Raw genomic sequence first — 72,089 nt, forward strand, 5'->3', positions numbered from 1 at the left:
ATACAATGAATATGTAATCTGTATTTCTATATAGTCAATATATACAAAGTATATAGATATACACAGTCAATATATACAAGCTATATATATTTATATAATTAATATATACAATGTATATATATAGATATGAAATCAATATATAAATACACATACACACACACATATATATATTATATGTATACACAAAATATACAGTGAAGTCTGTATATATCCTATGTCCATACAGGGGTCTTTTTCCCTTTTCCTTTCTGCTATATTGATCCCCTTTTCCACTGGTGAATTTCTTTCAGGAAGACTTTATTTTCAGGATGGACTCAGGATGATCTTGACTGATCTGTAGACTATACTTTTAACTCTCCAGACTCTGTCATTAGGTAGCCCCTGCCTCTTCAGTGCTCCATTTTGTATTATCTTCCCCCACTGGAAAGCAAGTCGCTTGAGAATGGGGCTAGCTTTCTTTTTGCTTGTTTCTATTTCTGCTTCTTAGCTCAGTGCCTGACACGTAGTATGAACTTAATAAATGTTTATTGCCAGCCTTACCTGCCTGCTTCATTAGCATTAATTACAAGATTCCTAGAGATATCAAGGAATCTGGGTGCAGGCTAAGAAAAAAGGACAATCATAGAAGGGACTTCCCCCTCCCCTTTTTTTCTCCCAGTCTGGCACCTATTCTTGATATAACTTACTAAGGGAATTTTAGCAAGAATGGGTTCCCCAAAACATTCCTGAATAGATAATTAACCTTGTCGAGTCCTTGGATTAAAAACTGAGTTTTCTTAGGTTGTGACCCTTTGCCAACGTAATTGAGAGGACCAGGCATTCCTAGAGTCTCCTGAGGTCTTGGGAGGGTGACTTTAGTGGCATTTTGAATTGTAAAATAAATAGTAATCTGCTAGGTGTCCCCTAAGAGAGTCATACTCAATGCTCATGGCAACTCTCTCTGCCACACAGCTGCCAACACTCAACTCTGGATGTCCCCTATTCCTCCTTATTTTCAGTGAGAGGCATGTTTGTGAGTAAACTAGAACAATGACACAGGTGGAGAAATGCAGATGTCTAATCCCTTTAACATTTATCACAGAGAAGGAGCTGCCAAACTTGGGCTAGAAGTTTCAGGAGATTTGCCTGATACTAGACAAAGATTGCTCAGAATTATAGGAAGGCTTGGGCTATAGCTCTTTTCTTGTGTTCTACTTTTGCTTTTAATCTCCTTGCTGGGTTTTCTTCCTCGAACTTGCCAAGATTGAAATCTTGTATTGATTGTGCAGGTCAGTTGTTCAAAGGACTTCAACTGAATATATCCATTAAATTTTTTTTCTTACAAAACAAATATGACTCAGGATTGGATTTTCCATGTAGCTTTTTGATGAGACATTCTTTAAAAATAAATTTAATTCATAGCATTTATACATGCATCTATATTTATATGGAGAGAGAGAGACAGAAACAGGGACAGAATGGGACAAACACATAGATCTTTCATGTATGAAATAGTGTTTTGAAATAATAACACTATCTGCCAATTATAGATAACTACATTTATATCTATATGTGTATGCATGTAGATTTCAAACTGAAGGGATGATATTTAGGTTGGCTTCAGGGGTTCAGAGCAAAAGAATATTGTAGAATTTTATTGTTGCTGAGACTTTAGAGACTGTGGAGTCCAACTACCAACTCAAAGTTATCTTTTTGACAACCTAATAGTCAGGTTATAGCCTTTCCTTGGTACATCTAGTAAAAGGAACCTACCAACTCATCGAGCAGTCAGTCCATGCCATTCTGACTCTTAGAAAGAAAGTTCCTCCTTGTATTGAGCCAATAATTCTCCTGGAATCATGAGACCTGAATTTACATTCTAAACATGATATTTATTCATTCTTATACTCATTAGCTATATGACTATGGTAAAATTGCTTTCATCACTTTGATCTCAGTTTTTTGATCTGTCAAATAGCTATAATGATACTTATATTAGTCTGTCAATAAGAATTTATCAAGTGCTTACTATGTGGCAGGTACCACCTGTGCTAAACCCTGGAGATACAAAAAAAAGACAAAAGACAATGCCTACTTTTCAGGAAGTCACAATCTAATGGGAGATACCATATGTAAGCAGATATGTACAAAGAAGTTACATACAGGATAATCAGGAAACATCAATAGAAGGAAGGCACTAAAATTTAAAGAGATTGGGAAAAGCTTCCTGTAGAAGATAAGAATTTAGCTAGATCTTCTAGTACCTAACGGGTTTTTTTTTGTGAAAAAATAAGTACCACATAAACTTTAAAAGCTAAGGCGATTCATTGTTATCATCCCACTTAAATGGGCCTAATTTTGCTAACCTTTATTGCACAACTGATTTCTTGATGCTGAATATAGAGCTTCCAATTCATGTCTATTGAGTTTCATCATTTTTTTTAAACTGTGACCCAAGAGATAACCTGGCACAGTGATTGGGTTGGATTAAAGGTCAGGGATCAACCAGATTAAACATTTACTATGCAAAGAACATTGTAAGGAGTTATGGGACTTGTAGAAATTTAAATAAACTATGTCTTCTGTTTTGATTAAAGTTAGAGACACAGAAAACTACAAAAATCAATATTACAGTGATAAGAGTATTAAAGAATTGGGGCGGCTAGGTGGCACAGTGGATAAAGCACCGGCCCTGGAGTCAGGAGTACCTGGGTTCAAATGCAGCCTCAGACATTTAATAATTACCTAGCTGTGTGGCCTTGGACAAGCCACTAAACTCCATTTGCCTTGCAAAAACCTAAACAAAACAAAACAAAAAAACCCCGAAAGAATATTAAAGAATTGTAAAACAAAGTATTATATGATGTCTGGAGGGAAAGGTCATTATTGTCAATGAGATGAAGGAAAACTTACTGGAAGAAGTGGCATTTGTGTTGAACTTTAAAAGGTGGGTAGGAATCCAATAAATAAAGAAAATGGAAGGACTACAGTTAGACATGAGTAAAAACATCTATAAGAGAAAGTATATGGTTAGCATAGTCCAATCTGGCAGGCACATAGAGAAAGTCAGGGAAAAATAGAGGAAATAAGGCTATAAATGTCTGATGGTGCCAGGTTGTGAAGGGGTTTAAATGACAAACAAAAAGACTTGAAATACATTCAGTAGGCAAAAAGAAACCAATGAAAATCTGTGAGCAGAGGACTGTCATGACAAGATCTATGTATGACAAAGATCAGGGATGGGAGGAGAAAAAAAGAAAAAATGAAATTTACATTAAAACTATTATATATATATTAAAAGAACAAGTATGTAATATACAGTTTCATCTTTTTTATTCTATTATGGAAATGCTTTTATTTCATTAAATCAAAAATAAAATTTTAAAAAAGAATAATCAGTTGAATAAAAGAAATATGCTTTTGTAGAGCAGAGAGAAAAAAAGACAAGAAACCTATTAACAAATTATTTAAATATGCCAAGAAGATGGTAATGAGAACCTGCACTAGAGTATTGGCAGTGAGAATAGGAATGAGAGCATAGGTAGGAAAGATGGAAATGTAATCTGCCATACTTGCTAAGTGTTTATGTAAGTAATAGTGGACAAGTGAGCAGATACAATGTACTTGGTTAATATAATTCCCCCACATGTAAGAAGCTAAAGAGCTTGTTTCCAGAAAGGTTTGTTAATTTATAATTGTAAAGTCCAAGTCTCATTCTGTTACTAGTGCTGGTCTCTTAACCACATGATGAAAAGATAAATTGTTGATTGGTTGCTGACAAGGAACTGGGATGGGTTCAAACCAAAGCAAAGTCTTTCCTTGCCTAGCCGTGTTTGAGTTGGGAGAGGGGATGGGGGAAAGAAATGAGAAATGATGTAAGCAGCTGGCTGAGGAAGGTCAGTCCTTGAGCCTTTAACACGATTATGCCATGGCCATGTAACTGAAGCATACCTGACCCTGTGGTTAAGTTCTATCTCTATTCTCTGATTTTAGATTCTGGTCACAGCTATGGAGCTTCAAAAGGTCAGGGAAGTGAGTAAGCTGAAGTCCTGAGATGAGAATGTATGCTAGGATTTTGCCTGAAGTGGAACAGCAAAGAATAAAAGTAATAAGTAACCTCTTTGACCTAGCACAGATCAAAGGCAGCCCATGGCAACAGAGATACAAACTTATCAGCAAAGTCAGATTTGGAACTGAGCTTGCTGGGGTTAATACTATGCTAAACTTGAGCTAACCTTTAAATAGTGCTTAGTATGATCCAGGAATAGTACAAATAACTTTATATTTATTATTCAATTTGATCCTCACAAAAACCCTACAGGGAGGTGATTTAATTATTACCATTTTACAGATGAAGAAACTGAGGTGAAAGAAGTTAAGTAACTTCATTTTATTTATTTGTTTTTTTGCAAGGCAAATGGGGTTAAGTGGCTTGCCCAAGGCCACACAGCTAGGTAATTATTAAGTGTCTGAGGTTGAATTTGTACCCAGGTACTCCTGACTCCAAGGCCGGTGCTTTATCCACTACGCCACCTAGCTGCCCCAGAAGTTAAGTAATTTTAGCCCAAGATCTAGCTAATAAGTGTATGAAGCTGGATTTGAACTCAGTCTTCCTGAATCTTGGCCCGGTTCTCTATCCACTTATTGTTAAATGTTTAAATGAAAGTAGGCAACTTAGTAGTTAACAGTAGGAAGAGGATGGGGACTTAAGGCAACAACATTGAAATCACAGGTGCAGTTCTTCTACCTATCAAATCTATAACCTTAATATCAAAACATCTTTTCTGATCCTTCCTTTCTTTCCATTCCCAATGTAAACATCCTAGAACAGCAGCTCAAGTCTTGGTTGCAAAAATACTGTTTTAATTTGTGGTTGAAGAATCAATTCTCTGTGAATCAACTTCTTTAGTAAGATGCTATCACCTATTCATCTCAAGAGGTATTTCCTTTTAGGTCTTCTGAAATTTTGATTTCTTAGAAAATTATGGAGCTCAATAACTTTCAAAAATTTGCTAATCCCCTGAGATACAAGCATCAGAAAAAAATTAACTTCTTTTTTAAACTTCAGAATATTTTTTAACAAGCCATTCCCTAATTGACAAATGGTCAAAGGATATGCAAAGGCATTTTACAGTTGAGGAAATCAAAACGCTCCATAGTCATATGAAAAATTGCTCTAAATCATTACTTATTAGAGAAATGCAAATTAAAGTATCTCTGAGGTACCATCTCACACTTCTCAGACTGGCCAATATGACCAGAAAGGACAGTGATCAATGTTGGAAGGGATGTGGGAAATATGGGACACTAGTGCATTGTTGGTGCAGCTGTGAATTGTTGGTGCAGCTGCGAACTCATCCACCCTTTCTGGAGAGTAATTTGGAATTATGGTGAAAGGGCAACAAAAATGTGCATACCCTTTGATCCAGCAATACCACTACTAGGTCTATGCCCTGAAGAGATGATGAAAAAGGGTTAAAAACATCATTTGTACAAAAATATTCATAGCAGCCCTGTTTGTGGTGACAAAGAATTAGAAATTAAGTGAATGTCCTTCAATTGGGGAATGGCTTAACAAACTGTGGTATATGTATGTCATGGAACATTGTTGTTCTTTTAGAAATCAGGAGGGATGGGGAATTCAGGGAAGCCTGGAAAGATTTGCACGAACTGATGCTGAGCAAGATGAGCAGAACCAGAATATTGTACCCTGTAACAGCAACACGGGGGTGATGATCAACCTTGATGGACTTGCTCATTCCAGCAGTGCAACAATCAGGGACAATTTTATGCTATCAAGGATGGAGAATACCATCTGTATCCAGAGAAAAAAATTATGGAGTTTGAACAAAGACCAAAGATCTTTAATTTAGAAAAAACTGTTATCTTCTTATGTAATTTTGCTATCTCTTATACTTTATTTTTCTTCATTAAGGATATGATTTCTCTCTCATCACATTCAACTTAGATCAATATATACCATGTAAACAATGTAAAGACTAACAGACTGCCTTCCATGTGGGATGGGGGGAGGGAAGCAAGATTAGGGGAAAAACTGTAAAACTCAGAATAAATAAAATATTTCTAAAATAAAAAAAATAATATTTTTAAAATCTTCTTTTTGTGTCCTACTACACTCAACTATTTCTGTCTGGCTGACTAATTCTTAAGTTTTACAAAATACTTAATTGTCTTTACGTGAATCAAGACCTATTTGGAATTCATGATTTCTTCTGGAAAAGGAAGGAGATAAAGGTTTACTGAGTTAATTAATGATATTTCACAACATTTTTAGAAGTCTGACAGCCCATGAGACTTTTATGCACCCTGTAAAATTGGGATCCACAATAATACCCATGTTAGACTTCACTTCCATAAAATACATTCCCTAAAGGCTCACAAACCTTGAACATATCATCTCTAATCCTCATAATATACCTGTCAGATAAAGAGAGCCTGGCTACTATTATTCTAATTTTACAGTTAATGAAATAGAAGTCCATTGAGATTATGGAGTCATGGAATTGTCAACATAGGAAGAAACTGTAGAGATCAGTCATTGTTCCACAAAAGCATTTATTATGTAGGGAGACATCATTATGATACAGTGGTTACAAGACTGATTCTGGTATTGGAAGATTTGTGCTAAAAATCATTTCTTTGAAATTTATTACCCATGTAACATCGGGGATGTCACCCAACTTTCTTGGCTCTCTGCTTATCTGTGAAATGAGGCAGAGAGGATAAATTAGATTATCTTCAACTCCCCTCATTTTACCTGTGAGGAAACAGGTCCAGAAAAGGTTGATTTGTTCAAGGTCCCATCCTGGTTGAATTGTTGAGCCCAGTTAGCATTTAGGTTTGAATCTGGGACAGGGCTCTCTAGGGACATTGACATGTGCTCTGCAATAGTCAGACCAGCTCTCATTTCGTGTGTGTTTTTGTTGTTGCTGTTGTTATCATCATGTATCTCTGGCATGCTTAATGAGTCTCTAGGAGCCACTTAGAAGAAAGATAAAAGGACAGCTTGGTCCTACACTTAACCTCAAAATTCTCTGCTGGAAAATATGGCTGTGATTCTTTTGTCAGCTCCAGGTCTGGTTCCTGGCTGGTTCTACAAGCAGCAGATAGAAGCTCATTTACTTGGGGTTCCCTTCCCCCCCTTATCCAAGACCACTAGTGACTGGCATTCTAAATATCATTCTGGAAGGCAACAGCCAACAAGTATATTATTACTGCATGATAGATGAGCCAGAGGAGGTCGGCAGAGCAGCTCGCGGGGCATTCCTGCAGTTTGGCAAGGGGCTTTCTTCCTCAGAGAGAACCAGATCCTTCTCCTAAGCCTAGGACACATTCTGGTTATAATAATTGTGCTCATTAGTAAGCTGATCTTCCCTAAACTTCATGGACCAGACATCCTGCAATGGAATACTTCAGTGTGATTTAATATCTTGACTTTTCAACCAGGAATAATCTTAATTATTCCTTAAACAGCCTGGCTAGAATAATCACAGCAGATGAAGATATCCATATAACTATTTTCAGGTTTGTCCCAAACCCTTCAAATAAACATTTTTGTCAGTCATCTAATAAAATGGGGGGGAAAATGTTCAGTAGATAATTTTACAATTAAATTACAAAAAATTAACTTAGGAAAGAATAACTAAGGAATATGAAAGGATACTGTGTTGTTTTATTTCTCCTAATATTAAAGCCATAACTAGGAGTTCTGGTGCCTGGAACAAATTCAGCTGGGGAGGGGGCAGTCCTATATTGGTTGGATAAAGTCAAAATGACAGTGACAGTAGCTTGTCTCTCAGAAAGTCTAGCCTGAGCTCCTTTTGTGAAGTTTCCCAGTGATCCAAAAGCCCTGAGAGGCTCCTCCCATAATTTTTAAGCGAGGTGGTAGTAATACAGTAGGGTAAGTTGGGACCCTCAGCTGTACATGAAATAAGACAGAAGACTGCTACATGGAACAAGCACATTCTACCAATTTCAGTACCCTGGAAGGAAACTTTCATCACTTTGCCATCTCATTGGACTCTGCATAATCGTTTAATATACAATAATAACATAATGGCAACTGACAAGTTGTATAGTGCTTTAAGGTTCGCAAAATGCTTTATATGTCTAATTATATTTAGCCCTCATACTAACTCCTTAAGAAAAGTAATATTGATATTATTGTCTCAATTTTTTTCCAGACTGCATGACTTTGGTTTACAGGGTGCCTGAAAGTCCCATGGGTTGTCAGGCTAATAAAAATGTTGTGAAATGTCATAAATTAACTCAGTGATCCCTTATACTCCACCTCCTTCCTTTTCCAGAAGAAAGCATGAATTCCAAATAGGTCTTGATTCACTAATAAACAATTGAGTATTTCCTAGAACTTAAGAATTAGCCATCCAGCCAGCAACAGTTGAGTGTGGCAGTACACAAAAGGAACATTTTGAAAAATATTCTGAAGTTTAAAAAAAATATTTTTTATGATAGTTGCATCCCAGTGGATTAACAAATTGTTGAAAGTCACGATGCTCCAGAATCTTCAAAGAAATCAAAATTTCAAAAGACCTAAAGGGAAAAAGACATGGTGAATATGACTAGGCCATAGAATATTACTAATGAAATCAGTTCACAGAGAACTAGATTCCCTTCTCATTGGAAAGCTATAATCTCTCTCTCTCCATTCTCTCTGGAATTCTTTTTCTTCTCCCAAGACTCTGAGATCAAGTGACACCTTCAATATAAAATCTTTTCCAATTCTTCTACTTGTTAATGTTCTCCCTTCAAATTTTTTCTGTTTCTAATTTATGTCTGTTTTTGCTGACATCTGTTTATGGAGGTAGAGTGTCAAAATTATCATTATATAGAAAGAACAAAGGTTTGGTGGCAGATACTTCTCTGTCCAGATTCCATTTTCCTCTTTCTTACCTTTTTCCCCTTCCCCAATGCATATAAAAAGGTTAACTTTCAGCAAGATGAAGAACTGATTTTTAGCAAATGAATAAATTTTGAATTATGTGCAAAATGGTAGATATATCCGAAAAATAGCAATTCTGAAGTACATAATGGGAAGTCAACCCAGCTTGAATTTTCTTTTGATCTTTTAGACTCTTCAATGTTGCAGGTCCAAGTATTGCCTGAGCTCCTGGAGAAGAAACAAGTATTTTTTAAATTATTATTTTACTGCCCAAAAATAGTGTGGTCCAATTAGGTTCACAACAGCAAATTTAAACTTTGGCAAGACTTTGGAATGGGGTTTTCTAGACTTAATATTACTGAAATCAATAGCATGGCTTCACTGTCTCCATTTCTTTAATTAAATACTGATTCTTTATATATGAGATCTTCTCAACCTACTTCTATCAGTTAATTTATTCATAACTCCATTTTTCACCTAGTATATATTGAAAAGAGGAATGGACAAATAAAAGGCTTTGGGTTTGAATACTTGACTCTAATACTTAAGACATGCATGAATTTGAGCCAACTTATTTAGTCTCTTAAGCCTCATTTCCTTGTATATAAAATGTGTGGGAAGACTAGGTGACTTCTGATCATACTGCTTTCTCTAAATCTATGATATATGAACTATAAAATTGAGATCATAATTCTTCCTGTGTTTACCTCATTGGACTGTTGTGTGAATAAGATAATTGAATCACTGAAGATCATTTTCATATGGGATCAAAGAGGGATATCTGAACAAGAATCCCCTTTACAACATACTTGATAAATGATGATTGATTGTTCATTCTTTGCTTAAAGAATAAGGGAGACCTTGTGATGATCTATTCCATTTTTGTACAATTCTGGTTGTTAAGATTTTCCCTATCTCAAGTCAAATTGTTCCTAGTTGTATTTTCTATCTGTTCTGTCCTCTGGGAGCTGAGAAAAATAAAATCTCTCTTCTATATGACAGCCTTTCAGATACATGCAGATAGCTATACCCGGATACTAGAATCTTCTCCCTTTTGGGTTCAATATTCCCAACTCTTCAACCAATCTTGATGATTCCCTTCAAAATGCTAGTTTCCTCTTGATCTTACTGCACATTTAGGTGATTTTTAACCTTGGTGAGTACAGTTCCCAGAGAGTGGTGAGGTCAGAAGATAGATGCAAAGGATTGCAAAATGAGTAAAATATGAAGAAGGAGAGGCAGAACATGTAGAAAAGTATTTCCAATAGCTTTTATATAAAAAGGAGAAGGTGGTGATCAGTTGGAGGTGGTAGGAGAATAAAGACCTTACTGATGGGGGAGACCTTCACATTTGTAGGCAACAGGGAAGGAATCAGTGGGAAAAAGCTAAAAATGAAAGAAAGGGAATGATTAATCAAGCTCTTTCTCAGAGAAGATGAATGAATGTATGAAAACTTAATTAAATCCTTAATGTGCAAAGTTTTTGATAACCAATAGCAATATAGGGAGCAAAGATAGTTCATACCCTCAAGGAACTTTTGTTTTAATGGAGAAGACAACACTTCTAGGAAAATGGTAGCCAGAGAAGAGTCATTTGGTTTGGAAAATTATAGGGATAGTAGGAAAAAATGCCGATATGCTTCTTCTGTATTTAGTATATTAATACCCTTCTTAAAATGTGGGGTCCAAGCTTATCCCAGTATTTCAGATATGTTCCAACAAGAGCAGAACAATATACCTTCCAAATACTGGGGGAGGTACTAGGTGCCATCTTTCTTGATGTGATCTAAGATTGTTTTCTTTTTTCTTCTTTCTTCCTTCTCTTTTCTTTATTTCTTCTTTCTTTTCAATTCTTTGTCTCTCTTTCTTTCTTTCTTTCTTTCTTTTTTTCTTTCTTTCTTTCTTTCTCTCTCCTTCCTTCCTTCCTTCCTTCCTTCTTTCCTTTCCTTCTTTCTCTTCTTTCTTTTGCTGCAATATTACACTCTTTACTCATGTTGAACTTATGGGAAGCATGATTCAGTGGACATAGGTTTGGCCTTAGAGTCAGGAAGGCCTGGGTTCATGTACTCCCATCGTTGTCGTATACTGACTGGAGGGTCATAATCAAGTCACTTACCTTTTCAGTACTACCACACAGCTCTTTATATCTATATCTACAGATGAGTTCTTGATCTGAATTAGTGGAGGGAATTTCCACATCAGCAATTCCCTCCCATGATGAAATCATTGATTTGACTAATAAAATTCCTTTATCTCTTATTTTTCAAATGAAATATTATCTTATTATATCTTTCATTTTTCCTTTATCCCTGTTTAATTTAATTTTATTAGATTCCATTCAAAACTCTAGCCTGTTAAGTTCTTTTTGAATCCTGTCTCTTCATTGAATATGTTGGTTCTCTCTCTTGCCTATATATTATATGAAAATTTGATAACAATACTATTTTTTCTATAGTCAAGTTACTAATAAGAATATGAAACTGGGGGCAGCTAGGTGATGCAATGGATAGAGCACCGGTCCTGGAGTCAGGAGTACCTGAGTTCAGGTATGGCCTTAGACACTTTATAATTACCTAGCTGTGTGACCTTGGGCAAGCCACTTAACCCCATTGCCTTGCAAAAAAAAAAAAAGAATATGAAACTGCACAAGGCAAGGTACTTATGTTCAATTGGTTACCTAAGTGTTAGTTGATATCTTCTCAGTGGGTTATGCCATTCAACAGTTTCTACATCCACCTATTTGTGCTATCATCTTATACTCAACTTTCTATCTTTCCCATAATGATAGCACAAAAGAATTTATCAAATATTTTGCTAAAATCTATGTAAATAATATAGCACTTTTTTTTAATTTATCAGTTTAGTAACTACCTACAAAAGAAATAGGGTTAATCCGATGTGACAGGATCTTGATGCAAGCAACATTTTTTGTGACTATCACTTTCTTTTCTAAATTTGCATTAACCATTCCTTTAGTAATAGATACTAGAATTTTGCCAGGAATTGATATCAAGCTCAGAGGTACATAGTTTACAAATTCTTCCCTTTTTTTCCTCCCCAAATTAGGAATGCATTTGCTTTCTCAATTATTGTTTTAAATCATTCTTTCTTTTTCCTATGATCTTCCAGAGATCACTGGCAGTGACTCTAATCCTACTAACAATTTTTTCAGGACATTAGTAAGAAAGAAAGAAAGAATGAAAGAAAGAAAGAAAGAAAGAAAGAAAGATTTATGTTTTAGAAAGATTTTATTTATTTTGAGTTTTACTATTTTTCCCTTAATCTTGCTTCCCTCCCCCCACCCCTCACAGAAGGCAGTCTGTTAGTCTTTACATTGTTTTCATGGTATACATTGATCTAAGTTGAATGTGATGAGAGAGAAATCATATCCTTAAGGAAAAAAAATAAAGTATAAGAGATAGCAAAATTACACAATAAGATATTGTTATTTTTTTAATTAAAGGTAATTGTCTTTGGTCTTTGTTCAAATTCCACAGTTTTTTCCTTTGGATCCAGATGGTACTCTCCATCAGAGATAGTTCCAAATTGTCCCTGATTGTCACACTGATGAGGTGAGCAAGTCCATCAAGATTGATCATCACCTCCATGTTACTGTTAGGATGTACAATGTTTTTCTAGTTCTGCTCATTTTTTTTTTTTTTTTGCAAGGCAATGGGGTTAAGTGGCTTGCCCAAGGCCACACAGCTAGGTAATTATTAAGTGTCTGAGGTCAGACTTGAACTCAGGTACTCCTGACTCCAGGGTCAGTGCTCTATCCACTGTGCCACCTAGCTGCTGGGTCTGCTCATCTTGCTCAGCATTAGTTCATGCTGATCAGTCCATCCAGGCTTCCCTGAATTTCCATCCCTCCTGGAGAAGCAAACATTTATAAAGAATTTTCTATAAGTCAGACTATAACAAGTTCTATGAATATAAATCCAAGCAGAAGAAACAGTGCTGGGCCTCAATTAGTTTATATTCTAATGAAGAAAACATATGCACACAAAAAGGGAACTACTCAATATGGCAACATGGTTTTAAAATCAGAAAGACAGGAACTGAGTCAGGAGAGGACTGAAGGCCCCCTTGGGCCCTTCTATGAAATGGAGGCTCTAGGATGAATTCATCAAGGGAGAAAGGGGCAGTGTCTTACAAAGGGATATTCCAGCTTGAGAAGGCCATGGGCTTGGTTGCATTTTCCAGAGTGAGGAGACCACAATAGCTGAGGGAAGTATGAATATTCAGTACTAAACTTGTTTTGGTCTGCTGAATTGAACTCATCTAGGATACTTAGAAACTTTTTTAGTACCTACCTGTTTATCTCCTTTCATTTTCTTATCAGTCATTTTATTCTATTAATTCCAGTCCAAAGACTATTTTCTGCGGAAGAGATGAGATAAAATGAGAGTTAATCATTTCTAACTTATTCAATGATCAGTTATCCTCATCATCATAACTACCCCAAATAAAAAGGTCTATCTTTTTTTTAACCCTCTATTTTTCCTCAGCACAGTCCAAAATACCTGTTTCAATGTCTCTAGTATTCCTTGAAAATCTCATTTTACTATACTCTTCAGAATTCTAATACTTTTCTTTCACCTTTACATTTGTCCTATGCAATCTTTCCTTGATGTTATCTTCAGTGTGAAGTTTTATGCATTTGTTCTTTGTTTATCCCAGTTGAACACAAAATCAATGATTTAGAGTCCATAGGGACCTGAGAGATTACCTGGGTCAATCTTTCCATTCTACAGATAAGAAAATTGAGACCCAAAGTGCTGAAAGGACCTATCCAGCTTCATAGTAGTACTAAGCAGAAGAGCTGAGATGTGAACTCAGATCATTGCTCTTTCTCTCTCTCTCTTGCTTGCTTGTGTGCATGTATACACACGCAAATTGTAAAAACACTCACTCACAAAATGCAAAAACATGTTTTTTTTTACTATCCTGCCTTTTTCTTCTCATCACAACTGTTTTTTTTATCTTTAGAATTTCAATTCCAAGAACTTTCTTTCCATTAGCCTATGGAATCCTCTCAACTACCCTCTGTATTTTTGTTCAATATTGGAATCTATTCTTAGAAAATCCAAGGGACATTTCAAACTATAACTTACTTTTGTTTCTAACTCTCCAAAATTCTAAGGCAGAGTGTACTTCCCCCAAGGTTGTCAATATTTTCCCTTCAGAGGTCTATTCTTGTCAAAAAAAAAAAAGATCCAGAAGAAGTTACCCTCATTGATCCCTTTACTTTTTGATTAATGAAGTAATTATCGATAATGCCAAGGCAAGAAATCATTAGTTGCTCTGCTTATGACAGGGAATTATCCAGATAATTGAAGAACGATTATAGTAAATGTCTGTGCCAGACTTATCTGTTTTTGAAATTCTACTCTCACCAGGTGGTCTATGGACTGATGATGATATTTGCTTATCTGTTTCTGATTCTGTTCATCATATACACATCCACAAAGACTGAATGAAAAAAACTCTATAGGTTATGTGCATAACTGAAAATCAGAGTATGAACTACAGGCATTTTTCATCCACTTAGTTTTACCTTTTTAGATAGTTAGATCAGGTTTTTTTTGGAGGATCATCAATCATAGGATGCTGTAATCCTCTCTTGGCCCTATTCCAGTCTTTCTGATTTTAAAACTATGCTACCATATTGAGTAGCTTCTTCCCCTATCTCCCTTCAGTTTCCTTTTTGTGTATGTATGTATGTTTCCTTCATTAGAATATAAATGGACAAAAACAAAAATCCAGAAAGGTACTAGGGAAAACTATCAGATAGTCAACTATGGCTTCTGGAAGGTTCCTGAGGGCAATAGAATTTGAGAATCTTGGATCTGAAAGGGACAGCAAAAGGTCATCTAACCTATCATCTTTTCCCCTGGCTGGTCTTAGATCTAACCAATGAAGAAAAGAGAGTGTTTGCCATGCGTCAGCTCTTTCCTTTCCTTGTGGTTAAGTTCACTCTAATTTTCTTTGTGCAAAAGTTCCCCTTAAACAAATTGGTACATATGGTTGAAATCAAGACATTTTGAGCTGTATTCTTCCTTCCACATGTGTGGGGGAGGGAAGGACCAGGTGTGGGAAGTTAATTCATGGAGAGGACAAGGAGGGAGTAAAGCTACTCCATTCTGGGCCAATATTATAATATAATGTTATTCTCCTAGTTCATCTTCTGCCTGAGGCCCAGAGAGGAGCCAGAGGCCATATAAGGGCAATGAAGCTTTTCTCTTCTGTGAAAAACCATATACTGACTAGAAGGATATAATACTAGAGCTCATTTATATCACAGAAATAAGGATGCCAAAAGCTGGGGCATTATTGTCATTTATTATCATGGATAATAGATAATAGAGAAATAGCTCTTTCCTTTCAGTATGACTCAAGTGCACTCTGGGGATTTTTAGTTAGATAAAAGTAAGCTCTCAATAAAGTCTTAAATTATGTATACACCCTGGTTTCCATTGCAGTGAATTTGAATTCTGGATTTGGAGTCAGGAAGTTCTGAATCTGAATCTCATTTTGGATTCTTTTAGTTGTATGATGCTGGTCATCATAAAATTATAGGATCACAGATTTAGTGCTGGAAGGAAACTTAGAAATCATATTTTAATCTGATTAATTTTTAGATGTGAAAACCAAAAGCAAAAAGTTTTCATGTCTTGTCCAAAGTCGTATGTGGAACTAGGCTTCCAACCCAAGAACTCTGTCTTTAAAATTAGTACTCATTCTAACTGTACCACATTGTCTTTCCTCTGGCACTCAGTTTCTGTACTTGTAAAATGGGGATAATAAAATACTTCTTATAGGTTCTTGTGAGGAAGAAATGAGATAAATAAGGGTTACTTGACAAACCTTAATTAAAATCTTGCAAATATCAGTTATTATTATTATTATTATTATTACTTCCTGCCCTGACTTTTAAAATATTTTTAAATTTTGCTTTTGAACTTTAAGCTGAACTTATCTTTATCATGTTAGCTGTTTTAAGTGACATCACCAACTTCAAAATATCCATCCCCAGAAGAGAAAGAAATTCACTAGTAGCAATATGATGCCCCCACATTAGCAGAAGTGAATGGGATATTTATATAATAAAAGGAGAGGTCAGCCTAAAAGTTTATCATGAAAAACTGATTACAAGTTCTGGTGGAATATACAAGTTTTACTTGTCCAGTGCCAGGGTTTATTAAATCATGAGTCTCAGAGTTTCAAAGGAAAGGGCTGAGCCAAAGTTTAGCCCCATCTTTCAAATCTAGAAATCTTATAAGGACAGGCACTCCCCAAAGGTTTATTCTGCTTTCTCGTTGTATCTGGATCTGAACATTTGTAAAAGCAAGAAGAAATCGAGATGTGTTTTTTAAAAACTTTAAAAAAAAAAAAAGAGATTTGATCAAGCTCAGAAAAATTGGGACTTGTTCTTTTCTGGAGGTGACCTGATTTATCTGGGCTCTGACAAATAGATCCAGGGCAATGCATTGAAGACTGGAAATAAAATATGCAGTTGAGAAACCATCAGTTTGAAACCAGGTTCCAGATTGCACAAGTAAGTGTTATGTAATCCTTTTGTTGTGCAACGTGCAGAACATCATTCAAATCAGGGCTTTGGATGCTATTTCCATCAGGATGGTATTGCTCCTTCTGTTTCCATTAAGGCCACCTTACCTTCAGAAATATTAATAAAGTGGCCACATGGAGGCTTCCTGGAGCTTTTTTTTTTAACCCAAATGTACCATTTGGATACTGATCACCTCAGCTGAAGAAATCTGGTTTGGTTGTCATGGGGTCCATTTCTCCATCCCAGAGATAAGCATCAAGACTCAAGAGGAGGCCTCATTATTGATAATGAGAGCAACTATAATTAGGGGTAGGCGTTTTGACATCTTTGGATGAAAGGTACCATAGTAGTTCAAAGTATTCATTATTTTTTGTTATTATTACTGATTAAGTAAGGTGGTTTTCCCCCTTTTTTTGTTTGTTAGGGGCCAACATTGTATATACTTGGAAAACTGCCATCTTAATCCCTCTTTCTTCCTTTTCTTCCTTCATTAACTCAGATGTTTTCTCCCAAAGGAGTAAGGATGAAAGGATAGACTAAGTTAAAATTCAGACCACGTTTGCCATTTGGCAACCCATGCCAAAATGATAGGAAGGGAAGGGACAGCCCCTGACTGCAGATTTTCAAGCACAGTTTGGTAAATATTGTTTATGGATGCTAATAATGGGAGGGTTTTATTTATATATTTATTTGCACAATGGATTGTACTACATGACCACTAAAGTCTTTTCTAACTCTAAGATGATGGGACTATATCGAATGGCTCTCTTCACACTGATAGAATTTTTGTTTTGTTTTTTAGGTTTTTGCAAGGGAAATGGGGTTAAGTGGCTTGCCCAAGGACACACAGCTAGGTAATTATTAAGTGTGTGAGGCCGGATTTGAACCCAGGTACTCCTGACTCCAAGGCTGGTGCTTTATTCACTACACCACCTAGCCCCGCCTCACACTGACAGAATTGCACAAATGCTTGAACATGAGGTGGGGTGGAGTGGTCAGTTTGTACCACAAAAGACTTTACATGCTATGATGGGATTCCCCTTCCCTCCCAAAAAGATTTATTCTCACAAAAGTCTGGCATTCACTTTTTTGCTCCAAACAAACATTCTCTGCAAAATCATAACTGTTGAAACAATCTAATACAGTAGAAAAATGAGATCTGTAAGCTCTTGTAGGGCAAAGAGCCAGAGAGAAATTCGTCCTTAGGCAGGGATTTTTAACCTGTTTTGTGTCCTGGACCTTTTTGGCAGTCTGTTGAAACTTATGGATACCTCAGAATAATGCTTTGTTTTGTTTTGTTTTTGAATACATAAATAAAACACATCATTATAAAAAAGTCAATCATGTTACAATAAATATGTAATTTTCTGATCCCATCTAAGTTCACAGACCCTCTGAATCCAACCATGGACCCTTTAAGGATCTGTGGACCAAGAACCCCTGCTTTCAGACCAATATTGAGTTTTAAAAGAAGTTGTATGAGTCTTGGGAGTCTCTTCATCATAGGTTATACTCAGCCCAAGTGACAACCCCAGATCCTTCTTAATTATTTGTGCATTCTATATCTGCCTAAAAAGGTTTTGTAGATATTATTTACTCATCCATATACAGGTTATGATAGGCACTTAGTATATGATTTTTTAAAAAACTTTATTATATTGAATTGAATTAGTCAGGGCTAACTACATAGATAACTGCAATTGTTAAAAAATATTATATTGGAAAATGGATGCACTTCCTTCCATGAATGTCATAGTGATCAAATACACAATAATCTTTCCAACTGAAATTTCCAATTGTACTCTTGATGGAAACTTCATGAAATTTAAGTAAAACAGAGCAGAGTTCTAATGAAACTGTAATTGCTAAAGTATTTGTGAGATTGTTTCTATTTCCAGATATGTTTAGACACAATTCTCATCAGGAGATAATTAACATAGGCCTTACCATTCAGTTGCCTAATATAATATATCAATACAAACAGAGTTGGCTTCATATGAAAATTCAGTCTGATTCACTTTTAATTGCCTATTAGGAGTCCATATACATAGATTCATTGGGTACTTGTCTCATCTGAAATTTTGGCAGTAATATTCTGATAGGTTAGACTAATGGATCAAATGTAATAATGTGAAATGAAATGAAATGAAATGAAAATTTCTTCACTTGAGTCAAATAAAAAATAAAACTATAGAAGCTTAGACAGAGGGAATTGTGTTTCTAGCACAGTTCATATGCAAAAGATCTAAGTATTCTTCAGAATCACATAATGTGAGTTGGAACAGTCCCTCAGAACTCCAGTCTGTGCCTCAAGAAGAATTTCATCTACGATATAAGTGATCAGTAGTAATTTAGTTTCCAATTGAATACCTCAATAAAAAATGACTCTCTCTCTCTCAAGGCAGACTACTCCATTTTTGATTAATAGGCAGATTTTCCCCACACCCACTATATTACATTTAAAGAAGAGACAATTAACTATAGGACATAGCAGCCAAAAAATAAGCTAATCAAATTTTAAGCCACACTGAGTTTCCAAAATGAAGAAAGTGATAGTGTCATTGTGCTCTACCCAGATCAGATAAAATCTGGAGTATTCCGTTCTCTCTGGGAATCCACAACTTTAAAAGGACATTGGCAATTTGTTGCATGTCCAGAAGAAGGTGACTGGAAACATGAATAGACTATCCCAATCAAAGTCTAATTGCAGCAACTGGACATGATTAGTCCAGAGCAGACAAGATTCAGGCAGAAAATGATAACTGTCTGAAATATTTGAGAAGCTTTTATGTAGAAAATACTTGTTCCATTTGGTCCCAGAGTACATAATTAGGAGCAATGAGTAGAAATTGAGGAGATACTACTATTGGTTTCATTTAATGAGGGGGGAAAACAAACAAACAAAAAAGCAACCTCCTAATGATAAGTACTTTTCTGGTTTTCTTGTCATTGGAGGTCTCTAATAGAGACTGTGCAAACATTTGTCACCCAGGAGTATGGTAGAGTATTATACCATATGGGTAGTGGTTAAGATAGATGATTATTCAAACCCTTCCAATACAAACATGGTACAATCCCTGGCAAATGGGTTATGAGACCCTCTTATTAATCAAATAATTCCTAGGATCATAGATTGGGAAATTGAATGTATCTTAGAGGTCATCTAAACTACTCATTTTATGAATGGAGAAATAAGGCCCACAAAAAAGTTAAAGAAATTGTCCATAGTCACCTGGGCAGTAAATAATACTTCCAGGATTTCATTTGAGGTTCTCTGGCTCTTTCCACTTTCTTGACCTTATCAAAGTCAAGAAGTAATGTCATATAATGAATAGACTACTAGATAGGGAGATAATGGAGATTGGGGACCTGGGTTTCAGATTCTGACTCTGCCACTTCTTGTCTGTATAATAAAGATTTGTAAAATAGTAATTGTGGTACTCCTTCTCCCCAATCCCTTCAAAATATTGTTGTAAGGAATATGTATCATATATCTTATGTGGATTATCACTTTGTGAGCATGAGGAATTTGCCTCATCTCCCTATGGCTTCATTTTCCCATCTCTAGAATGGGGATAATAATACTTAACCTACAACCTTGGCAATTTGTTTTTTTTGGTTTTTGGTTTTTTTTTTTTTGGTTTGTGGAAAGTGCATTACACACCTTAGAGCACCATGGAAATGTTGGTTGTAATTATCATCATTTTGGGACAGGAGAACCGTTCTCCTTGGCAAGTTAAATCGGCAACTGAGCCAAATGCAAAAAAAAAGGCCTTTACTTGAGCTGTGGACTGAATGTGGATAGTTCCCAGGGTGCCAGGGATATCGAGCCATCTTCTCTTTTTGCCTCCAGTTAGACTCAACAAAACAGATGGCTAGCAGAGCAACACGCCCTGGCTCTCTGGTGCAATTAGAGCATGTAATTGACAAATCCAATACTGGTTCTATTTGGGAAAAATAATCTTTTCACCAAAAGCAAATGAATTCTTAGAAACCATCCAGGAATTCATGACTTCAGCTAAGTTTCCTATGCAATAGAAGTCCATCATTCTGTTGGTTGGTGGGCTTGGTGAGAGAAGAGGGAGTGCAATCTCTATGTCCACTGATTTATTTGATATTTTGCCTAATATTCAAATACCAAAAGAGGCTCTGATCTCACTGGAGTGATTTATTTACCTGGTGTTCTGAAATATCATCAAAGACTTTTTAATAACACATAAGAATCTTCTACTTCAGAGTCAGACACTGTGGTTGCTTTGTGGTGGTATGCCCATCACTATCCATAGGAATATACTTGTTTAAAAAAAAAGAACTGAAATAAAATTCTGCTTTGTAATTCATACATCATGATTCCATATTTTGTGAAATTATACTTTAGCAGGCATAGATTTTTCTAAGTTCCAGAAAACAGCAATACATTCCACTTTATGCTTTAATTTATAAATCACTGAAAAGCAACACAACCTAGAACCTTTCATCTTTCCCCAGGATGTAGCAAAGATAATTCATTTGCAATGATCCTCTTTTAAATATTAACATAAAATGTCCCTGAAAAATCACCCCCTTATTTTTTGATTGCTCCTAACGCTTCTTCTATGGAACAAATGGGTGTAACCAAATTACATTTGGTCCCAATTTCCCTGTCATTCAATATCCTCAGGAAAGAGAGTTCACCAAATTTTACTCTTTCCTCATGGTGCTACTTACCACTCCCATGATGCAAACAGGTATTTTCTAATACTTTTTTTTCCCTTCGCTCGGAGAGTTTACCTTCTTTAAAACAACTCATCTTAAAAAGACAGATGAAATAGTTACCAGAAATAAACTTTAAGAGTTAGCTTCAACTTTCATAATAATGAAAACATTGTGGTACAGTAGATATAAGTATATATTTCATTTAGGTTTAGGATATATAAAGGATAGAGTACTGGAACTGAGGAATACCTGAGCTCAAATTCTGTTTCAGATACTTACCAATTGTATGACCCTGGGCAAGATGCTTAACTTCCAGAAACCCCTCTAAAAAATGCCATTATTTTAATATCACCTATGTTCCAGAATTGTTGTGAGGATCAAATGAAATAATAACTGTAAAGCACTTAACACAATGCCTACCACATAGTAAGCCCTATATCAATATTAGTTATTATTATTATTATTATCAATCTTGTTATCATTCTTACTATATAAAATTTATTAAAGCTTAAAACTAAACTAAGACTTAGGAAATAGTATATGTACTCACAGAAACATAGAGATATTTGTATGTGTACATATATATGTGCATATAAGTACATATTGGATATATGAATATGAATTTTTTATATGTATATGTATATATGTTTATAAACATACATGGGACAGATAAGCTCAGTAGATCGACTTATTGACCTTAAGTTACTAAGACCTGAGTTCAAATATGACCTCAGGCATTTACTTACTAGCTATATAACTTTACTCAAGTCATGTCACCCAATTTTCCTTGGTTTCCTCATCTGTAAAATAAGTTAGAAAAGGAAATAGTAGATCACTGAAATATCTGTCAAGAAAATTCCAAATGGGATCATGAATTTCAAAGTGACTGAAAAGCCTGAACAGAATTTATCTATCTAATATGATACATATATATATGAAATGTTCAACAATAGTAATAGTTGATGTTTTTGTAGAGTTTTTGATTAAATGAAAATACATTATCTCATGCTATACTGATATTAGCTCTATGAGATAAATAAGATATTATTACTTCTGCTTACAGATGGGAAAATAAAAACTCATAAATGGTAAATGATTTGCCCAAGGTCATGAGGAGATTAAGGAAAAGAACTGTCATCAAACCTAGGATTCCTGTCTTCAAATTCAATGTCTTCCCAATAGACCACAGCACTGCATATTAATTCATTTCAGCTTCATCAGTTAGCATTCTTGGAGATTTAGAATTATACCTTCTGCCACTAAATTCCAAAGCAGATAGATAGAACTTCCCTAACCAAGAAATCAATTCATTGGAGAAGAGGAAGAAATGTTCCTTGACTTCTTGAAGATTTTAACAAAGTGAAAGATAAGATGGAAACTCATAAAGAGATAAATAGCAAAACAAGGCAATATATGCTAAGTATCAGATAATTGTTACAGACTTAGTGTTTTAAGATTCAGAGAAAAGAAGTCAAGGTGCCTAGATAATGTTCACTGACTTGATTAGAGTTGTCATTGAGAATTTTACTCTGAAGGTAAAAACTATACAGGCAGCTAGGTGACAGTGAATGGAATGCTAAGCCTAGTTAGAATCAGGAAGACTCATTTTTCTGAGTTCAAATTTAACTTCAGACATTTACTAGCTTTAAATCTAACTAGGTATGTCACTAAACCATTGTTGCCTCAGTTTCCTCTTCTATAAAACAAACTGGAAAATGAAATGGCAAACCATTTCAATATTTTTTCCAGGAAAATTGCAATGGGGTTATGAGGAGTTGATCATCAATGAACAACAACAAAGACTAGATATTCACTAATATTTATCTTTTAAATTTGAATTTATATATATATATATATATATATATGTTTTTTCTCTCCATTAGAATATAAATTTCTTGATGGCATGGATTAATTTTGCTTTTTGTTTGTATCCCCAGCTCTTAACATAGTAAGAACATAATAAATGCTTGTTGACTCATTTTCTTCCAGTTCCAAAATTCTAACTCTGACTCAGACATTCAATTTAAAATGCTGTGACTTTGATATATGCAAGGTTAAGAATTAGACAAACTAAGGGAATATGTGAGTTTTCTGTTTGTTGGACAACTCTATAGGAACATCAATATGATAGAAAGTGAAATCATCTAGTCACCCCTCTCTTCAATCTGTTAGGTTTAGGTGGAGGGCCTCCCAACATTTGTATTTTTGTTGATGGTATCATACCTTGTTCACAGAAAGTACTTAAGAAATATTTCTTGAATTGAGTAGGGAGTGGATCTGGATTGAAGTATTAGAACAATTGTGTTGCAGAGACTTCTTTTTTAAGAAAGTAATAGCTCATTGCATGAACTGATTATAAGTAAAATGAGCAGAACCAGAAGAACATTGTACTCATAAACAGTAACACTGTGTGATGATCAACTATGATGGACTCGTTCATCTCAGCAGTACAATAATCGAAGACAATTCTAAATGATTTATGATGGAAAATACCATCCACATCCAGAAACCAAATCTTACTAATGTCAATTTTTTTTTAGGTTTTTTTTGCAAGGCAAATGGAGTTAAGTGGCTTGCCCAAGGCCACATTGCTAGGTAATTATTAAGTGTCTGAGACCAAATTTGACCCCAGCTACTCCTGACTCCAGGGCTGGTACTTTACCCACTGCATCGTCTAGCCACCCCACTAATGTCAATTTTTAAAATTTGTTTTATGTTTTATGGTTCCCCCCTCAGAGTTTGTTTTTTTCTTTTTCTTCTGATTCTTCTTTCACATGATTAATATGGAAATATGCTTAGCAAACATATATGCATAACTGATACTAGATTGTTCTCTTTCAGGAGGATGGAGAAGGGAAGGAAAGGAAGGAGAAAACTGAAACTCAAAACCTTACTGAAAAATGATTGTTGAAAATTATCTTTACATGTAATTGGAAAAAATAAATAGATTTCAAAAAAAAGGAGAGAAAGTAATAGTTCAAAAAGTAGGTAAGGTTTTAAATGACAGATTAAGGTGTTTAAATTTTGTCCTATAATCAATGGGGTGATGTTGATAGTTTGGGGGGGGCCTGAAAGTAATATAACTAAAAGTTGGAATTTAGAGATATAATCTGAGTTTCAGTGACTAGATTGGATTAGTTGAGAGGAGAGAAATTGTAGTCTAGGACACCATTTAGGAAGTTATTACCAAACAAACAGATTTCTAAGGGAGAAGATCCCCCCTTGTTTTTTTTGCTTTTTTTTTTTCTCGGAATTGCCCTCTAGCCATGAAGAGCCTGTTTGGGCAGTAGTTTACCCTTTTACCTTATTTTTACATAAGGATTCTGAATCATCAAAAGGTGAGGTCATGGAATGACTCATTGCTTTAAGTGGGATTAACAGGTTTTAAGTGTATATCACAGAGTCTAGTTAAAAAGGGGTTTTTTATGAGGCCAAGGTCAAGGTCAAAGGCTTGATTTCCTGACAAGGAAAAGTTAAAATAATTTTATATTCAATGGACATGGTTTGAAGAACTAACTCCTTTAAATTATTTTTGTAAATGTATAATCTTAGTGGGAAAAGATATATGGATAATTCAGTGTAAAGTTATCACCAGGACAAGAAAAATTGCCTAGACTCATTCTAGTGGGTCAGTAGAATAACTTTCTTCTAAAGAAGTTATACTATAATTTTGGATTCAAGATACATTTATTAACCAACTTTTATGGTCTGTGTATCTCATCAATGGGACAATGGGACAACAGGGCCAGAGTATAAGACCTGTATTCAACTTCAACCTAAGATACTTACCAGTGGTATTATTATTATTACTGTCAAAGAGGACCAATGTCATCATGAAGGTAATGTCTCATCTTGTATGTAATTTGGATTTAAGTGAGGTAGAGCTACACAAAGTCTTCAGTCTCGCTGTCTCCTCCAGAGTAATTCAAGTCTAGTGGCAACAAATGACTGTGTGACTAACTAGAGAAGAAAATGGCAAATATGTACAGTATTTTTGGCAAGAAAACCCCATGGACAGTATTGATGTGCTATACTTCATGGAATCAAGTAGAATCAGACACAACTGAACAACTAAACAATTGAAGAAATAAGGAAGAGAGTCATAGAGGAGGTGACTTACTCAACTCAAGAAACATTTCTTGAGAGTCTATTGTTTATAAAGCACTATATCAGTTGCTGGAGATACTAAGACAAAAACAAACAATTCTATGTTCAATGATTTCCATCCTAATGAGGTGGTACAATGTGTACAAGGATAAATAAAAGTTAATTTGAAAATGTGGGTATGAAATGATGAGAGATGACTAGCACCTATGGTATGGGGACTACTAAACCATTTTCACAACTGCTTATCCACCTCTGGTGTCCATCTTTCACACAATTTTCACCTGTGGTCCCAAGAAATTGTAATATGGGCAGAGACAAAGTAAAACCTTCTTGGTAGATGGGCTAAACCAGGATAAGGTTATCCAAAAGACATCAAACCTGTTAGTAATGCCTGATATGTGAAGACTTTCTCTTGTGAAATGGACAGAGGAGAACAATTTTTTTCCAGTGGCCATGAAGGCAGCTGAAACAGAACACTTAGAGAAGTTGGTCAGATATCAACGATATCACAGTCATCTACTGCATCCAGGACCATTGCCAATCATCTTGACTTTTGACTTGCTACTGAACTTTTATTACTCTGAAAGCGAAAGTAAAGTTGAGGATTGATTTTGTGCAACTCTGCCTCACTTATATTCAAAAACAAATGATGTACAACAATCTGAAAAGACAGAGAGAGATTTCTAACAAAGGACCTATTCAGGAAAAGTTTCTCCTGGAAAGTGATATCTAAACTAAGCCTTGAAAGAAGGTCAGAATTCTAAGAGAGAAAGTGCATTCCAGATATTGGGGAGGGGGGAGGGGAGACACATAAATGCAAGGAAATAGAAGCTGGAATCATTAATTCTGAGGAATAGCTACTGCACTTGTCCATCATTTGACTATAAAGTAGATGTTTGAAACAGGGTATCCTGAATCCATATTATGGCAAGTTTCAAATGACAAGTCAAGATGTCTATATTTTATTCCAAAACCAAAGCAGAACCACTAAGCTGGGTTTTGTGAGCAGAGTAATAATATGTTCAGACCTATGCTTTTGGAAGGTTTTTTTTTTTGGCAGTTATGTGGAGATAGACTGAAGATAGAAGAGATTGGAATCAGAAAGATTAACTAGGAAGCTATTGTAATATTTCTGATAGAAAGTTAAAGGGATCTGAAAACTAGGTTGGATGCAAGGAAATGAATGAGAGACAGAAGTCAACAAAAATTTCCCAGATCTCAAACTTAGGTAATTAGGAGGATGTGCTTATAAGAATAGAAAAATCTGAAGATCAGGTTTGGAAAGAAATGTTATCATTTTTAAAAAAGTGTTGACTTTAAGAGGCTGATGAAACATGAAAGTAAATGCATCTGTCTCACTTCATGCCTATGGGAATACCCATGCTTTGTGGATGGAAGATGTATAATGATTGTTTGAATTGGGTTGTTAGGGATAGATGAATTTTGAAAGTAGTTGCCGAGGACACAGAATAGGCTAAGATGGAGAAGTAAGAAAGCATGGAGGACTTGTAGGAGTGGGAGGGTAAATAATAGATTTTTGCTGAAGTAGAAGGACAAAGGACATCAGATGAGATATGACTCCAGATTCTGGAATGTCTTTAATATTAGGTGAAAGAGTTTAACTTTCAGTGGATCTTAGGGAGCAATTGAATGGATTTTTTCTTTGTGATCTGAAAATTTAGCACTTTTTTGATTTCTTTGCTTTTTATCTTACCCTGTGGTTTAATTAGTGTAGGGAAATCCTGGTGGGGAAATTTCCTTCTCCAGTGAAGACTAGTAAAGGGCAGCTTGATGGCACAATGGATACCTAGAGTCAGGAAGGTCCCAGTTCAAATCCTATTACACCTACTTATATAAGCTGCATGACCCTGGTCATTTACCCTCTGCCTCAGTTTCCTCATCTATAAGATGAGGGTAGCTATAGCACCTATTTCTCAGGAGTTTTGTGAGGTTAAAATGAATTTGTGAAATATTCTGCAAACCTTATGGCATCGTATGCATGCTAATTATCTTTGTTATTGTTAACAGCTACTTTGCAGTTAAGAGCAGTTTGGAAGATGTCTAAGGACACTGACTGAGAGATTAAATGATTGTTCAGTGTTACATAGCCAATATGTGTCAGAGACATGCCTTCCTGATTTGAGGCCATTCTCCCATGCTGTTCCTCTAAATAGGCATTTAATGTTTAATTTACTCTATAATCTAAGAAATGAGGGGAAGAGTAGAAAACAGAAATGATTCTGAGTTTAGAGAACAAAGCCTGTAGGGGTTCTCCTCAATCTCTTTATTACAGTTGGAAAACAAGTGGTCTTTTTTTCCTAAACATTTGAGGAGTTTAAATGCAGTTCGAGGATTAAAGAAAGAGGGAATAATTAGGGTAGGTGATATGGGAAACTATAAGGCTGTATTGGTTTAAGTATGAATCAGCTCTGAAGATATGCTACAACCCTAAAATGGGATTTGTTTGAAAGGAAGACCATATATAGGCACACACTAAAAATTAATTACACATAATTACTACATTAAAAATGACCTATTTAGAAGAAACCAAGTTCTGCTGCATACAAGTGTAACCCTTTATCAAAAGTGTTTCTTTTAAAGTCTAGAATGGCAAAGACATGGAAATTTCAATTTTCCTCATATCAGAAGGGAGGATCATAGAAATGGGCAACTCTGATCTGCCATCCCTTCTTACTTTTCTCATGCTATGGCTCCACTCCAAGGACAACCCCTAATTGATTTACATTTGGAAACCCTACTGGTTATACCATGCTGCTCTCCTTTTTCCTTCTTCCTTTGCCATTACACATTTTTTTTCATCCACCTGCAGAGTCATGAGCATAAACTCCAAGATAATAAGGATGATAATTATAATAATAGCTATCACTTATATAGCACTTTAAATGGGTTTTACAAATATTATCTCATTTTATTTTTACACCAACTAATGAGTAAAGTGAGGCAGCAGAGTATAAATGACATGCCCAAGGCCATAAAGTAAGTGACCAAAGCTGAATTTGAACTCAAATCTTCCTGACTCTCTATTCAGAGTCTATCTAGCTCACTACCTAACCTCATAGCTTTCACCTTCAAGGAATCCTTCTCTAAGAATGAGATATAATCTATACAATGTGGGGGAAGTACAAACATTTTGGAGAGGGGTACTTATGGGAATCCCTTCCTTAAACTCATTTTTAATAGTCCTCTCCATTCTAAAGAATATTGATGATCTGACTAATGTCAAATTGAAATAAAGAGGACCACCAAAGTATCAACAATAATGATCTTTAATCAAGGTAAAGGAATTGCAATTCAGGATACTTTATACATTCAAAGTATTAGAGTAGCTGAGAGGTGCAGAAGGGGCAGGGTTTCAAAACACTTCAGCAGGGAGGGAGTCTCATGGAAGGAACAGCTCCGTAAAGCTGATATATAAGTTGTTTTGCAAAATAGATGAAAGTCTATAAAGACAAATCTGAAAAAAAAGAAGAATTTGAAGACTCAGGATGATGACATCTGAACAGAACAGTGGGCTCCAGGTGTAGCAGTGGAAAGTTTCTAGGGAAACTACAAGACCACCTTCAACTGTCTTAAGTCTGCTCTGATTGTGGAGTCTGGTCAGGTAGCTCCTTTTATGACTGCATTCAACAGTAGTCTTACTTCCCACAGGCTCAGGAGACCCACTAGCAGTTGGTAGTTAAGTATCCTGTTTCTGAGAGCAATCTGCCTCATCTGCCAACAGTAGAGCATCTAGAATATTTGTATGTATCTGTCCCAGTGCCATAATTGGTAATTCTGGAACATGGGACAAGGAGTTGAGTAGAGATAGGATTGAGAGAAACTTTGGGAAAATACATAAGATCTTGGGACCCAGAGTCTTGAGGTGAAGAGATAGCTCAGTGGCTCCAGTGGAGTGCCTTCATGAGCTGGACACATTCTTTCTGAAGGGAAGACTTTTATCAGGGGAGGGAAGAGGGAGAAGGGGTGTTAAAGAAAAGCAAATCTTCAGTATCACGTGATGCCAGAATTCTTGTTAACTTGATACTAAACTCAATTCTTTCTATCTGCGGAAGGGATACAGGTATTAGCTGTACCCTCTAAAATTTCAGTATATTCTGGTTGTCCTGACATAGACTTATATCTTATATCATGCTTCTGCATTTGTTGGGAGAACATCAAAGGTTAACATATATTTAGGGTATTACAAAAACTATTGTCAGATGAAGTGTTTTTTTAAATGTCAGATTCAAAAGAGAAAGAAAAGCCCAAAACAAAAAGTGGAGCCATTGCTAAGACTAATATGTTCACTGAGAACAAGGAGTTTCATTTTTCCTTTATTCTTTCTTCTCTTTTGCTCCTTTTTTTGTTATTTAATTTTAAGATAATTTCTGGGAGGCAGGTAGCACTGGCTTTGGAGTCAGGAGGACCTGAGTTCAAATCTGATCTCAGACAATAATTACCTTGCTAAATGACCTTGGGCAAATCACTTGAACCACCCATTGCCTTGCCAAAAAAAAGACAATTTCTGAAATATAATATATATATATATATATACACACAAATATATATATATATATGTATTTACATTAATATATTTTGAACTAGAGAACAGTATTTTAGAAAATGTGAAATTATAGACCTCATAACTCATTATTTTTTTCAGATATTACTCAGACTTTCTCCTACTAGGACCTTCTTTAATGTTCTCATCTCTCAGGGGAACTCACCTTGGAAGCTTCAGAAACTGCTATCCTTTGCGGAGAATTTAGGGTACTCTAGTACACTAGAGGGAAGAGATTGACAGCAGTGGTACCCTGTTGTCATATGGAAATCTAGGGTTTGTGGCACTGAAGGGAGTAGCCATGTTTTCTAGAATTTCTGTACAGACTAAGACAAAATAAACTCCTTGAACTTTCAAAGTAGTTACCACAGAGTGCTAATTAACTTAAGCCATGGTATTGGAAATGAAAAAAAAAAACCAAAAAGATCTTTTCTTTTGTGGGAAAGTGGGTTTATTCTCTGATTGATGATTTAAATGCCATTGTCAGATGGAGTTTGAAAGTCATGCAGAGCTTAAAGGACCAGTTGTTTTAAATACTTCACCCACTCAGAGAAAATGTCTCCTCCTTAAACATTTTGAAAGCAAAGAAGGATGAAAGAGGGGAAAAAAACCCAAACTATCCCAAACCTATGAATCATAGACTCATAGAATTCAAGATTTAATTTTGCCTTTCCCTTTGATTCCACTCTTTGGTTTATTTATTTTTAGCTTTTAAAAATCTCAAAATTTCTGGCTTCCTAAGGGAAATCCCCTTCATGACTATTACCTAATTTTATAATGCCAACTATTACATTAAATTCAGAGAGTGTAGGCCAATAATGATGTGTTCTAATCAAATTGTGGTATAAAGCATAAATAATTAAGATTTAAGAATTTCATTCCCAACCTTTCCATTGATAACTCAAAACGTTCTCCATATCTTTGGAGAATATCATCTATTGCATTCATTCATCTTCTCACTTAGAGAAAGTATTGTGGGGTTTTGATGAAAGAAACAACATCTACAAAGGGTTTGCATAAGGCAAGTGAATTCATTCCAATGGAAAGCCTGTAGAAAACTATCATTAGACTAGGGATAAGGTCATCTAGGTTTATTTCAGTTCTTTGAACCTCACCATCTTCTGCATGGGAATAGATAATCCTCAAGGCCCCTTCTGACTCTAAGATTTTATTACTAAAGACCCATACAATGTTTCTCTCCTGAAGGAATCCCTGAAATGAAATCCTGAAGTATGAATAGAAGAAGATGGATGAAGCGAGGAAAGTTGCTTCTTGTTGTCCAGTTATTGTTTTCCAGTCCTGTCTGATATGTTGTGACCCCATTTGTAGTATTCTTGGCAAAGATACTGGAATAATTTGCCATCAGTGATTTTCCCAGGGTCACACAGCTTAGTATGAGCACTGAGGCCAGATGCAAACTAGAAGTCTATCAGAGTCTAAGTCCAGTGCTGTCCTGGGCTATGCTTGAGTTCATTTCAACTTTAACTCAAAGAAAGGTCTTTTAAATATAAAATATTCTGTCATGGGATAAGTACAGTAGATTATAATTATAATTATAATCATAATGTTATGTTTAGTTTGGAGAGGGGAGGTTTCTCTAGGTTAGAGAAGAAGGAAATCAGGGAAGAATGAATGAATGATAAAACATTTATTAAGTACAGATTACTGCATATGCCAAGCACTGCTAAGCACTGAGGATACAAATATAAAAATGAGACTGCCACAGTTATCAAGCTTACATTCCAGTAGGGAAAACAAGATATTTAGGGGGGATGGTAGTCTGAAAAAGGTATTTTGGTCTGGGGAGTGCCAAAAGTAGTAGTGGTAGGTGGAGCTAGAGGACAGTTGATTAGGAAGTTGGTTTTTTTTTGGGGGGGGGGGGGATTGCTGCTGTTGGTTTATTTACTTATTTATTTATTTATTATTTGGTTTGTCTGTTTTTACATAGGCCATGGCAGTAGACCCAAGCCTGTATTGCTCCCACCATTGGTCTTCTCCCCTTCTATTCAGTTCTGCTGAATGGAGCTGGAAGTCATTCAATAAAGCTGAATGAATCCACAACTAATTTGTTAGCAGACTTTAATCTGATTCTCAGTTTGGTAAGGCGATCTTTTTACTTCTTTTACTTAATTCTCTATCTCACTGTCCAAGGAGGTTGTTCAGAACCTTTTGTTCACTATTCAAACTTCTTCCAACAAGCATGGGTCTTCCACTGAGAAAGTGGGAGCAGGAATCTATTACATGCAGGCTTCAAATGCAAATTCAAGATCCGATGAGATTCAATAAGCTAGGTAGGTTAAAAAAAACAAGCAAACAAGCAATACAAAGCAAATAAACAAGTTTATAGTTTGTCATATCTAAGGAGTTATCTGACTTGAAACTGGTTAATATAAGATTCCACAAAAAGGCATTGAAAACTTACCCCCCTCCATGTCTCTATAATTTAATACTATACTTAAAATTATGCTTAAGATACCAGCAGCCTAATCAATCTCTTAAGGTCCAAATCCTGAGAAAAACAAGTCTCAAGACTATTTGCAGGGAGCTCCCTCTCCTTTCCTTTTCATCCAAAAAAATCTCATTGACATCCCATTCCTCACTCTCTTTTACTGTGCTCAAGTTTGTGATCTTAACATGACTTTTCTTGCCAAGGACAACATATATCCTTCATTCCTATATTTCTAGTAGCTTGATCTCTTAAATCTTCCTCTCTCTAGTCTTAGATCTCTCCCTAACTATTGGTTTTTTTACCTGCTTACATATAAATATGACCAGATCAGTTACATCCATAAAAACAAAGCAGCTAAAATAGAAAACTAAACTCTACCAATCCCACCTCCTTTGTTTAACCTATATCCTAGGTGGGAGGGAGTGGGTTGATACTTGTCTATAATCTGGCCTCCATTCTTCACTTTTCATTTACTTTGCATCTAGTTTCTGACCTCATCATTTAAAAGAAATTGTTCTCTCCAAAGTTTTACCAGTAATCTTTTCATTTACAAATCTAATGCTCTGTTCTCAAATCTCGTCCTCACTGACCTCTTAGCAACATTTGACACTACTGGTCATTTTCTTCTCCTGGATAGTCTTTCCACTAACTTTTCATGGTACTATTCTCTCTTGGTTCTCCTTCCTGGGCCCTTTCCTCTTTCCTCTCTACACTTTCTTCCTTGGCAATCTGACCTCCTCCCATGAAATCAGTTGTCTCCACAGATAATTTCCAGAAATAAATTGTTTACCTCATGTTCTCTTTGGGAGCCTCAGTCCCATATCACCAAGGACCCATTGACCATTTCCAACTGGGTATTCCATAGATACCTCAAACTCAACAAGTTCAAAATAGAACTTGTTTGTTCCCCATGTTCTTTCCTCTTTTGATCTTTCATAATACTACTGGGGGTACATCATTATTCTGCCAATCTGCTAGGTTTCTTTTTTCTTTTGCAAGGCAAATGAGGTTAAGTGGCTTGCCCAAGGCCACATAGCTAGGTTATTATTAAGTGTCTGAGACCGGATTTGAACCCAGGTCCTCCTGACTCCAGGGCCAGTGCTTTATCGACCGTGCCACCTAGCCGCCCTTATCTGCCAGGTTCTTAGCCTTGACATTATCCTTTTACTCCCGTCACAAATCCAAATAGTTACCTTCACCACATTTCCTGTATCTATCCACTTCTTACCCCTCTGCCTAATTCTAGTGAACCTAGAGAGAATCTTTAAAAGGTTCTGGTGACAGGGGAGTACAAGCAGCATAGTTTAGAAATGGAAGTAATTGTCATAATTTCCTTATATTGAACCCATATTGACTTCCCTGTAACTTCTACCTGTTGCTCTTAGTTCTGATCCCTGAAGCCAAGTAAATAGTAGAAACCCTCTTATATATGCCAGTTTTTCAAATGATTGAAGATGGTTATTGTATTCCATCTTATATCTCTGCCTCTGTCTAGTTCTTACCTTCTCTAGGAAGAATAATATCCCCACAACAAATCCTCATTTGTCATGGAGTAGAATATAAAGCCTTCAAAATCCTGATTACTTTCCTTTGGATATTTTATAGATTATCAATGTCCTTCCTAAACTGTGATTTCTAAGACTTTCTACAATAATCAAATGATCACTTCCTTAGTTCTACACAGATTGTGTGTCTGAATGTGTGCCTGATTGAATACTTTTATAAATAAAATTGCTGTATCATACTGTTGATCTGTATTGAACTCATAGTATACAAAAACCTTTAGTTTTTTTTTTCAGATATACTTCCATTTACTCATGCTTCCTCTATTTATTAAGATAACTTTAAACTCAACTGTAAGTCATTGGGACAGTTTTTCTCAAATAAACTTAATCTTATCAAATTCAATCCAAAGTTTTAGCCTAAATCTTTATGAATTCTTACAATCATCCAATGTGTTAGCTAACTCTCCCAACTTTGTGTCATCTGCATATTTGACAAGCCAACTATGTCTTCATCCAAGCCATTAATAAAAATTTTAAATAACAAAAGGTCAAGCAAGCATGGATATTTGAGCACTCAAACAGAGACCTCCTTCCAAGCTGACATTCACCAATTAATGACTGCTTTTTGGATCCCACCATTTAATCAGCTCTAAATCCTCTTAATTCTGTTTTACTTTTGTCCATATCACTATAGATATTTTATTTGAATAATAATAGCTAACATTTTTATAGCATTTTTCTTTGTGAAAGTTTTTTACATATATTCTTTAATTTGAGCCTTGCAATCAATCTGTAGTATCTGTCATTATTTATTCCCATTTTACAGATGAGACAACTAATGCTTTGAGAAAGATTAAATGATTTACAAGGGTTACTTAACTAGTAAATCTGAAGCAAGATTTAAATCAGAAATTTTAATCCCAAATCCAGTTCTTTATCTATTGTACCACCTAGCTGCCTAGCCAAATAACATAGGACACTTTGTCAGATGTTTTACTGACATCTGGCCTAGACATTGAAGAATATATTAACTTAATTTTTTTATAAAAATTACAAGTTATTCATAATCATTTGAACATCTCTGCCATCCTCCATGGTGCCAGTGTTTACTGACAGTATTTCAGCAATTCCATTTCTTAGTCTTTACATGACCAAGGATATAATGAACTCATTAACAATAGCTAAATGGTATTATTACCAAATTAAATAATTTGTGTTGCTTTTTGAACCTTAAGTAACACACACACACACACACACACACACACACACAGAAACAAACAAAACCACACAGATATACACCAATTTAAGGAGAGGCAGGAAGAAGCTATTTTTTCTCTTGCCTACTTCAATTCATTCTGAGCTTTGACATTACTATTATTATGGAACTATGCTATAAAACATACATACAATTATTCTTGGTTTCCTATTAAATTTTTCATTTTCTTTTCTTATCTTAAAAATATTATTTAGTGAATTAATTTTCATGCTGAGCAATCTGTTTATCCTTGGTAGAACTTGATGAAGAATAGAATTTCACTACTTTGGTTTTTCCATCTTTCTTCTCCTATTGATTAAGTCTGCAAAAAGAATCTAAGATATTATACTAATTTGCAATATAATTTGGATTGGAAAATTCAGCCAAAAAACAAATAGTATATTAAGCACCAACCTTCAGGCTCAAAAAAAAAAAAAGATGAGGAAAAAAATTACATTCTTTGTCCTCAAAGAGCCTCTGACCTAAGAGAAATGATCTAGTTCATCTTTCAACCTTTTCAATAGACTTTATCCAAATTTTTCAGAAAGATAGAAATATGCATTTTAATCTTAGAGAGATTCACTTATTAATTATGTGGTTGAGTAAACCATGTTCAAATTCTATATGGTGAATTACTACTTACAAAAATTATTTATTTTATTACATAGTAATTTAGATTTGTTCACTTAGTCATATGAATAGATTTAGCATTAGGTCAACAACAACCCCTCATTACTCAGGATATCTAAAACTGAGTCTATATATTAATGACTGTACTGTAATCCTTTTTCCTTTATTAATTTTAGTGAAAACTGGAAATACCTATAGTTTAAAAATTCTTCAGTAATTAATGATAGCTGTTTATTGTGCCCAAGATTTTGAAGCAAAGGCACTATTTTTATAAAATGACTTTAGAGTTAAAAGGATAATTTATAAAATCTTTTTGACTTTTTTAAACATTTTTTTATTCTCCCTAAGTATTTTCATTTGGATGAAAAAAGAAACCTGTGATCTTTAAATTTTTCTGGGATAAATGATCCCTAGAATTTTTCTGAATCTAAAATTCTATATTCATTGACTGAAAAAAATAACCCTAAGATTAAAAGAACAGTATCCTTTATGAAGTGCTCTTTGATACACAAAGCACTTTTCCCCACAATAATCTTGTGTGTCAGATAGTATATCAGTGAAAAAGCTAATACTGAAATGTTCAATGAATTACTAAGGAACAGAATTATTAAGTAATGTAACCCAGAATCTAAGAAGTTTTGTGACTTCAAATCCAGAGAGATATTTGTCCACATTTCCTATTGTATTTGCAGTACAGACTAAAAAGTATTCTCCTTAGAAGTCCTATACCAAGATTAGTTTCCTCCCTTCTCTGGAGATCTCACAAGAAGAATCAGGATATATTGAATAATCCAGTTTAGCTACCCATGGGAGAAAAATGGGGAAAAGGAAAGAGAAATACACGTACAGGGTAGTATTTCTTTAAATGCAGAAATCTAGTGGCAGTGGAACATAAGGAGAAAAGCACTAAGAGATATGCCACCAGAGTGTGGGGGATAGAAACTACAAATGATACTTCATAAATAAATAAATAAAATTGTATCCATATATTGTACTTTTAAATGTCACAAACATTTTCTTTATATGGACAAGCACAAAAGTTATTACAAATAAAAAAAAATAACAACAAAAGCAAATAGCAAAAACACCAAAGAACTCAGAAACAACAACACAAGATGTATTTGGGAATGGTTGTTCACAATTCCTTACGTTTTTGTTATTTACAGATTAATGAGAAAAGAAAGCTGTGCATTTTTAGTTTTTTTTTTCTTTTTATGTTTTTTGCAAAGCAAGGGGGTTAAGTGGCTTGCCCAAGGCCACACAGCTAGGTAATTATTAAGTGTCTGAGGCCGGATTTGAACTTAAGTATTCCTGACTCCAGGGCGGGGTGTTCTATCCACCTGTGCCACCTAGCTGCCCCAGCTGTGCATTGTTAAACTTTTAAAACATTGAATTTGTGTTTTTAAAATTAAATTTAGCATACTTCTGTTGCTATTTTAAAGTATCTTCATTTGCATATTAGTCAATGTATGTAATTTTATTTAGTTTTGTTTCCCTACCCTTGGATCATTTCATGTTTTTCCATATTTCTTTGTATGCTTTATTTACATTCATCATTTCTTCCAGTATAATAATATTCCACTCCAATCATTACTACAACTTAAGCAGTCATTCCAAAATCACTGAGTGTATAGACTGCTTCCAATATTTTTTTTGCTGTTACAAATAGTGTGACTATAAATATTTTCTTTATAAAGATGGATCTCTTCTTCCTTTAATGCCTTAGGATATAGATATATTTTTTCTTTCCATGGATGGATAAAAATTATTCTCCTTTCCATGGTTGTGAAAGATGAAACTTTTCATTCTTGTCTATTTTTTTTTTTAATAACATGACTTTGTTTTGATCCAGAGGGTGAATATCATGGTTCACTCACAGTACTGGTGCTATCAATCGAAAGGCAGAGGATTTCCTTCCCCAGATCTCTCTCTCTCTCTTTTGTGAAGGGCTTGGAGTGTTTCTTTCTATTCTATTTCATTAGCTTTCTCAGTTTTATTGTGAACCTCACTAGATCAGGAGTTTGAAACACAGCATCCCTGGAGTTATTAGTAGGCAAAATGTTGCAAGCAACCAGTCCTTAAGGGAAATTCTGAGAAGGCAAAGTACTTGGGACTGGAACCCAAGGTGGGTTATGAACTATAAAAGCTAACTTAAGCTATATAAACCTAATTCCTTCTTCAGAGACTATGAAGTGCGTTGTCCTTTCCATGTGTTGGGGGAGTAAGTTTGTATATTTGTGCTTATAACTTTTGAAGTCAATATTTATTTGTAAATGCTAATCTGAGAGTGACTAAACAGAATTAGGATTCAAGGGGTACCTATATAATTGGAAAAACACTATCAAAAGACTGGAACCATTGGCAGAGAGCCTAGATACTTCTTCATGCCTTTCTTTCTCCACTTGGACTCCTGGAACATGAGTGTCACCTTCAAGCAAATGAAATGGGACCTTATTTCCCCTTTGTCTTCTTGGGAAGCTCCTTTCTAAGCCCTCTCTTGCTACCTTTTGCCCTACACCCTCCCCTTTGAGTCAGATTCCAACCTGCCTCTTTTCCCTCCCACTTTTTCCCCTATTTCTCTCCTCCCTTGTCTGACTCCTAGAGAACCCCGCTGCCTCTCTTAGAGTCAGTCCCATTTAATTCTTCTCCAGTCCCATTCTTCTACCATTGCAGTCTCACACAGTTCTTAAACTTCTTACTTTTAATAAAACAGGATCAGAACACTCCACTTCCCTCCCCCCCCAAAGAAAAAAGAAAAAAAGAAAAAAGTGCTAGAGCACCCGGGAGAGAGGTGAAATATAACATATCTGACCTCTTAGGAGTGAAGACCAGGTCAGTCTCTGTTATACCAATAGATTTAGAAGAGTTAATGGTTCCACTGTCACTAAGGATATAAATACATTTCAACAGAAACATTGGCTATTCTGTTCATTTAGTTCTTTTTCTCATCTTCTCATTTCTACTAATGCTACATCTATCATCAGTCATTACCTCTCTGGATATGTTCAGGAAGGTCTTTGGTCTAGAACTAAAGACTGGTATGGAAGGGAAGTAGAGTGGGCAGAAGAAATCTGAAAAAAATCTGATTTAAAAACAATATTTTTCCTCTACTTTCCATGTTTAGCTCTTTTCTCCTCTCCTCTTATAGGATGAACTCTAAAGTACAAGCATGAGACCCTGTGTACTCTTATAATCCCTTGAGCTAAGTAATTTCTTGGTCTCAAATCAAGTTCTCCAGCAGTTTCCACTGTCCTCTCCTTTACACACTTTGATATTAAAGTCATTATCAAGGGTGGTCTGAAGAATCTAATCAAGTACTTCACAGAATTTTTCTATACTTCATCTTCTGCAGGGAATATTGCCAATACAACAATATAATGAAGGGGCAGTGGCTAGAGCACAGGTCCTGGAGTTACAAAGACCTGAGTCCAAATCCAGCCTCAGACACTTAATAATTACCTATGTGACCTTGGATGAGTCACTTATCCCATTGACTTGCAAAAATAAAAAATAACAATAAAAATATTTTTTGTATGAAATGAAAATAAAATTCATAGATGGGATCATTTTTAGTCTAAGTCAAACATTCTGTCACTATCAGACAAACTTAAGAAGAAAAGTAGAGTCACAAGGCATAGAATCACATCAAGGAACAGAAATGTTTGTGCAGAGAAAGCATGTCTAATCAAGTTTCTATTAGCTAAGTAGGCATTTTTTTTCTTTGTCCATTTTCTTTCCAGCTTCTGTTAACTTTCGTGTCTTCTTATAAAATGCAGAATCCAGGCAGTCCAGGCCAACTAACTCATTCCTCTGGAGCTGTGAGTCAACACAGCTGATCTTTGATAGACTGGCAGCAACTATCATGTAAATGATCTGAAGGACTATATCTTTTCTAAGAAATATTCATCATAGTTAAGGGAGGGAAAGGGGAGGGGGTGTTGGGATGGAAGAAAGACTCAAAGGTACAGGGCAACATGAAATAATAAAGAGAAAAACAAACAAAAGAGAGGAAGCTGGTATTTATGCATTTTCATTTTTAAAGTCCTGGCTTGGTTTGAAAAAGGTGGACTGTTAACCTTTTACTGCCTTTAGGAGAGTGTATGACTTCTGTTTGGGAAATCAAAAGACCTGAGTTCTAGTCCTGACTCTTTCCTTAACTAGTAGCATGGTTTGGGGTGGGGGTGTGTTTTACTGCTCGGGACCAGTAAGTAGAGGGGCCCCTTGCATATTAAAATTCAATGATTATAAGAAAAATGCCATATTAGGTCTATCATTTGGGCGTATTTGTATCTCCACTTTCTACAGTATGGTGTCTGCCATATAAGGTGCTTAATAGGTTATTGATTGGTGTTTACAGCCTTTTCTAAAGTAAGATGAAATAAGAGCTAGAATTAATATGGGGAACCTAGATGACCCAGTGGAAATAATGCTGGACCTGGAATCAGGAAGACTTCAGTTCATAACTGGGTTCAGAAATTTATTAACCATGTGACCCTGAGCAAGTCACTTAACCCTGATTGCTTCAGTTCCTCATCTTTACAATGAATGGGGGGAGGAAATGTTAACCCACTCTAGTATTTTTGCCAAGGAAACCTCAAATGGAGTCACAAAGAGTAGGATATAACTGAACAGTAACAACAAAAACATTACTATATTTCTTTAAGCATTTATACTTTACATGTTATTTCAGTTGATCTTCACCTGAAACTTTTGAAGTAGGTGAGGTTGAGTGCATAGTTAACCCAGGATTACAGAGCAAGTGTCTTAAGACAAGATTTAATCTTAAATCTTCTTGAATCCAAATCCAGCTCTCTAGTCACTATGTCACTTAGTTGCTCAGTAATTTGGGGATAATCACTATCACCTCTTTTAATGTTAGAGAAAGTAATCTGGTCTTAGTAATGTCTTCTTCCTTTTAAGACCTTGTGCTTTTCATCTTAAAACTCAAATCTTTGTTTAAATGTGAATTTGAATACATAGTACCCCCTGCTAATGTAGAACAAGGTCATGATCATCCCATTTTGCAGATGGGCAAACTGAAATGTGCAGAAGACTTACCCCCTCCTCCTCCTTCCTCCAAACTTAGCCAACGGTCCCTAGAAAACCAAGATCCTCCACCCCTTGCCAAATCGAAAGTCAGATAGTGAGAACTAGCTATTATTCCCAAATACTCTTAAAGAAAAGATTCTCAGTAGAACTCACAGTTCCCTTCTCTGGTCTCTCAGGGAATGGAAGATACTGATTTTCCTAACAGTGTTGCCATGGTTTACTTTAAGTTGTCAGCCCTGAAAATGAATCTAGTGTTTATTTGAAAAAGTGGCTCTAGGCAACAACTTGCATGATGGCTGGATTTGCCAAGGATTGTTTTTATTTTGTATATATATTCACTTCAGACTTTGCTCACACTCGGTCAGTTTGAGATCTGTGCCTATTCCCATGTTGTAGCTACTCAAGAAAAGCTCTGACCCTTTTGGTGTGACTATGATGTTTGAAACTTGTCCTAGACTCCTTGGTTGTTCTGGAGGAATGCGGCCACCATTATCCCTGCTTGGTTGACACATTGATAGAGCACTGATATAGAATCAGAAAAACCAGGATGAAATTCATGCTCTTCAACCTGTGTGACCAGAGGTGAATTGCTTCCCCTTTGTGACTCTCACGTTTTCATCTGTAAAAAAGAGGAAGCTAGACTTATATGATCACTAAGGTACCTTAAAAACCAACAGTTATTAGCTTTTTTGTGGGGGAGGAGGAATAGAGCAAGGACTAGATTCAGGAACAGATGCCTACTTAGGGATTTACTAGCTGTGTAACTTTGGGCAAGTCTTTTAACATGTTTGCCTTAATTTCCTAATCTATAAAATGGAGATAACAATGGCATTTCCTTCTCAGGGTTGCCAAGAGAATCAAATGAGACAATAACTGTAAAGCTCTTAGTACATTGCCTGGAAGATAATAAATGTTATGTAAATGTTAGGTGGTAGTAATAGTAGAAGTAGTAGTAGCAGTAGTAGCAGCAGGAGTAGTAATAGTAGTCAGCAGTAGTAGTACTATGGATAGTAGCATTAGTACAGTAGTAGTAGTAGCAGCAGCAGTAGTAGCAGCAGCAGCAGCAGCAGCAGCAGTAGTAGTAGTAGTAGTAGTAGTAGTATCATGGACTTCTATGGCAGTTTGGGGAAGCATGGGGTTCATTTCTTGACTTTTTAAATGTACAAAACAAATTATTCAGTTTTAAAAAGAAACCTATTAGATTGAAAGAAAGGATATATTTTCTTTCCCATCTAAGTTTACAAATTCCCCTCTCCTCCAAAATCTGCCCAAAGACCCTAGGTTAAGAAAACCTCTTCTAAATACTTATCCTATGATTCCAAGGTATCTTTGGACTAAAAAAAGGCAGAAAGCAGACCCTGAGGGCTATGATTAGATTTGGCACATTCCCTTACAGTTTGACAGGGAGATCTAAGAAGCTGAAAAGACAGCCATTTATTTGGTAGGATTTCACAAAGGCTAGTCTTCCCTCTCCTTCAACTTTGTAATCCCTTTGCTGAGACAAGAGATTCCAGAGGTAAAGAGTCATCCATTCTAAGGAATGAGATTTTACCCACTTTTAATAGATCAATAGCCTTAGAGGGGGAAAAAAGTCTTATCAGTCATTTCTGTGTTAGTGAGAATGAATGTTTCAGCTCCTTGGCAGGGCAGGAAAGGGGATGGGTGGGAGAGCGGACCTGAGGGAATTAGAGAAGACAGGAGGGGGTCTAGGGGAAGAAAAAAGGACTGTGAGATAACGGCAATAATAATAGTAACAATGCTAACACATGTGTGGAGCTTTAAGATTTGGAGCCTATATTAAATCATTTGATTTGGAAAACTTGGATTATACCACACACACACACACACACACACACACACAAACACTACTCTCAAACAATTTGTTCACACTTGTCAGATGTTTTTTCCTTTTCTTCTGGCATCTTGGAGAGAAAGATCTGATCTTTAAGTAAGGAAAACTGAATTCAAAACCTACTTTGAATAAATACTGTGTTTATGACCTTGGGTCACTCAATCTTTCTCAAACTCAGTTTCCCTACCTATAAAATATGGAATATAATTGCACCCATTTAACAGGAAGTTGGGTGGTGCAATGACTAGAGTGCCTGTCCAGGGGTCAGGAAGACTTGAGTTCAAATTTGACTTCAGAGACTTACTAGCTGTGTGACCTTGGGCATGTTACATGGCCCTTTTTGTCTCAGTTTTTTTTTTTTAGATTTTTTCAAGGTAATGGGGTTAAGTGGCTTGCCCGAGGCCACACGGCTAGGTAATTCTTAAGTGTCTGAGGTCGGATTTGAACCCAGGTACTCCTGACTCCAAGGCCAGTGCTCTATCCACTGCACCACCTAGCCGCCCTTATCTCAGTTTCTTTATCTTTAAAAGGAACTGAGAAGGAAATGGTAAACCACTCTAGTATCTTTGCTAAGATAACTCCAAAAGGGGATCCTGAGGAGAAGAACAATAACAACAAAACAGGGTGGGGTGGGGGTGTCCTGGAGTTCAAATTTTCCAATCACTATCAGTCATAATTATTTTCTTGCTATAGGGCATCTGAAGAGAAGAGAGATTTGGCAGTGGAAGACTGAATATCCAAATGAAACCTGTGGAACAATTAGACAATCAAATTAAAGACGGTCAGAGAAAAGGGATGTGGAAAGGATGCCCTTGACCTCCTGGTCTGTGGCTTCCACATCTGTTTCTGAACATATTTGCCAGGTTATGGAGGTGCGGAATCCACTTGCCAGAAATCAGAGGTGATGGAGAGAGATCAGTGTATAATTGTATCCCCCTGTAGAGTTTGTTACTGTTTATCCTGCTGAGCTCAATGAACAACATGCTGTCTCATACTGCTTCAGAGCAGCTGATGCCTAACTGTAATTATACTTGTACTATTTGCTAAATAAACAACAGGCCTTGATGACTCATGGTTACTGGGCACTTAAAAATAAAAAATAAAAAGACTTTCTTAACCTAGAAGATTTAAAAAAAGAAGCCAAGGAACTAGAGTACGAAGAAGCAGGAAGCTGCCAACTCTTTCATTCAAAGGTCAGGAATTTTTTTTTCCTCCCTTTGCTGTGGGTTTGGACTATGGGAATGGCATGGTTGTGCTGTCAATCCATCAGCAATGAACAGTTCAGAATGGAAGCATGCTATATACTCACACTTTGAAGTAGACACAGAAGCAAAAGACCTGGTGCTTTCCCCCAAAGATGAGACAATCCAAAGAATGAGGTATGGATTGTAGTTGTTGAAGGGTGCAGAGAAGAGGGAGACCACTGTAGACTGGAGTAGTCAGGGAAAGCTTGCTTTTTGGAGGAGATGGGAAGGTGGGTGAGACTTTGGAAGGTAGATAGGGTTTGGATAAACAATCCGAATGTAGGCGAGTTGAACAACAGGAATGAATAATGATCATGGTAACTTTGAGTAATGATGATGATAATTAATGTGAACAATGATTATGATAGGTTATCACGATTATGATAATATCATGATTATGACAACTTACCTACTACCATTAGAATTGGCAAGAAATTTATAGACTATTTCACTAGATTTTGTTGGAGTGAAGCAATGATTTATGGCAGACATGAGTAAGAGTTATTCATGAAACAGATAAATTAAGAAAATGATATAATTCAAAGGGCTATGGACCTGGTATCATGTGGGAAAGACCCATGAAAGAACATGAAATGTAATTATTATATGGCCACACACTAGTCACTTGGAGGTTTCCTCATCTATAAAATAGGGATTATCAAACTTGTTGACCTACTTCATGGAGTTGTTGTGAGCATCAAATGAAATAAATTATGTACAGTGCTTTGAAAAACTTTAAATAATTAAATAAATGAGTGCTAGTTATTATATATGAAATAGGAAAATTGGGCTCAGACAGTCTTTAAGGTTCTTTCCAGTTCTAAAACCTGCACAACTGCAGTATACTCTTTGTGTTTTTGTTTTTTAGGTTTTTTTTCGCAAGGCAAATGGGGTTAAATGGCTTGCCCAAGGTCACACAGTTAGGTAATTATCAAGTGTCTGAGACCAGATTTAAACCCAGGTCCTCCTGACTCCAGGGCCGGTGCTTTATCCACTGTGCCACCTAGCTGCCCCAACTGCAATATACTCTTGACCCCTTTTTGATTGAGAAAACTTCCAAATGTACCATTTTTTAAATAAAGAATACTTTATTTTCCCCCAATTACATGCTAAAATGATTTTTTTAAAACTTTCTGGTAAGTTTTGAGTTTCATATTATGCTCCTTTCTCCTCCTCTCCCTCCTTGACTAAGATGGAGATAAATAAATAAGATAGCACCAGAGATTGATGGAATAAATTCAAAACTAAATGGGAAGAGGAGTTAGGTTATCCTATATCTTTTTTATTAGGTTATCCTTCAGCTTAATAAGTGTACAGCATGGTCATTCTCATTGCTTTGATATCCTAAATGCCTAGATCTTAGAATTGTGGATGTAAAAGTAGAAAGGCCCTTGGTAGTGTAGTCCTACACCTCCTTTCACATCTAAATTAACTGGTCTAGTGTGAGGAGTCTTATTCAAGGTCAGTCTAGTTGTGAGAGGCAGGTACTGGATTTAGTCCCAGTTCTCAAATAAATTTCAGGAAAATTGAAGGAGATGGCTATTCTATCTCACCACTTCTGAACCCATCAACTGGTAACATTGTATTCCCATAGAACTCCATGTTTCCCCCACATTTTTTCTTTCTTTTTTTTTTTTTTGGTTTTCTCTTTCTTTTAACTTGAATTTCATTTCCATTAAACAAAAAAAGAATGTGATGGTATATATTATGAGTGTATTTAAAAAATTCCCATAATTTAGTCATTCTTTCATACATACATTCATCCCCAGAGACTCTTCTGTTAGATCCTTTTTCATGGAGGGTTTTGTCAAACCCTGCCTGAAGTCAAAAGACCTAAGACTGAATCCTGAATCTATCATTTCCTGGTTAATAAAAATTTGACAAACTATTTAACAGTAACAACTAAGTATATAGCAACTATTCAACAAATTATTTCATTTGAGTTTTGACTGGAGGCACTGTGAGGTTAAAGATCAAAAAGCTTAGTGTTTCTAATAAAGGACTCATTTCTAAAATATATGGAGAACTGAGTTAAATTTATAAGAATACAAGTCATTCCTTAATTAATAAATGATCAAAGGACATGGATAGTTTTCAGATGAAGAAACTAAAACTATCTACAGTCATATAAAAATGTATAAGTCATTATTGATAAAAGAAATAAAAATTAAAACAGCTCTTAGGTACCACTCCATACCTTTCAGATTGGCTAAAATGACAAAAAAAGGAAAATGATCAATGTTGCACTGGATGTGGAAAAACTGGGACACTAATGCATTATTGGTAGAGCCATCAACTGATTCAATCATTTTGCAAAGCAATTTGGAACTATGCTCAAAGGGCAATAAAACTGTGCAATGTAGGTATACATGTGCAATTATATAAAACACTAATATACCACTTTTATCATACCTTTGTTATATTCAAAAACCTTTAGTATCCTAATAATCTCCAAATAAAATATAAACTTCTTAAACTGTCATTGAAGGCCCTCAGCAATCTAACTCCAAACTACCTTTTTAGTTCCTTTTTACATACTTTCTGTTACCAAAAAAAATTAAATTATAAAACATGAGTAATATCAATCATACCTGGCCTGGATTAGTTTCTTCAACAGCTTTATATATTTAGGTTCTTTCCCTTCTTTAATACTACTTTAATACTCAAATATCTACTATGTGGAAGACACACAATGCACTATAATTCTATTTAGCAGTCACTATGTTTAAGGGATTTTTTGAAGACTATGGCAGATTGAGAGATATTATTATATAGTAGGGGGGAAAAAGCATTGTTTTTTAAGTCAACTCTATACCTGGATTCAACTCTCACTTTTTAGACCTTCTACCTAAATGACTATGGACAAGTCATTTAAGTTCTCTGAACTTCCTTATATAATATCTATAACTATATAATGGAATTTTTGTTGTGGTTTTGTGTTTTGGTTTTGATCTATAATTTCATTGGTGGAGGAGACCCTGAGAAGGGTCAGATAGAGGTCAGATAAACTTTACATGTTAGAAGTGGGACATGAACCCAGGTATTTCTGTCTTGAAAGCCAACTATCCTTTTGCTATACCATATAGCCTTCTGGAATTCCCTATGTCTGTAATCCCAAATTCTAATCCCAATATCAAAATCAAATTCATTCAAAGGCTACAGAAACATGAACTACTTTCATATTGTTGCTACTGTTTTGAGGAAGGAGATCTGTAAAATGTAAAGCATCATATAAATATGAATTCTTATTATGGCTATTATTATTATTAAGGGTAGGGATTTTCTTTTGCCTCTTTTTGTGTTCCCTAGTCCTTAGGACACTATCTGGTACATAGTGGGTGCTTAGTAAAGATTTTAATATAATTATAATTATTGAAAATTATGAATTCTGAGGGGCAAAGAGGAAGAAGAGACTTTTGGTCTATCCAGACTTCTTTTATTTCTGTGTTTTATTTTGTATTATAGTTTCTGATCACAATCCAACTGTGATTCTTGAGATATTTTTGCTATAGACTTCATACATTGCTACAACTGTCCAGGTTCTAGAGTTTATTATGTAAACTGAGCTTCATGGTAAATAACTTTTCATGCTCTTCTTGCAGGTTTAATGCATTCTATTCCTTTTGGTTTGTACTCAAATCAATCAATGTGTATTTAAAGCAAAAACAAGCAAAACCAAAACAAAGACAATTCCTGGCCTCTAGGAATATAGTAATCGAATGAGGGAAGAGGACATTGTGAGTAAAATTATTAATTACTGAATTGTAAGAAAATTATTAATCATTTCATTGCTTAATTATAGCCTTGCATGACAATTAACCAGACTTGTACTATTTAGAGACTAGATCAGTTTAATGCTTAACTAAGGACCCAGGTCATGTCAAACCAAAAAACTTCAGAGGATTCAAAGATTGATACTTGGAAGTTTCAGCTAATTTCTAGTTTCCTGAAAAGTACATTTTAATTTATCTATGTGAAATTCAATTAATCTTTATGTTTTGTTTGGAAACTTTTTGTGTATCAATCAAATAAATAACAATTTCTTTGCTTCTTTGTTTGAAACTTAACTAATGTATAATTCTTAGAAGTTCTGGGCAGGGGCATGCCTGGGAGAAGCACAGAGCAAGTCATGTATTTTGGCTCTCCCCTCTTCTAGATACTTTTATAAACGTCTTCCTACATTTCTTCAGTTTTGAGTCAATAGCATATAAAAAGGGAGTTTAAAAGATGAGGAAGGAAGAGAGTGGAAGAGATACCTACTTCAGGAGTAGGGAGGATAGTGGCAAAATACAGAAAGTTAGGATTCATTAAATGGGTAACATAAAGATACAGCATCCCAACTGCTTTCTGTAATACACATCCAAAGATTGAACTGTTTTCCACAAATTCTTTCAGGGGTATCTCCTATTCTTTCAGAAGTTGGAATTTACATCATAACCAAATAAGTCATTATCTGAAGTCTAGGAACTTTTATTTCTTAACATGTTTGGTTAAATTTGAAATATAATGTGCTTTATTTTATGTATTTAGAGACAGTATTTTTGAGGAGTCCATAGATTTCACCAGACATCCAAGACACACATTCATCCAAAAGAAGTGGGATGTGAATCCAGGTATTTCTGACTGGAAAACTGACTATCCTTTTGCTTCACCATATGGCCCTTCTTATAGAAAGATATAAAATAAAAAAGGGTTTCTCAGGGAAGAAATATCATTGTATTTGGCAATTCCCAAATATTTGGCTGAGGGAATCTGTTTCTAATTTGCACATCTATCTTTCAGAGGTTTGGAGTGGACGCTTTCACTCTCCGAATTGTTCTGAGTGCCAACTTGGCCAGGGTCAGTGTGATATAAATCAAGAGAGACGACCTAAGGAAAATTAAATGGAAACATGCTTATGTTTTCCTTCTCCCAATCAGATAGCTGCTGTCCCTCTGGATGGCAAGTAATGGACTCAAATGAATTTTGTCAGAATTGGCAATTGAAAGACATTGCTTTATCCAACAGGATTGTTTAAACTTCACATAACAACAGTTAGGCTTGTACTAGGGAGCAGTGCTTGGTCTGGAACCCTGGCATCTCTTGAACTTCTATTTGAACAGCAGTGAAAAATCCTTATATCCCTTACTTTATGCCTTCACTATGCTTATTGACAGTTTTATTTACTTATGTAGCAAGCATTTATTAACTATGGCACCTAACACATACAAGACTCTATTCATATCAATTATAATTTTTATATGCACATAGGCAGCTCAGTATTTTAAGAAGAAGTTCTTAATCTAAGGTCTGTGAAATTTTTAAAAAAATATAGTTTGAAAATTGTGTTTCAATATAACTGGGTTACTTTGCAATCCTATGTATTTTAATTTATGCATTTAAAAACATTATTCTAAAAAGATGCCTATAGGCTTCATTAGACCACCAGAATGGTCCAGAACAAAAGGTTAAGGACCTCTTATTTAAAGGTACCTTTGGGTAGATCTTTTCTGTAAACCTGATGACATTATGTCTTCCCTATTTGCTTTTATAGCAATTCATGATCTTCTGATGAAGTTATCATATTTCAGCATGTATTATAATTGTTTCTGTGTTGATCTAGTTACCCTATTTAGATCAGAAGTATCAAATATGTTGCCTGAAGCAGTGCAGCAAAATTCCCCAGTGCAACCCAAATCAGATTACAATGTAATTAGAAAATGTTTAACAAAATAAATAAAAATACTCATCAATTGGGAATGACTGAACAAGTTCTGGTAAATGATCGTGACGGAATACTACTGTTTTATAAGAAAGGGTGTTTGTTGATCTTAGAAAAACCATGGATAAACTTAAATGAAAAAATGAAGAGTGAAATGGGTAGAACCAAACACACATGAACACACACATCTATATTTGTGTCCAATGATAGCCATTTCTAGGGTAGAGAAGAGGAAGAAAAAAGGAAAAAAAAGAAAATTATAAGATAAATTTATTATATATTTAAAAGAAATAACTTGCATAGCATAGATATGAAGTTTCATAGGCAATCATTTGTAAAAATTATTACTGTGTTGTGAAAATAGCTATTTATCCTATAGATTAAAAATAAAATACAATAATGCAATTCAACATAGTTGTGGTTTTCCAAATCAATTTTTGACCCATTTTTATTTGACACCACTAATTCAAATTATAATGTTCTTGAAGGTAGGAGGTATGCCATTCATTTTTGCCTCTTTCCTAATGGCCATCACAGGACACTGTGCAGTCAATACCAATGAAAAGAGTAGAATAAAGAATTCTTGCTTAGTGTAACAATTGATTATCTATTTGTTTGAATGTTTGTACATTGGATTTTCTTAGACTAGTGGTTCCTCTGTATTTGTTCTTTTTCTCCTTCATAAGAAAAGAAAAATCTTTCCGACTAAGAGTTGACAGATTCCTAAATATGGAGGAACTATAAATTCAATTCAATGAACCTTTCTCAAATTCCTACACTGTGAAAAATACTGGAGTCAGTGCTAGTCATATGAAAGCAAAAATATAATATAGTTAAGCAGCTTTCCATCCAAAAGTGTGTTTGCGTATGTGTTTGTGTGTGTGTGTGTGTGTGTGTGTGTGTGTGTGTGTGTGTATGATATGCCCAAATAAGTGTAACACAAAATAGATTGAGATGGGAAAAATCCAGAGAGATCCAGATAAAATTATCTAGCAGAATGTTAGGAGAAAGGAATCAGGTTCAACTCAGAGAATGAAGAAAAGCATGACAGAGGTGGTGAAACCTAAAGAATGATTTTAACAGGTGGAAAGAAGGTTTCGTTGTGCTCCAGATATCAGACAAAACCTTAGTAAATGTGTGGAGATGGGAGAATGCAGGATGAAATTGAGAAAGTGTGGCTAGAACATCAGGTATATGAAAGTTAACCATGCAAAATAAGGTAAGAAACTTAGTTTGCATTTTAATAGCGAAAAGTCTTGAATGTCAGATTAAGGGATTGGTATTTTATCTTGTTTCCAATGGGGAGTTGTTGGAAGTTTCTGAACATGAAAGGGGGATGATGGAAATTGTTCATTAGGGTGTGAAGTATGACTAAGAAGGGGACAGCAAATCAGATATGAATCTCAATATAAGGAAAAATGTTCTAACAACGAATGCCTCTTAATTGTGGGTAAGGCTTCTAAGTCTCCCAAAGTTTAGAAGTCTTCCATAAAAGGACAGATACAATTTCTCAGGGATATTGTGGAGGGGAGAGTTTCATTCACATTCAGATATAGGTTGAACTGGATCTCCTCTAAGGTCCCTTCTACTCTGATATCCTGAAACTTAGGTTTTGAAACTTTAAACTTTTTAAGTGTTTACAGAAATCCAGAAAGAGGAGATAAAATCCTGTAGAACCAATTTCCTAGATCTGAACATTATGCCTCTCTCTCAAAAGGCAGCATCTATTATTAACTTAGGAAACTGGCCCATTTTTATTGTCTCATTAGTATACTCTGGTAGCACAGGTAGCACAGGGATGAAGTTTGCCTTGCAGACTGATGCCCAAGATATTGAAATTCCATCTCACTTAAAGATTTGAGGAATCAGGAGGAAACTTGACTAGCTCTATACCACAAAGAACAGGATGTTTGAAGCCACATCTGGAAGCTCCCCAGAATGTGTCAGAGATAATGAGGATCTAATGTTGAGGAGGAGGAATTGAGGGATTCCAAGATAAATTAATGTGTGTTTATTATTCTTTTCCCGTTCTCTGTACATCCATGGCACCATTGTTGTGCTCACTAGGATCTTCTCTCATTCTGGGACTTTGCCACTGCTTCTGCCTATACACATAACATTTTCCAAACAAACTATTACTTGGCCATGTGCATACTGCTAGAGAATGATCATTTGCAGGGAAGATTGTAAATGCGATTACTCTTTCAGGAATGGAGTTGGATTAGATGCACTATCAAAGTCCTTTCCAACTCAAAGATCTTGTTATGACTAGCAAGCCTTACAGAGTAGAGCTGGGTTATCTGCTATATAGCACAGGTGTTTCTTTTTTAGGAATTTAGGAAAGGGAGAGGCCAATGACATTGGAACAGGTAGGGTAGAATTAAGTCACAACTAAAAGAATGAGGGAGGATATGCAAAATTTTGGAAGGAAAGGGAAGGGAGGCAAAAGAAGAGGAAGGGAGGGAGGGAGGGGAAAGGATTCTAGGTGAAATGGCAAGAATAAAAAAGGCACAAATAGAAATGCATATATGTTGGGTGCATGGAATGGTGTGCCTGTTCTAACTAGAATAGAATTTCAGTTTCAGAAATAACGGGAGATAAAGTTAGTTTGATAAAGAGATAATAGATTATTGAGGACTTTGAATGCCTTACTGAGAAATCTGAATTAGATTCCACTGGGATTAAGGAACCATTGTGAATTCTGGAATACGATCTCCTATTCTGATTTTTAAATTTTTTTCTCTTCAAGTAGTAAATGTTTATTTCAGACAGTAATGACTTCTTTCATTAGATTTCACATATCCCTTTATTCTGAATTTCTCAAATGCATTTCTATGTATTATGTTCAATTCAATTCAATTCAATACCTACTATGTATCAGAAACAAAATTTGGGTGAGGGTGGGGGGGGAGTCAACATGTTCAGAGACAAATACATAGTAATTACAGGAATTGTGGATGAGTGTTAATTAGTAAAGGAATCAAGAAAGGTTGTTAACAGAGCTGAGCCTAGAAGGGTACTAGGCTACATGAGAGGAGAGAGCAGCACTTATCTAAACTTTGAATCTCATCTGTGGCTAGCAGGGTGCTCTGCCCATAGTAGGAAGTTAATAAATGTTTGTTTTCATTGTCAATTTTTGGATGATACTATGAGGGCTTTTTTTTTAAGCTGTCAGAATTCTCTAGTGAAATATGTTGACTGAAATCACTAATTGTCTAAAGAAGTATATTACTAATGAGGTAAATATGCTGGGAGGATTCTTTGGAGAGTAAACAGAAAGGTCTATAAGCTGGTTGTGTTGGTTAATAAGCCTTGGGTGACTTTCCAGGAGCAGTATTCACACTGCTAAGTGATGATTTGTTTGGAAAAATTCTGTGGGTTTGGGAAGAAGCAGTGCCAATGCCTTAGTGAAGAGATCTTAGCAAATATAAAGATGCCAAGGATGTATAGATAAGGGAAATCCAACAAGAAAAAAGTTGCATTAATTTATCTTGGAACAATAACACCAGAACTTCCCTCAGTTCCTCTCTTTCAATCTTAGATCCACATTATCTTTGGTATATTATAAGGAACTTCCAAATATAGCTAATAGCTTGTAACGTATTTACCTCTATGTGATGCAGAATGTTAGTAAAGACCCCTCTGACTATTTAGACTTTGGGTAGGATGAAGTATAAATATAATTAGTGTCTCAGTCACCAGTTTTCATCACTGACTGCTGAGTCGGTTTCACTGATGAGAAGACACAATGGAATGGTTTATTTCCCTTAATAATATAGACTGATGAGGTATGTTTCATAAGGAAATAGGGGAAAAGAAATAATGAAATCTTGTGGATAGAACATTGGATTTAGAGCCAGAAAAACTTCATATATGACCTCTGACACATTATGTGACCATGGGTAAGACAACTCAAATCTCAGTTTCCTCATCCATAAAATGAGAATAATAAAACTGATTTATAGGATAATTGTGAGATTTAAATGTATGTAGGTATACAAATGTCAATTGTGATGATTCTTATCTTTCTAGGGATTTAGATAGGGACAATACTCTCAGGACCACTGATCTCAACTCCAAACCTCAGTCAGAGTATTCAGATTCACAGGAATGAATCCTAATTGAGCTATAAGATAATGAGACTGCAGCATGTAGTCCCTATCAGAGGGGAGTCCTAGATTCAGAAGAGCTTTAGTAATATGAACCAAGTCAGAAAACTGGTGAGTGGGACATGCTGTATTTCCCCATGCGTAAGGTGCACCTTAAATTTGGGGCCTGAAATTTGAAAAAAAATGTATTAAATAAAGTTATTGAACTCAAGTTTTATTCATAAAATTCATACAACTCATCACCATTAAAATTCCCTTCCATTAGCTCATCCTCATTTGTGTTTGATGATGATTCATTGTCCTAGGAGAGACTATGACTGATCTTCTGCCTGTGCTCTGATCTGGGATTGACCACCAGCTCTCCCTGGGCAAGCCTGGTGCATGGACACATGCTAAGTCCATTCCATTTCATGAACCAGAAGTACTTAGTTGTGTCCTCCTTGGAAATCAGTCACTTCTTTTTCATCAGCAATTCTTCTGGCCTCCTGGTGAACCATCTTTGTGGACACAGTAATTCTACTTGCTCTTTTGCTCATCAATCCATCTCTTCAATCCCCTCTCGAATTTAGGCTATTTTGCTGACCTGCCTCTCATGGCCTTCTTCTGCTGGGACATTTTCATCAGGGTTTCTTCTTTCCATAGCCAGACTTGGATTGTTTTCTCAATTGAAGGAGGACCAAACTGAAGTTCAGCAGCATGATTTCCATTTGCTTTTGCAAATTGGATCACTTTGAACTTGAATTCAGCACTGTATGAAAAGCTTTTCTGAGCCTTTTTTTTGTGCAGAACATGGCAAAATGTAACCTAATATACCACTAAAATGAGAAACAATGAGTACAAAGACAAGTAGGTAAAATGTGGGAAATGCAAGTGAAAAAAATCTTCAACTACTGTATAAGACACTCCTAGTTTTTATACCTCAAATTTTTCAAAAAGGGTTGTGTCTTACATGTGGAGAAATACAGCAGATTTGCATTTTGCAGAGATAAGAACTTGTGAAGAGGAGATTTTGCTTATTACTTTTGGTACCAACTATCTCCTGAGCAAATGGTTACTACCTCTTTCTTTCTTTCTTTCTTTCTTTCTTTCTTTCTTTCTTTCTTTCTTTCTTTCTTTCTTTCTTTCTTTCTTTCTTCCTTCCTTCCTTCCTTCCTTCCTTCTTTCCTTCCTCCCTTTCTTTCTTTCTTTCTTTCTTTTTTCTTTCTTTTCTTTTCTTTTCTTTTCTTTTTTTGTTTTTGCAATATAATGGGGTTGACTTGCCCAAGATCACACAGCTAAGTAAGCATTAAGAATTTAAGGCCTGAATTTAACTCAGGTCCTCTGAGTATGACCTGGGGGGTGGGATGGTGTGGGGAGTCACTTAACTTTTGTGTAGAGTGCCTATAGCAGCACTACCCAAATACTTACTCTCAAAAAGCTGTTCTTTTCAAGGGATATTGAGTTACAATGGTGACAGGAGAAAGTTTAGGGAATACATATCTGAAAAAGTTGAGCCTAATTCCAATGGGATTTTATTTTATTGATTCTTGGCATTTTCTGTCTTTCTGCTCCTTTAATTTATAAAACAGCTCATGGAATAATATGTCTCTGCCAAATATTTCTTTTGACATATTTTTTCTTCCATTTTCTCTGTCTGATAAGGTAATCTTCCAAATGCCTTCTTGATTCTGATATTTGAATCTCAAGGCCCTAATATGGGCACAATCTCTTTTTGGGGGGGCCTATGGGTTTAAGTGACTTGCCCAAGGTCATACAGCTAAATAAGTATTGAGTATCTGAGAGCAGATTTGAACTCAGGTACTCCTGACTCCAGGACTGGTGCTCTATCCATTGTGCCACCTAGCTGTCCCACAATATCTCTTTTAAAATTATCAAATTAGATAGAGCACTGGCTCTGGAGTCAGAAATATCTGAGTTCAAATCCAGTCTCTGACACATAGTAATTACCTAGCTGTGTGACTTTGGGCATGTCACTTAACCCCATTGCATTGCAACCCTGTCCCTCCCCCCAAATAAAACTAAAGTTATCAATCTTGCTATCTAACTTAATGTTAATGCTATAGACCTGAAAGTTAAAAAAAAATTCAAATAATTTCTCTGCTACCGTCTCATAACCAACATCCCAGGTGAGAAGACCTTAGACTTTTTCTAGCTCAATCTTGAGTCTTTGTAAATAAAATGATTTGTAAAGTCATTTTGCTATCTGACCATTGCCTCCTATCCCATATTCCACTTGTTTTCAGCCTTGATATCCAATCTTCATGGAGAAGAGAAGTAGTGCCCTTCACTCAGTGATGGACATTCTCATAAACTGTCATACCTTTCACATCCTAGTGACTCGGAATGGCAGGCTAATGTAATAATCCGGATATGAAATGTTAAGGATCTGCACTAGAGTGTTGGTGGTGTCAGAAGAGAGAAGAGGAAAAATTTGAGAGATGTTGTCAACATGAAATTGGATGAGAGGGTGAGATAGGGAGGAATCAAGGATGGCACCTAGGTTGCAAGTCTTGGGGAATGGGAGGATGGTTTTTTCCCTTGACAGTAATAGTGAAGGTAGAAAGAGGATAAAGTTTAATGGGAAAGATAATATGTACAGTTTTGGACATGCTGTGTTTAAGATAGCTATTGAATTTCCAGTTCAAAATGTTTGTGAAACAGTAGAAGATGCAAGATTGGTGACACCAGAGGGACTGGGGCAACAAAAAATTAGTTTGAGAATAATGAACATAAAGACAGTAATTTAAGGAACTGATAAGATCACCAAGTGAAGGGATATTTTTGTAATTCTGGAAGAGGATCAATGACATCACAAGGGTGATGTTTTGACTTGTCAATTGAATATAAGTAATTCAGAGCTGTACAAAGTGATAAGCTTCACATTCTCCTCTAGAGTCATTGAAGACCAATGACAGGTCAAAGGTGGAGATTACTGGCTATCACCCTGGATTCAGGGAGTGATTTTGGGCTTTCTTTATTATGGTCTTTCCTAGGTCTCATTTTGTCTGAGTTCACTTTCATTCAATGATTAAGGGCTAGTTGAGATTTAATACAAAAGATGACCCAATTTATCATTATAAAGATATCAATCTGAGTGGGGGAATATCCTCAAAGTTTCTGACTCTAAGAGGAAACAATATCTATTTACACTCATATTTGCCATTAGACATCCCATGGCTGGAGCAAACTGGGAGGCTGACAATTTCACACAGCTCTGCCTCACTTATATCCAATTACCCAAGTTTAACAGTATAGAGGGAAAGGAGAAGAGGGTCCAGTACATGGCCTTGCAAGACAGTGTATGACACCAAGAAAATATGATAAAGAAAAAAGGGCAGCTATGTGTCACAGTAGAAAGAACATCTCTGCCTCAGACACTAGTTGTGTGATCCTGGGCAAGTTAAAAAAAAAGGCTAAATACTGTTCAAATACAAGTTATGTAGTATGGACAAGTTATTTTTCCTCCTTTTACCTTAATTTCCTCATCTGTAAAATGAGGGAGTTGAACTGGGTCACTAAATTCCCTCCCTGAAGCAAACAGGGTGAAGTGATTTGTCCAAGGTCATACAGTTAAATGTCTGAGGCTGAATTTGGACTCTGTAAGGGAAGGCTTTCTGGCTCCAGGTCCAGCATTCTATCCATTCCTGTGTCACCTAGATGTAAAATTATAAAAGTTAATATTAATTATAAAACATAAATAAAGCTATGTCAATTTAATAAGAACATTCACGTCACCAGATTCTATGACTTTCATATTAACAACCAGTAAATTGCCAGTAAAATAGAAGCAATTTCATTTTGTTGTTTGTTGTATGCCATATCTTCCAATAGTATTTTGGATGTAAATATTCATGATTATATAGAAAAAGCTTATAAGGAGTCCACAAGACTTTTGTTCTGTTTCTCAAATTTAAACTGTTTTCCAAAATATTTTTTTCCCAATATCCCTCTATTCCTACAAACTCCTCCATAACCTTTTCAGCATTAAAGGACCTGATTGTTGATTGCCTCTTCAGGACCACTATTTTTTGAAAGACTAAGCCTGCTTCACTGCACACACACACCTCTTTGACAATCTTCCTAACCACTGGGTTTATACTTTCTTTTCCCTTCCCTCCCTAGTTTAGGAATCTAGAATTTTGCCATTGTTTATGAATGGGGTGTGCCAATCTACTCATCTCTGAATATTTCTCAATCAAAGTTCCCTTCCTTGAACACCACTCCCTATGAATATCTTCTCCATTAGAATGTGAGCTCCTTGAGGGCAAGGGATGTCATCAATTTTAATTTGTATTTTTAGCCCTTAAAACAGTGCTGGCCAATTGTAAGCATACACATTTAAAAAGTGCTTTTTAATTTATTCATTCATCCTCTCCTGTGCCTATATTTGGATTATAGTCACTACTATAAAAACATATTTTGACTTAATTTGGAGTACTTCATAAAAATTTCTTTTGATCCTCAAATTCCTTTTTAAATAATTTTGACTCATAAGATAGCACTTTTCTTCATATTTCTTTTTTTATGTCTCAATGAGCTTTGCAAGCCAAGATAACCAAGATGTTCATGCATGATGATGATGATGATGATGATGTCTTTTGCTGCTTTTTGGGCTCAACATGAATTCAATTTCAGGTATTCTTCTCTTTGTCTCTTCAAGGAAAACCTATGATCTCCTCTTATTTAGCTGAAATTTTTCTTTTTGCCCAGAGAGTTTAAAAATAAAGATTTACAATGGCCTATGAAGATGGCAGTTTACATTTTACAATGTATACATTTCTAGATATTAAAGAAAAAAAAGAAAAGTTGTACACAAATAGGTTGGGGGAGAACTAGCTTGGAGATAGTTCACATGAAAAAAAGAATGAGAAGTGGGTAGGGGTTTCATTGATTATATTTTTTATATGAAGCAATTATGGGAAGCACATGTCAAAAGAAAATGCCAAATCTTAGATTTTATTAGCAGAAACATCATGCCCAGAGGGACATGACTAAGGTGACATTGAAACTCAAGTTTTCTACTCCTTAGACAAACGCTCTTTCTTTTATATAATCTTAATTCCTGTCAAAGGAAGAACTCATTCATTCTAGAGCACCCCCCCATATATATATATATATATATATATATATATATATATATATATATACATATATATATATATGTGTGTGTGTGTGTGTGTGTGTGCTTATACACGTATAAATATATACATATATATATATATACATATATACACATATATATTCAAAAAACATTATTCTGAGAAGAGGACTATAATTTTCTCTAGACAGCCTGCCAAAGGAGATAGAAAAAAAAAAAGATTGAGAACCCCGGGTCTAACAGAACAAGATTAAGATGAGCTATCTTAGAATACTTTTAAAGGCTACCGTTGGAATAAGTTTTGTTTTGTGTAGCCCCCCAGACAGCAGATCTAAGATCAGTGAGTATAAATTGTAAGAAAGGAGGTTTGGGTTGATTATAGTAGAGAACTTTCTAACAGGTAGATATACTTTGATGAGGGGGTGAATTTCTTTTCACTGTTTAAACTGAGCCTGTGTGAGCATCTCTAAATACTGTAGAAATGACTCTTGACTCAGTTTAATTTGAGTAGTGAATAAGAGGACTTCTAAGTTTATCTGTAGTTCTGAGATGCAATGATACTACAAGAGAATGTCCCTTTTCAAGTAGAATAAGAATGAAACAGTAGAAGAGAATATTGTAGATGGAAAGTAGTTGATTTGTAATTGAAAATGCAGGAATAAACTTTGAGCAGATGTTTTGAAGGAAATCACATAAAATTTTTGCATACTTAAAAACCTGATTTTTAGGTTTTCTGCAGACCCACAACAGCAAAGCAGAAAAAGTATTAACCAAGTTCTTCTCTTCTGATATTTTCTACTTATTGAAACCTGTTAAGTCACTTAACATTTTTGAGCTTGAGGTTAACTCCCTAGACCTCCTAAGTTAAAAATGAGTTGTGATTTGTCTGGGTACAGTTCACTCCTACATAGAATGAATAATAAAATGACTAAAATTTGCATCTCTTTGAAGTTTGCAAAATAGTTTACTCATCTCATTTGATCTTCAATAACAATCCTAATGAGGTAATAGGTATTATCATGCCCATTTTACAATTGAGGAAATTGAGGCTGAGAGAGGCCTTGACTTATCCAAGAGTCATATAACTTCTAAATGTCCAAGGCAGGATTTGAGCCTAGATCTTCAAGACTTTGTCCATAATACCAAGCTGTTTCCCAAGAAATCACATAGGCAGAGGAAACCTTTGACATATTGTCCTAAAAGCTAGGCCAAGCTCATCTACAATTTTTTTGAGGCCAAATTACTCTGGAGCACTAAACCAGAAATTTAAACAATTCCAAATGCTGACTAGTCACATGGAACATAAAACTGACATGAGGTGTGAGACACTGTCAGCTGAAAAAACTAACTGAAGTCAGAGAATCTCAGCGGGAAAAGACCTGAGGGACCATGTAGTCCAACCTCCTCATTTTGCACATGAAGAAATTGGGACCTAAATGGGGTGGGACTTGCCTAAGGTCACACAGCTGGTCATTTGAGCAAAACAAGAATCCTGGTTCCCCAGTATTGGTCCATCATCTAGCGGTCTTTCCATCCCTAAAAGCAAATGAAACTAGCCATGCATGACCCAATGTGCTGCCTGAGCCAAGATGAATATACTATATATACAAACTAAGGAAAGGCAGATGGGGGATCAACAAATCACTTAATAGCTATGTAAGGCATTTCTGGTCTGGATTCAGGACAGCAGGGACAAAGTGCTCTCCAATATCAAATATCTGAATTTTTTGCTAGTCGGATCCTGTCTTTGTTTTATTTATTTTTGGCTTTTTTCCCCCCCATCTTCATGTATTTTCATCCACTGTTCAAATCAACTCAGATGTTTCATGCAAGTGTATCTCATTCTTGGAATCATTAAGTGGGATTCACCAAATTTTAAAATAATTTAAATACATCCTGCTTTTAATTTAAACAGCATTTACTACATGTCTACTCCTAAGCAGTTCTATTATCAGGCATACTTTTCTTTCTGGGTGGATGGATTTTCTAGCAGTACATTCACTGCATTTGGTCTTTAGTTCCAACTCACTAGTCAAAATTCAAATTCTAAAGATTTACATTTAATGGAATGTGAAGGTAAAATTCTCTAATACCTTAACCAAGGTGCTGATGTTGCTTTCACGTGCTTTCCAAAGAACTCTGACAGTCAGGTTTATTCAATTCATGCATTTTTTAACTCTTTCACAAAGAAATGCAGCTAAGCTCCAGTTTCATCTGCTCATTCTCATTGAATGACGAAGTTCCAAGATTATTTTTCTGATATTGATATTCATGGATTCTGCTCTCTATTCACTTTTGGCAAGCCAGGTGTCTTCCATACTCAGAATAAAATCAGGGATAACTGATTGAAGCCAAAACACAGGGGAGAATAACCAAATCAAGGGAGAAAAAGATTTACACTCTATGTTGTCTAGAATTGTTTAGTATTCTAAATAATTGCTGAAGCATTATCAAAACTTATATGAAAACTTCCCCAATAGTTCCCTTTAGTAAATCTTTATTTAGTGAATTATAGGACACCAAGGAGGAATTATTATTTGACCTGGCATAAACAGACCTCAAACTGAGTCAGATCTCAGTAGATCTATGGGAGGCTCCTTTGAAAACAATTTCTCTTTTGCCTTGCTATAGTATTCTAGGGGTCTTTTTTTTTTTTTTTACTGTTTGTTTTTTTGAATGAGGGGGAGGCTGAAACAGATACAATCATGGATCTCTAGCAATTCATTCCCATTCCCCCCTCATTGCAAAAGTCCATAGCAAGGTCAAGAAGAAGTTCTTTGGGAAAGAAGTTAGAGGCATTCGATGCCCCTAAATTTTAATAGAGAATAGGAACTGTTTTTTCTTTTGTATTTCCACCACTTAGCACAATGTCTAGCTCATAGCAGGTGCTTAATAAATGATCATTGACATTAATGGTGCAAGATGCCAGAAGAGACTCTAGGGTAGATCTAGTCTGTGACAGACAAGTGAGATCTGGTCTAATTTTATGTATTGCAGAACCAAGAGACTGAACCAGAACTTTCCTTGATCTCCCAACTGGTTGTTTTTATTTTTGTTGTTTTTGTTTTTTACAGGCAAAGATGGGGGTCTAGAGACCTTTATTCCCCCATCACATCCAGGCACCCTATGTTCTGTATAGTCTTAATGATATACTCTTGGTCATAAACTGTCCTATGCAGTTTAAGGTAGTGACATAGTAGTGTAGAAAGGACAAGGGATTGAGATATGAGTATGTTTTCAGATTGTCTCTCTTCCACTTACTATGTGATATTAGGTGATTCAATTTACCTTTGGGGACCTGTTTCTTCCCCTATAAAACGAGGGAACTAAGCTATGTGTTCTCTAAAGTTCTTTTTATTTTAAATTGATGAAATTAAGACTATAGCATCTATAAACCAGGCAAAATGATCGCTGAGGTAGCTGCTGTTCTTAGTGAACAAAAAGCATGGTTAATCCACAAGCCCCTAGTTAAGTGCTACAATATAATCAGGTGCTTTGGTTATAGTCATTGATATTTCTCTTTGCCCACTATTATCTCACATTCCTGTCTAGACAAATTATATTCCTTGGCTTTCCAGAATCATCCCCTTGAGAACTCACCCATCGTCAATGAAATTCATAGATCACAGAGAAGTAGTTTCCTCATATTCAAATTTTGTTTCATCATAAATGAGTGCTTTATCCTCTGGTAATCACCTAGGAGTGAGTTTCTATTTCTCCACAATCTGCACAGTAATGAGCTCCCATTGTATTGGAAGGTCTATATGCTTGCAAATGACTATTGACTACCAGTAACCAAGGATCAGAAAAGACAATTAGCATTAATGTCAACTCCCTGGAAAGGAAAGGTGTTGATTATTATAACTGTTTAATAGGCAGTAGTCCTAAAGAACTCTAAACATTTCAGTTGGTGCTAGTAACCTTAGGTACAAAGAGGAGGGATGGGCAACAGACTTCATCTGTACAGATAGTTGTTGGAATTCTATTTCTGATAAAAACAGGACAACTGATAAATATCTAACATTTTATTCTTGAGAAGGTAGAGAAAAGAATTTTCAGTAATAGACCTGATTCTGATTAATACAAAACTAATGTCATATCATATCATATCAAATCATATCATATTATCATAATGTATTCTATCATATAGTATAAAGGGTGGACCATTGGCCAAAATAGAAATGATAATAACTTTGAAAGGAAGTGACTATCAATGAAGCTAAAAAGTAAACTAGATGTTGGTAAGTTATTAATCAATTTGAGAGAATTATAGGATTTTGACTGCTTAGCTAAAAGGCAGATGATGTCTGAAATGACATATTGTGTAATTTCATCATCAGAAACACCTTTGGATGTTTCCATGAATAAAAAGCAGTGTCCAATCAACAAAAATTGATCTCTGCTAGTGGTGGAAAAGATAAAATTATCATATTCCAATTTGAAAGTTGAATCTAACCCCCTGAGAGGGAAGCACTTTTGAGGTTTGTATGTATGGTGGGAGGTCTTCCTCCCCTCCCCTCCCCTTCTTTCCCTTCTCCTTTTTCTACCTCTTCCTCCTTCTTCCCCTTTACTGTTGCTCCCTTCTCCCTTCCCCTTCTCTCTTAATCTCCCCTTCTCTCATCTTCCCTCCTCTTTCTTGTCCCTTTCTCTCATTTCCCTTTCTTTCCCTCTGTTCCTTTACCCCTCTTTCCTACCTCTTCCCTTGTTCTTCCCCATTCTCTTTTCCTCTCCCTTTCTTTTTCCACTTTTCTTTCCTCTTCTCTCCTTATCTCCACCTTTCTCCATTTATCCCTCCTCTCTTTTTCCTCCCTTCCCTTTTGCTCTTACTCCTTCCTTCTTCTTTTTCTTTTCTTCTTTTCTTCTTCTTCTCCTTCTTCTCCTTCTTCTCCTCCTCCTTCTTCTTCTTCTTCTTCTTCTTCTTCTTCTTCTTCTTCTTCTTCTTCTTCTTCTTCTCCTTCTCCCTCTGCTTCTCTCAATCGCATTCTTCCTCTGTTCTTCCTTTACCTTTCTCCCTCCATTTCTTTCTCCTCCTCCCCTTCCCCTATTGTTTCCCCCAACTCCTATGAAAAAGTAGTTTCAGACTATATCTTAGTGAGAAGCACTCGTTGTGGACTCTACAAAATAATCTACCCCCATATTCCAGCAGGAAGCCCCTAAAGGAAATTCTATGCGAAGTCTTAGAAGAAAGAAAAAAATTTTCAGTTATCTATATTAGGGTTTTACCCCTTTCCCACCTGTTATCACATGTGTGTTTCACTTTTTCACATTTAAATTTGTGACCACTTTTCCCAAGAACTTTGTGGGCATTTATCAGAAATGATTTCCCAGTATTGGGGGAATGTTTTTAATAACTAGTATTGTAAGCAATATCCAATTTCAGTAAATTTATTTTGCTGAATGCTTATTAAATTTGGTCTACTAAGCTCACCTGTGGAGGCTCATGAGTTTCAGAACTAGAAATCTAGCCCTGCTGGGTGATCTTTAAAGATTCACCTGTACAGGTGGACAAATGGTCCAAGAGGGGAAATTATATTGTGGTGGCTTTTTGCATGATAACTTTTGGGCTCTTGACATTTGGAGGGACCAGTTGGAGAGATTTCCCATATAGTACATTTGTTCTTGGATATCCATATTTGTAGGGATCCAGAAGAGAAAAATAAATATTTTATTTCTTCTTTGCTTAAGATTGTAATTGGACATTTGAAACAAAAACAAAAGAGAGACATGATTTTTTGTAAGAATATTCAAAAATTTACAGAATGGGTTTTAATGTCAACCTTTTAATATTCATTTTAAACAAAGAAAAAACAAAAGATAATTTCCATGTGCACAGCATAACACAAGAAGATTCAATAAGAAATCCTGAATCTCCATGTGACACTACCTTTTTTGAAAACTATTTAAAAAACCCAATAAATACTAGACACTGTTTTCAAAACTATCCTGTTTTTCTGGGCTTTATTCTGAGTTTTCTTTTGCTCTTTGGTGTGCACTTTTTATTTTTTTTCTTTCTCCCTCCTTCCCCACTCCTTCACTAGAGAAGACCATGATTTGACACACAGGTACACATATGTATGTTTATATATCCATGTATACTATATATATATTTCTTTTTATCAGCTCTTTCTCTGGAGATGGATGGCATTTTTCTTTATAGGTCCTTTGTAATTGATTTCTTATAATACTCAAAATGACTTAGTCATTCACAATTGTTCTTTAAACAATATTCTGTATTGTATATAGCATTCTTTGGGTTCTATTGATTTTCCTCTTCAATGTTTTATTCAAGTCTTGCAATGATTTTCTAAAATTAACCAGTTTGATCATTTCCTATAGCACAGCAGTATTCTATCACAATCATATACCACAATTTCTTTAGTCATTCTACAGTAGGCATCCCTTCAGTTTCCGGTTCTTAGCCATCACAAAGAGATATTACTAAATATTTTAGAACATGCATGGAGGATCTTTTTCCCTGATCACCTTGAGGAAACAGACCTAATGGTAGTTTTTTTCTGTGTCAAAGGACATATACATAGTTTTATAACTATATTGTTTCAGTTTTAAGCTAGGTTGATCAAAGATCAAAGAAAGGGGAAGACCTTTGCTCAAGTGGATGACCTAATAAATGAATTAAAGATATATATTCACCTCAATTTTGCCTCTTTTCTTTATTATGGCAAACAACCTTCAAGTAGTAAAATGTATAATGGAGAGAATACTGATAATTGGATGGGAGGAGGCTAGCTAGACTTCCTCAATGAACTCAATTCACCATACCCTAATAAATTATACTCTAAAATTTAGAAAAAAACTAGTAGGTATGTTTGCAGTGACTAAAAATGGAGAATGTAGAGTTGAAAAGAATTAGAAATAGACAAAAGTTCCAATTTTCAAAAAAAGATAAAGAAGATAGGTCACTCAGATTAAAGGATCATCAATTTCTGGAAAAATTCTAGAACATCATTAAAGGAATTTTTGTGAGTCCTTAAAATGGGAAAGTTTGAGCTAACATTGGTTAATCAAGAATTTAAATGAATCAAGAAAAGGAAGACTGTGCAAAAGAGTTTCCAACTATCAATTACTGCATGAAAAATTTATCCAAATCTCTAATAAGAATAGAAATGTAAATTTAAATAAAAAATGAAAACCTTTAAGGTTTTTACCTCTTGAACAGAAAATTGGCACCTATGGAAAAAAAATCAATGTTAGAAATGCAGTAGAAAGACAATCACACTAAATACACAGATTGAACTCAGAATTATTTTGATTATTCTAGTAATCAATTTGGAATTATCAGAGGAAAAAATCAATAAAATTTTCATATCCTTGAAAAAAATGATAGATATATCCCAAAGAAGTAAAGAACAAAGACAACAATAACAATAACAAAAATATTAATAGCTAACTTTTGCACTTTAATGTACAGAGAACACATTTTTGCCTTATTTTATCCTCACCTTTCTTTAAAAATATTTACAGTACACTGTTTATACTGGAAAAAATAAACAAAAATGAGTATCTATAGAATGGGGAATTGTTGAATAAAGCATGATAAGTCAACATAATGAAATATTCTTGCACTATAAGAAATAAGGATGAAAAGGAATTCAGACAAATATTTTTGAGTATACAAGTAGATTAAACAGAATTGAGGGAACAATACATACAATGTATATAAGAATGTAAATAAAAACCTCCCCAAAATAAAGTCGAATGCTGTATAATTATAATGATTAAATTCCCAGCATATAGTAGACACTGAATGTTTATTGGCTATTTTCTTTTTTGAAAATGAGATGGGGCATTATGGGTGTCAAAATATTGTATAAGCTGTTAAATATAGCAATCACTTCACCTGGTTTTGCCTAGCTGTTTGCAACAAGAAAAGACTTAATATACAGAATGATACTATATTCAAAACTGGTAATGACATAAATATAGCAATCAATAAAAAATAATGTACTATTCTGTCTTATTTTGATAGTTATAAGATAGTAATGAAAGTGAATTGGCAGTTTCCCTTTTGAGCAAACCATATATTCCAGAAATGTTTTTGGATGACAGAATTTCAGGAGCATATCTTCACTTTCATGTCACTGGTTAAAAGGTACAAGAATAGAAGACTCATCACACTCATCACTGTATATGCATGTATGTGAGCACATTTGTGTATCTCTGTGTATGCACACAGATATATGCATAGATATACACACCTAGCCATTTGGGGTTCATATCCACTCCGTAATGTCTGTCTTAGGTAACAAACTGTATCAGGGTCAAAAATGTGTTTTGTTTAGAGACAAAAGTGTGCAGTCCGATGAACCATCCAGTGATCTCAGTCTACTCCTTCCTTCCTTTTTTTACATGAAATAGTAAATAATACAAACTCAGAGTACTAACTTTTTGTTGTCTCTGTTTTTCTGCATCTCTCTCTCTTCCTCTCCTTATTCAACCTTTTAAACCACCTATGATTCCAGGCAGTTTGTTACTTAATAAGACGATAAATGCTTCAAGATCTCCAGGATGGGAATAAGGGACATCTCAAAGAAACAAGAAAAAAGGAAAGTGAGATAGACAAGACTAAATTCATACGGAATGCAGAAAATTGGGAGTCAATCAGCGAGAAGGGAAGAGTTTGGTAGAATCAGGGAAAGTTAGCAAGGATCAAGGAGTTAAAGAGTCAGACTCTGAAGAAAGAAACTGGGACTAGTCTTAATCTAAATGAAGAGGGCATCCTAGAAACAGTAAATACTTTCACGAAAGAAAGTCTATGAGTGCTTTAGTACAGAGAGATTTTGTCTTTGATTGCTTATTACAAAAATATAATTCTTTCCACCCAGATCCTGTGTTATAAAAACTATTTATGAAAAAAACTAGAGTCAAATACTTAGATTTTGGAAAAGACCATAGAGACCCTCTAATCAAGTCTTCTTACTTTACATATGAGGAAATAAGCCTAGAAAGCCTCAGTGATTTGTCCAAAGTCCTATGGATGGTGGGGTTTGAATTCAGTTTCTCTGACTTCAGATTCAGTGATTGAACAATCACTTACCCATGCTGCTCTAAAATTATATCTTTCTCTCATCACATTCAAATCAGATCAATGCATACCATGGAAACAATGTAAAGACTAACAGACTACCTTCAGTGGGGGGTGGGGGAGGGAAGCAAGATTGGGGGAAAATTGTAACATTCAAAATAAATAAAATCTTTCAAAAAATAAAAATAAAATTAAATCTTTCAAATCTTCTAGATTCTAGTATTTTTGTGACTGCTCTTGACATGGGTGGGGGGAGTCTTTAAAAATGGTCTTCTGACATCAAATCTCCTTGTTTATATTATAAAACTATCTGAAGACAGCCTTCACTTATTCTAATGTAACATCTTTTTTATATTTTTTCATGTCTTTCTTGCTCACACTCATCCATGTAAATGCATGTATGTGAGCACATTTGTGTATCTGTGTGTATGCACACAGATATATACATAGCTAAATATTTGGGATTTATATCTACTCCATAATGTCTGCCCCTTTAGCCAGAGAAAACTTTTAAATTCTTCTTCAAATTTCACCAATTTACAAAATTACAGGCATCTAGTCCAACCTAGAACTTAAACATAACTCCTATCCATAATGTATTCAAAAAAGTAGTTAATCTCTGCTTCAAGTTCATCAGTTCAGTCTATTGTTCACTTGTTCAGTTATGTCTAACTCTGTGGGCCAACCATCCCCGGACTTTTCTTGGCAAAGCTACTGGAGTGATTTGTCATTTCCTTCTCCAGCTCATTTTATAAATGAGGAACTTGATACAAACAGAGTGAAGTGACTTTCCTGGGGTCACACAGCTAGTGTCTGAAGTCAAAATTGAATTCTGATCTTTCTGACTTCAGATTCAGCACTCTTTGAATCAAAGGACCCAGCTATCCCAGGTTAAGCTAGTTCTGAATAGTACTGAAATACGTTGAGCTGAACTTAACAGAAATCATATCTTATGTTGTTTCCTACATCACTGCTTTTTATACTAGACAAACAGATTGATTCTGTGTATTAATTGCAGAGCCTTTACCACAAATTGAAATATAACTGAAAAATTTTCAAAAGTTAGTTTTTAATCTGAAAAATAGATGTGGGTTTTGGGAAAATTTATCATACCTATTTTATGTTTGAAAAGTTTTTGTAGGAAGACCTATTTTATTTCATATATATGTATATATATGTATATTTATGTTTAAATTAACAAAATAAAAGGTATATAAATTAGGTATTGTGGAAAATAAATGGTGGAATTGTTTTTTTTCCTTTTAGAAAGTTTTTTTTAATGTCTATTATTTTTAATATCTGGGATCCTGTCTAGTTAAAACTCAGCCCCCAATGACAATGGGTTTTCCTAGAGATTTGGAGAGTAATATTCCATGTTCTCAGTTCTGTCATTCATTGCTTTTTAATTCCTCAGAATCTATTTAGTGTCTTAAAGTCAAACTCATTTCCAAAATAACTTAAAGAAACTCAATCAGTAAGAATTTCAAAGGAAACTTATGAGTAAGAACCAATCCCTTCCTCCTTTTCTGGACTCTGATGACTCCATTCTATTTGCTGACATTGTGCTCTGGCAATTACGGAGCATCTCTCTTATGTGATAATAAAATAGGAGATGATTATGCTTCTTAATCCAAGATCTTCAAAGACCTCATCTAAGCAAAGTGAAGTAGTATCCAGCAATGACCCAGGATACCCTTTCTTGTCTCTTAATTGTAGTATGACTGTGTTGCAAACAGTGGCTTGTAGAGAGTTGTTGTGACATGTACATGTCACGGTTGTTTATGAGTCTTTTAGAATAATTGCCATAACTCTAGTAGATGTGCAGGTTTCTCGGTATTGGTCTCTGTTCCATTTTTTAAAAAAACCCTTTGACATAGACTCAGTTGTCTGTCTTCCCAGCCCCATTCTGTGCTTTATTCTCAGCTTGACCACATTTACCATCTCAACTGCTTTTACTGACATCAGTCACCAACTCATATGGTTTCCATTACTACAAAATGTTACCTTAGTTTAAACTTTTTTTTTTTGCAAATGAGAAGACAGAAGAAAAAAATGTGATGTCAAATCTCAATGGACACTAGAAGAGCTCAAATGATTTGTGTCAGCAGGGTTGCTGGTCTCAATGAGCATACTTTAAAGGCAAATTGGGTCAGACAAAATACTGATTAATCTTTAGTCCCTCATCCCCCTCCCCCTTTCAGTCCATTAGCTTTCAAGATGGTCAGGCAGTAAAGGGATACTTCTCTTTATGGAAAAAGTACTTGAATTTTATTTTTCTCCTTTTGTCCTTGAGTTGCTTCAGTGTTTAGTTGCTTTTGAGTATATATATACTGTTTGGAAAAAAAAGCATTAAATATCTTAAAGATGACTATTATAGCCATATAGCATTGAGATCATATGACTTAGAAAAGCCTAGGAAGGGGGAAAGGAGCTACAATATTTGTGTAGTTTATTGTGTGTTAGACAGACAAACGTCCTTAGTTGATTGTACAAATACCTAAGCCAAGAATTGAATTCTATGACTTGACAAGTTTGAGCTTAGATTTTTGGGACAAGAATTATATCTCACAATGGGACTACAAGATTCACAGCCAGTAATGAACGAGACACATACCATATTGAAATGTCACCAACAAAATGCATCTTCATATACCACTCAATATTGATTTCATTGTCTGAATACTAAAATGGCTTCCTGAAAAAAAAAAGCTCAGGAGCTTAACTAATTGATGAACTAATGTCTATAAGTCTCTCTAAGATCCACTGGTGGTCATTCAATTTTCTCTTAAAGACTTTTAATGAAGATGGAAAAATTTCACAACCACCTGAGAAAATTCATTGTCTTTTTTTTTTTTAGGTTTTAACAAGGTAATGGTGTTAAGTGGCTTGCCCAAGGCCACACAGCTAGGTCATTATTAAGTGTCTGAGGCCACATTTGAACTCAGGTACTTCTGACTCCAGGGCTGGTGTTCTATCCATTGCGCCATCTAGCTGCCCCCGATTGTATTTTAAATAGACAATTATTGGGAAGTTTTTCCTTCTAAGGTGCTTAAACTTACCTCTGTAATTCATCCATAGATCCTAGTTCTGACTTTTAGAGTCATGTAAAATAAATTTAATCTCTCTTTCATGCAGCAGCCCTATGGTTACTTTGAAGACATGATTTCCTATCTTTCCTTCTATAGTTTAAATGTACTAATTTCCTTCAACCTGACTCCCACCTCCTCATTAAAATTCTTGATTCTTCTCCAGTTTATCATTGTGTCCACTCAGAACAAAATGCAAATTTTGTATGTGATCTGGCTCTGGCAGAGGTAAATGTGTTTATTTTATATATACATATATATATATATATATATATATAAAACACTTTATTTTATTTTTATAATTAATGTCAGCTTTTATAGTTTTGCAGAGAGAGGCAGCAAAGTAGAATATGGGACCTAGAATTAGAAAAACTCATCTTCTTGAGTCCAAATTTGGCTTCAGACACTTATAAGTTGTGTGATCCTGGGCAAGTCATTTAACCCTGTTTGTCTCAGTTCCAGAGAAGGAAATGATAAACTACTCCAATATCTTTGGTAAGAAACCCCAAATGAGGTCATAAAGAGTTTGACATGGTTGAAAAATGACTGAAGTGACTTGAAAATTTTATATAGCTTTTTTTAAAAAATTATTTATTTTCATCCATATGTACATCCATATTTCCAAGTTACAAAATTTCCCTCCATCCTCCTTTCCTACCCCCCCCCCCAATCAGGGAACAGTCCGGTTAGCATTTTACATACATATTTTGTTAAACATGTTTACACATTAGTAACTTTTGGCATGAGGAGTTAGCATTAGGGGAAAGAGACACAGGGGACAATTTTTATAACATGTTCATTGGATTAGGAAGAGTTGTTTTTGTATGTGTGTGCATTTTTTTGTTTGTTTTTCTTTCTCTGGATAGAGGACAACACAGTTCATAACCAGTCAAATAGCTCTCTGGACTGCCAAGAGGATCTCCTTCCATCAAGGTTGTTCATCTTATAAAGTTGTTGTTGATGTGTACATTGTTCTCTTGGTTCTACTCCCTTCTCTCTGCATCAGATTCTGTAAGTCATTCCATGCTTCTCTAGAGTCTGACCCTTTATGGTTTCTTATAGAACAATAGTATTCCATAGTATTCAAGTACCATAACTTGTTTAGCCATTCCTCAATTGATGGGCATCTCCTCAATTTCTATTTTTTTGCTGTTTCAAAAAGAGTTGCTATGAATATTTTGGAACATGTAGGACTTTTCCCATTTTTTCATAATTTCTTAAGAATATAGACCTAGA

The sequence above is a fragment of the Macrotis lagotis genome, chromosome 8 (assembly GCF_037893015.1).
Source record: "Macrotis lagotis isolate mMagLag1 chromosome 8, bilby.v1.9.chrom.fasta, whole genome shotgun sequence".
Classification (NCBI taxonomy): Eukaryota; Metazoa; Chordata; class Mammalia; order Peramelemorphia; family Peramelidae; genus Macrotis; species Macrotis lagotis.